The sequence below is a fragment of the Coregonus clupeaformis genome, chromosome 3 (genome assembly GCF_020615455.1).
Source record: "Coregonus clupeaformis isolate EN_2021a chromosome 3, ASM2061545v1, whole genome shotgun sequence".
Taxonomy (NCBI): Eukaryota; Metazoa; Chordata; class Actinopteri; order Salmoniformes; family Salmonidae; genus Coregonus; species Coregonus clupeaformis.
In genome coordinates this window covers 39714984-39787072 of record NC_059194.1, presented here as the reverse complement: position 1 = coordinate 39787072, position 72089 = coordinate 39714984, and the positions used below count along the sequence as shown (strand labels likewise).

General features: G+C 44.5%; 1 non-coding gene across 1 annotated transcript; it reads right to left on the bottom strand.

Moving 5' to 3' along the window:
- Positions 1-26664: 26664 nt before the first annotated feature.
- trnae-uuc lies at positions 26665-26738 on the bottom strand. The gene has a single exon. It is a non-coding gene; the product is annotated as a tRNA-Glu (tRNA).
- Positions 26739-72089: the final 45351 nt, after the last annotated feature.

Genomic DNA, 72089 nt, shown 5'->3' with positions numbered 1-72089 from the left:
GTGGCTACAGAGAGTGGCTGTTAACATCACACTGGAAAAAAGCCTGAAGTGTTGACAGAGTGACTGTTTTCCGCTCTAAACTATTTGTGGGACTCAAGTCGCACAACACACAAATAATGAAACACACACACACACACACACACACACACACACACACTATAGAAACACACATACAAACGTGCACGTATGAGCACACAACATACACACACGCTCAGTGTGTGTAAAAAAAACGGTCTGTTCACTCTCCGTTGCGTTCAACAGATCTCTGTGTGTGGTACTGTCAGTAGTGGCAGCTAGAGCTCCGTTTTCACACAAATCACAATTCCCCCGCAATCACTAGAGCATACACAGACAGCACTGCAGCCAGCCATCAGACTGAATCCACTCTCAACAGTCACAACTTTTACTGAATTAGATCTGGCCCAGTTTAGTTGTCCCTGGCAGGGTCCAAAACCGCACCCTATTCCCTGTAGTGCATTGCTTTTGGCCAGACCCATATGGGCCCTGGTCAAATGTAGTGCAGTACTCAGGGAACGTAGTGCCATTTGGGACCCTATGTCTGACCATTCACTCTCTCTCTCTCTGTCTTCGTGATCAATCTGGCCATCCAGCAGAGAAACTGTATTGATCAAAACAAAGCCCACATTCATCTCTGTCAGTCTATTGTCCTATTACAGCAACAGAGCCCAACATCCTGTAGGCCTGGAATCACATTAGATAAAGCACAGTCAGTCACAATTACCTAATGAGCATCAAGGATCAATTACTCTATTGCTGGCCGGCTGCTTTTAACCACGAGTAGGAGGACAGTCTATACACTATGTATTATGTAGAAAAACATAAAGATAGTTTTTTACATTAGCGTAATACTGTATCTATCTTTGGAAAGCTGGGTGCAGCCAGACATTTTGTACCACTCCATTCTTGCTCAATTGTCACCAAAGTAACATGACATGTGTATATGCATTCTGAATAGTGAGAGAGGCGTGGTCAGTCAAGTGCTTCTACTAAGGTTCATTTCATTTCAATTCAGTCAATTTAGAGAGATGAATTGAAATTCCAATTCATTAAAAGTACCAATTGACTGGCTGAAATGGCATTGACCCCAACCCTGGCCTCATTCCTACTAAAGAACCAATGATGGTTATATTCTCAAGCTTCAGAAGCTTATTTAGTTACTGCTGTTTATATCATGAAATAAAAACATTAAAAAAGAATAAAATCTACCCTTGTAACCCATAGTCCAACCTTTATAAGGCAAGATCCTTAGACCCGTAATCTAATGTCACCACCGGTACACATCGGTCGCCACCGTTATGTTTCGGCGATGACAAATATCACCTTGTGCGGTTGGTTTTAAATACCACAAATCTGCGGGCCGGCACCCCGGAGGAGAAGAGGGCCATAAAATGTAAGAGGCTTTGCTCTCCTTGAATAACAATCACCAGAGTGGAGGAGTCAGTCAGTCAGGGCTGCCAGTTTAAACAGCCATAACTCAGCCATATCCTCTGTGCTGAAGGACAGTTGAACAAGCCAGGGACAATTCATGGCCCATCGCAATGTAATTACCACCCACATAAACATCATATAGATGATATACTGTACGCAGGCCTATAGAGTGCACTCTACCTGGAGTGATCAAATTGTCTTGCACGGATGTGATCACTATAAGAAGACACTGTATGTGCATATGATGTTGGATTACTGTCATAAAGTATCATATAATGTAGAGATCCATATCTTTGTCAATGTGTTGTACAGTGGTCTAATGGCCTAATGATAAACCCAGAGTTTATAAACAATAAGTACTTAATTGACAGCCAGATCCATATTGCTGTAGACTTCCATTCAACCTCCATAATGAAGCTTGGTATAGGGAGTTTCCATTATATTTGCGGCCTACTTTACATGGTAGGTGAGGGCCAATATTCACAAAGTGTCTGACAGTAGGAGTACTGATCTAGGATTTCGCCTTTCAGATCATACTGAATAAGATTGGGAAAACCTGATCCTAGATCAGCACTCCTACTCTAAGATGCTTTATAAATACCGATGGTTTATCCCCTAGGTGCTGTGGAGATTGTTCCATCATATTTTGGCCTTCGCTACTCAATAGGCTCTCTAATGAGATAAACCATCTGTCTCATAACAGGCTCAACTGTTCACAGTCTCATATAGATCTTATCTAGTCCCTTCTGAAAATAATTTGTGAAAATGACTCACTTAATCTTGAGGGACATGAACGCACACACTCACACACACATCCATATATAATGTAGTACCCCCCCCCACACACACACACACACGCATCTAAATATACTTTGTGAAAATTACTTACTTAGTCCTTCATCTAGTGCCTGGATGAGACAGACGCGAACACACACACACACACACACCACCCCTCCACATTGTAATTAGTAGGGTATTGCATATCCATCAAGTCATTGACAAGAGCATATTTGATGTGACGGGCAACAGCAAAGCCATCTAAAGACAATTTAACTGAGCGGAAAAATATTGGGAATATTGTGAGGGGGAGCAATTTATTATCCCCTTCTTCCAAGGTGAAAAGTGTTGAATATCTGCTTGATTGCACTATGGAGTATCTCTGACAGAGAGTGAGAAAAGGCCATTACCGTTTGATTCGGTGATAAATTAACTGTGATGAATGGCATTTGTTCTCTTATGAGTTTCAAGAGCTGTATGGTTCACAGGCACTGAGATGATTAACACTGAGCTTATAGGTGGTTTCCCTGTCTTAGGGTTATCTACCATGTCCATGTTGGACTAAGAGGGCTGTAGATGAATGATATATACATACAATCACATGAAAATACAAATCATATATGATCCTTGTTTTACCTTGCAAATGATAGAACATAGTATTGCGTACATCTAACTATTGGGCTGGCAATGGTTGGAGTCTATTGGAGTTACTTTTTCCATTGAAGATTAATCAAATCAAATTGCATTTGCCACATGCACCGAATACAACAGGTGTAGACCTTACAGTGAAATGCTTACTTACAAGCCCTTAACCAACAATGCAGTTTAAGAAAAAAAAAAAAAGTGTTAAGTACAAAATAGATGAGTGAAAAATATAAAATAGCTATATACAGGGGGTACCGGTACAGAGTCAATGTGCGGGGGCTGTCACACCCTGGCTCTGGGACTCATTATGTTGAGCCAGGGTGTGTTCATTCTATGTGTTTTGTTTCTATGTTGGGTGTTCTAGGTTGTTTATTTCTATGTTTGACTGAGTGACTCCCAATCAGAGGCAACGAGTGTCAGCTGTGGCTGGTTGTCTCTGATTGGGAGCCATATTTAACTGTCTGTGTTTCACTTTGTGTTTGTGGGTTTTTGTTCCGTGTTCGGTCATTGTCACTGAGGACTTCACGAGTCGTTTATTGTTTTGTTATTTCGTGTGTATGCTTTAATTAAATAAAGCAAGTATGTTCGCAACTAACGCTGCGCTTTGGTCCACTCCTTCATACGACGTTCGTGACAGAAAAACCCACCGTAAAAGGACCAAGCAGCGTGTCCAGGAGCAGGCAGACTGGACATGGGAGGAAGCGCCAGGAAAGGAGATGGAGAGGCTGGCGATGGCCCAGGTGGGCAAATCGTGGTCCTGGGAAGACATGCTCGGGGGCAAGGGACCTTGGGGTAGGATTAAGGCCCTGGCGAGAGAGGAGCAGCGGCGTCAGCAGTGCCATCGTCGGAAGGACGAGAGGCACCCCCAAGAATTTTTAAGGGGGGGGCACACGGCATGGGCGACTGGGCAGCAGGAGGCTGCCACAGGGCGAAATGGGAGACGAGGAGAGAAGGCCACCGGGTTACGGGAGCCATTGGCGAGAGGAGGGAAGGAAGTTGTAGAGGCACGGCGAGAGGTACTGAGGTGTATTGCCAGTCCGGTCCGGCCCGTTCCTGATCCCCGTTTAAGGCCAGTGGTGTGTGTTCCCAGTACGGTTCGGCCTGTCCCTGCTCCACGCACCAAGTCTACGGTGAGCGTCACCAGCCCAGCCCGGCCTGTTCCTGCTCCACGCACCAAGTCTACGGTGTGCGTCGCCAGCCCAGCCCGGCCTGTCCCTGCTCCACGCACCAAGCCTACGGTGTGCGTCGACAGCCCAGCCCGGCCTGTTCCTGCTCCACGCACCAAGCCTACGGTGTGCGTCGCCAGCCCAGCCCGGCCTGTCCCTGCTCCACGCACCAAGCCTACGGTGTGTGTCGCCAGCCCAGCCCGGCCTGTTCCTGCTCCACGCACCAAGTCTACGGTGTGCGTCGCCAGCCCAGCCCGGCCTGTTCCTGCTCCACGCACCAAGTCTACGGTGTGCGTCGACAGCCCAGCCCGGCCTGTCCCTGCTCCACGCACCAAGCCTACGGGGTGCGTCGCCAGCCCAGCCCAGCCTGTCCCTGCTCCACGCACCAAGCCTACGGGGTGCGTCGCCAGCCCAGCCCGGCCTGTCCCTGCTCCACGCACCAAGCCTACGGTGTGCGTCGCCAGCCCAGCCCGGCCTGTCCCTGCTCCACGCACCAAGCCTACGGTGTGCGTCGCCAGCCCAGCCCGGCCTGTCCCTGCTCCACGCACCAAGCCTACGGTGTGCGTCGCCAGCCCAGCCCGGCCTGTCCCTGCTCCACGCACCAAGCCTACGGTGTGCGTCGCCAGCCCAGCCCGGCCTGTCCCTGCTCCACGCACCAAGCCTACGGTGTGTGTCGCCAGCCTGGTCCAGCCCGTTCCTGCCACTCGCACCAAGTCTACGGTGTGCGTCGCCAGCCCAGCCCGGCCTGTTCCTGCTCCACGCACCAAGTCTACGGTGTGCGTCGACAGCCCAGCCCGGCCTGTCCCTGCTCCACGCACCAAGCCTACGGGGTGCGTCGCCAGCCCAGCCCAGCCTGTCCCTGCTCCACGCACCAAGCCTACGGGGTGCGTCGCCAGCCCAGCCCGGCCTGTCCCTGCTCCACGCACCAAGCCTACGGTGTGCGTCGCCAGCCCAGCCCGGCCTGTCCCTGCTCCACGCACCAAGCCTACGGTGTGCGTCGCCAGCCCAGCCCGGCCTGTCCCTGCTCCACGCACCAAGCCTACGGTGTGCGTCATCCGCCTGGTCCAGCCCGTTCCTGCCACTCGCACCAAGCCAGGGGTGCGAGTCGTCAGCCTGGTTCAGCCCGTTCCTGCCACTCGCACCAAGCCAGGGGTGCGAGTCATCAGCCTGGTCCAGCCCGTTCCTGCCACTCGCACCAAGCCAGGGGTGCGAGTCGTCAGCCTGGTTCAGCCCGTTCCTGCCACTCGCACCAAGCCAGGGGTGCGAGTCGTCAGCCTGGTCCAGCCCGTTCCTGCCACTCGCACCAAGTCAGGGGTGCGAGTCGTCAGCCTGGTTCAGCCCATTCCTGCTACTCGCACCAAGCCCGGGGTGCGAGTCGTCAGCCAGGTCCGGCCCGTCGCTGCTCCACGCACCAAGCCAAGGGTGCGAGTCGTCAGTCCGGTGAGGCCCGTTTCGGCTCCACGCACCAAGCCAGGGGTGCGTATCGTCAGCCCGGTCCGGTCCGTTGATGCTCCACGCACCAAGCCAGGGGGGCGCATCGTCAGCCAGGTCCGGTCCGTTCCTGCCTCAAGCGCCAAGCCAGGGGTGCGCGTCGTCAGTCCGGTGCCTGATCAGGTACCGGTCAGCTGCTCCACAACGGAGCGTAAGCAATCCGCTCCGTTGATGTCCAGTCCAGATCCAGCCAGCGGGGTCAGACCGGACCAGGGGCGCTACGGGGGAATTATGGAAGGGTGGTGGTCAAGCCCGGAGCCGGAGCCGCCTCCGAGGAGGAATGCCCACCCAGCCCTCCCCTGTTTGGGTTTTGTTGAGGCGCGGTCGCAGTCCGCGCCTTTAGGGGGGGGTACTGTCACACCCTGGCTCTGGGACTCATTATGTTGAGCCAGGGTGTGTTCATTCTATGTGTTTTGTTTCTATGTTGGGTGTTCTAGGTTGTTTATTTCTATGTTTGACTGAGTGACTCCCAATCAGAGGCAACGAGTGTCAGCTGTGGCTGGTTGTCTCTGATTGGGAGCCATATTTAACTGTCTGTGTTTCACTTTGTGTTTGTGGGTTTTTGTTCCGTGTTCGGTCATTGTCACTGAGGACTTCACGAGTCGTTTATTGTTTTGTTATTTCGTGTGTATGCTTTAATTAAATAAAGCAAGTATGTTCGCAACTAACGCTGCGCTTTGGTCCACTCCTTCATACGACGTTCGTGACAGAAAAACCCACCGTAAAAGGACCAAGCAGCGTGTCCAGGAGCAGGCAGACTGGACATGGGAGGAAGCGCCAGGAAAGGAGATGGAGAGGCTGGCGATGGCCCAGGTGGGCAAATCGTGGTCCTGGGAAGACATGCTCGGGGGCAAGGGACCTTGGGGTAGGATTAAGGCCCTGGCGAGAGAGGAGCAGCGGCGTCAGCAGTGCCATCGTCGGAAGGACGAGAGGCACCCCAAGAATTTTTAGGGGGGCACACGGCATGGGCGACTGGGCAGCAGGAGGCTGCCACAGGGCGAAATGGGAGACGAGGAGAGAAGGCCACCGGGTTACGGGAGCCATTGGCGAGAGGAGGGAAGGAAGTTGTAGAGACACGGCGAGAGGTACTGAGGTGTATTACCAGTCCGGTCCGGCCCGTTCCTGATCCCCGTTTAAGGCCAGTGGTGTGTGTTCCCAGTACGGTTCGGCCTGTCCCTGCTCCACGCACCAAGCCTACGGTGAGCGTCGCCAGCCCAGCCCGGCCTGTTCCTGCTCCACGCACCAAGTCTACGGTGTGCGTCGCCAGCCCAGCCCGGCCTGTCCCTGCTCCACGCACCAAGCCTACGGTGTGCGTCGACAGCCCAGCCCGGCCTGTTCCTGCTCCACGCACCAAGCCTACGGTGTGCGTCGCCAGCCCGGCCTGTCCCTGCTCCACGCACCAAGCCTACGGTGTGCGTCGCCAGCCCAGCCCGGCCTGTTCCTGCTCCACGCACCAAGTCTACGGTGTGCGTCGCCAGCCCAGCCCGGCCTGTTCCTGCTCCACGCACCAAGTCTACGGTGTGCGTCGACAGCCCAGCCCGGCCTGTTCCTGCTCCACGCACCAAGCCTACGGGGTGCGTCGCCAGCCCAGCCCGGCCTGTCCCTGCTCCACGCAACAAGCCTACGGGGTGCGTCGCCAGCCCAGCCCGGCCTGTCCCTGCTCCACGCACCAAGCCTACAGTGTGCGTCGCCATCCCAGCCCGGCCTGTCCCTGCTCCACGCACCAAGCCTATGGTGTGCGTCATCAGCCTGGTCCAGCCCGTTCCTGCCACTCGCACCAAGCCAGGGGTGCGAGTCGTCAGCCTGGTTCAGCCCGTTCCTGCCACTCGCACCAAGCCAGGGGTGCGAGTCATCAGCCTGGTCCAGCCCGTTCCTGCCACTCGCACCAAGCCAGGGGTGCGAGTCGTCAGCCTGGTTCAGCCCGTTCCTGTCACTCGCACCAAGCCAGGGGTGCGAGTCGTCAGCCTGGTCCAGCCCGTTCCTGCCACTCGCACCAAGTCAGGGGTGCGAGTCGTCAGCCTGGTTCAGCCCGTTCCTGCTACTCGCACCAAGCCCGGGTGCGAGTCGTCAGCCAGGTCCGCCCGTCGCTGCTCCACGCACCAAGCCAAGGGTGCGAAGTCGTCAGTCCGGTGAGGCCCGTTCCGCCCACGCACCAAGCCAGGGGTGCGTATCGTCAGCCCGGTCCGGTCCATTGCTGCTCCACGCACCAAGCCAGGGGGCGCATCGTCAGCCAGGTCCGGTCCGTTCCTGCCTCACGCGCCAAGCCAGGGGTGCGCGTCGTCAGTCCGGTGCCTGATCAGGTACCCGGTCAGCTGCTCCACAACGGAGCGTAAGCAATCCGCTCCGTTGATGTCCAGTCCAGATCCAGCCAGCGGGGTCAGACCGGACCAGGGGCGCTACGGGGGAATTATGGAAGGGTGGTGGTCAAGCCCGAGCCGGAGCCGCCTCCGAGGAGGAATGCCCACCCAGCCCTCCCCTGTTTGGGTTTTGTTGAGGCGCGGTCGCAGTCCGCGCGCTTTAGAGGGTACTGTCACACCCTGGCTCTGGGACTCATTATGTTGAGCCAGGGTGTGTTCATTCTATGTGTTTTGTTTCTATGTTGGGTGTTCTAGGTTGTTTATTTCTATGTTTGACTGAGTGACTCCCAATCAGAGGCAACGAGTGTCAGCTGTGGCTGGTTGTCTCTGATTGGGAGCCATATTTAACTGTCTGTGTTTCACTTTGTGTTTGTGGGTTTTTGTTCCGTGTTCGGTCATTGTCACTGAGGACTTCACGAGTCGTTTATTGTTTTGTTATTTCGTGTGTATGCTTTAATTAAATAAAGCAAGTATGTTCGCAACTAACGCTGCGCTTTGGTCCACTCCTTCATACGACGTTCGTGACAGGGGCACCGGTTAGTCAAGGTAATTTAGGTAATATGTACATGTGGGTAGAGTTAAAGTGACTATGCATAACTAATAAACAGAGTAGCAGCAGCGTAAAAGAGGGGATTAGGGTGGAGTGGGGTGGCGGGGCAATGCAAATAGTCCGGGTAGCCATGATTAGCTGTTCTCTAGTCTTATGGCTTGGGGATAGAAGCAGTTAAAAAGCCTTTTGGACCTAGACTTGGCGCTCCGGTGCCGCTTGCCGTGCGGTAGCAGAGAGAACAGTCTATGACTAGGGTGGCTGGAGTCTTTGACAATTTTTAGGGCCTTCCTCTGACACCGCCTGGTATAGAGGTCCTGGATGGCAGGAAGCTTGGCCCCAGTGATGTACTGGGCCGTACGCACTACCCTCTGTAGTGCCTTGCGGTCGGAGGCCGAGCAGTTGCCATACCAGGCGGTGATGCAACCAGTCAGGATGCTCTTGATGGTGCAGCTGTATAACTTTGAGGATCTGAGGACCCATGCCAAATCTTTTCAGTCTCCTGTGGGGGAAAAGGCTTTGTCGTACCCTCTTCACGACTGCCTTGGTGTGTTTAGACCATGATAGTTTGTTGGTGATGTAGACACCAAGGAACTTGAAGCTCTCAACCAGTTCCAATACAGCCCCGTCGATGAGAATGGAGGCATGCTCAGTCCTCTTTTCTTTCCTGTAGTCCACAATCATCTCCTTTGTCTTGATCACGTTGAGGGAGAGGTTGTTATCCTGGCACCACACGGCCAGGTCTCTGACCTCCTCCCTACAATGGCTTGCAAAAGTATTCACCCCCCTTGGCATTTTTCCTATTTTGTTGCCTTACAAAATTGATTTTGGGGGGGTTTGTATCATTTGATTTACACAACATGCCTACCACTTTGAAGATGCAAAATATTGTTTCTTGTGAAATAGACAAGAAATAAGACAAAAAAACAGAAAACTTATTACAGCTGCAAATCTCTTGGGGTATGTCTCTATAAGCTTGGCACATCTAGCCACTGGGATTTTTGCCCATTCTTTGAGGCAAAACTGCTCCAGCTCATTCAAGTTGGATGGGTTCCGCTGGTGTACAGCAATCTGTAAGTCATACCACAGATTCTCAATTGCATTGAGTTCTGGGCTTTGACTAGGCCATTCCAAGACATTTAAATGTTTACCCTTAAATCACTTGAGTGTTGCGTTTGCAGTATGCTTAGGGTCATTGTCCTGCTGGAAGGTGAACCTCCGTCCTAGTCTCAAATCTCTGGAAGACTGAAACAGGTTTCTCTCAAGAATTTACCTGAATTTAGCGCCATCCATCATTCCTTCAATTCTGACCAGTTTCCCAGTCCCTGCTGATGAAAAACATCCCCACAGCATGTTGCTGCCACCAACATGCTTCACTGTGGGGATGGTGTTCTCGGGTTGATGCGAGGTGTTGGGTTTGCGCCAGACATAACGTTTTCCTTGATGGCCAAAAAGCTCAATTTTAGTCTCATCTGACCAGAATACCTTCTTCCATATGTTTGGGGAGTCTCCCACATGGCTTTTGGCGAACACCAAACGTGTTTGCTTATTTTTTCTTTAAGCAATGGCTTTTTTCTGGCCACTCTTCCATAAAGCCCAGCTCTGTGGAGTGTACGGCTTAAAGTGGTCCTATGGACATATACTCCAATGCAGCTCCTTCAGGGTTATCTTTGGTCTCTTTGTTGCCTCTTTGATTAATGCCCTCCTTGCCTGGTCCGTGAGTTTTGGTGGGCGGCCCTCTCTTGGCAGGTCTTCATGGTGCCGCTTGCTTGGTGGTGCCCCTTGCTTAGTGGTGTTGCAGACTCTGGGGCCTTTCAGAACAGGTGCATATATACTGAGATCATGTGACAGATCATGAGACACTTAGATTGCACACAGGCTGACTTTATTTAACTGATTATGTGACTTCTGAAGGTAATTGGTTGCACCAGATCTTATTTAGGGGCTTCATCTCAAAGGAGGTGAATACATATCACGCACCACTTTTCCATTATTAATTTTTTAGAGTTTTTGGAAACAAGTAATTTTTTTCTCATTTCACTTCACCAATTTGGACTATTTTGTGTATGTCCATTACAAGAAATCAAAATAAAAATCAATTTAAATGACAGGTTGTAATGCAACAAAATAGGAAAAATGCCAAGGTGGATGAATACTTTTGCAAGGCACTGTATTTCCAAATCTTCTTCGCCATTTGCCCCCTCTCCCCCTCCCCCAAAAAAGTAGGTTATCTCACAGCCCCCTGTCTCCAATATTATGTAAAGGACGTGTCTGCCACACACAGGGGGTATTGTTTACGGCTAAATAATATTGAGGCTAATTGCTCCTGTGAAGTTGAAGAAATTGCTATAGTGCCCTGCGGCGTAGTGCCATAGAGTAGGGCTCTCGTTAAAAGTAGTGCACTATATAGTGAATAGGGTTCCATTTGAGAAGCAGCCTAGATATTAAAAGTAAACATCCTCATCACTAGAAACAGCCCCACAGGCCCGCAGGGTGCCCTGTGCATTATGCGTTTAATGAAAAAGCAATTTGGAGAGACAAGAGGAAGTCACTACAGGCCGCCTCCCTGTCTCTGTCTGCCCTACTCCAGAATGACTGTCCCTGTCTCTCACAGCACCACTGTGGGCTGATGTTATGAGTCCCTTTAGAAACGAGAATATATTGGAAGAATGCCTAGTTGAAGTAAAGGAGAATTCATCAAAATGACTTGAGTGACTTGAGCTAAACTTACCTCAACAAATTGTTCTTGGGTAATGTACTTAAATACAGCGATGGAATTCCATCAAATATTTCACAAGGTGTGGTTAGTTCAGCAAGCACTGTATGCCAGCGTCGGCCAGTGTAAATCTAGCCATGAAATACCCTCAAAATAGAGTTCAGAAGACAACATGTTCAGAATGCCAGAATGACATCCCCACATCAGGATGGCAGCACGGCAGGTCTGAGAGAGCTGAACCCTGTCATGATGGATAGCATTATTTATTATGGACAAGCCATGCAGAGCTAGAGAGAGGATGGAGGTGAAAACAATAACATCATGACAGGGTTCAGCTCTCTCAGACCTGCCGTGCTGCCATCCTGATGTGGGGATGTGTGTGTGTGTGTGTGTGTGTGTGTGTGCGTGTGTGTTCCCCTCTCTCAGACCTGCTTTGCTGTCATTCTCTTGATATATTGTAGTGATATCTGGCCCAGGGGGACGCGACCCTGTCTCCACAGGTCAGTAAAAGTTCATGTTTCTCAGACCCTGATGTCTATCATACCCTCTGGCTATTTCCTGGCTGACATAGTGTCAGATTGGTCAGTATAACAACACCTGTTTAGATGAGTTTGTTGGTGGACATATTCTGTATGGGACAGATGCAACCGGTGAGGCAGTGGACATAAGGTGAAGGGAGGGAACATGCTCAACTCTATCCTTTTGAGTAAAAACAGTGAAGTCAACAGTCAAGAGTAAAAAAAAACGTTTTCATTGTCAGTAGACATATCTAACCTCACTGGAATAGGAGGGAGAAGTCGGTCTAATGAGGTGGTGTTTTAAGACAAACATGGTGAATCCAGATAATGAAATATTATGGAGGCGAACCTTAACATTAAATACTTTGAGTCTCTGTTGCTCAGTTAGCTCCTCACCTTCAGTTGTGGAGGAGAGAGAGAGAGTGAGTGAAAGAAGGTCATTACAGTCTCTTGCTTTTAATTTCCAATTAATGTGAATATGAAATGCTCTCTATCTCTACCCAGAATGATAAGGCCACATTATGATGTATATTAATTCAGCCTTCCTGAATTTGAATGACCACATCTGTTTCATACCAGACATAAATTGACCTATGGAAGCCATGCTGCTAATGATGTTGTGGATCAGTATAATTATAATTATCTGAAATGTGCCATTGGTAAAGGTGAACTGATTTAGATACTAATGACATTAGAAGTTGGAATATGCAGAGGTTTTGTAGTTTCACAATGCTCTTTATCAGTCTGTAAGCCAAAGTGTCTAGTCAAAGTGTCTAGTCCTTAAATTGAGTTTAATTGCGAATGGTTTGTCAGGGGAAAAAACTAAGACAGTCTCTAAGAACTAAATTAATTATCCCTAATCCCTCTTGCTGAATTAATGAACGTTCAGCATGAGTCCACATTCAGTTCAAGTTAAAGAGACAGACTTTGTGCTTTGGATTTGTCTGTAATTTCTTTTTTATTATTATAATTTGTTTTGCTATCTTAGCATTGTATTGTATCTGAATGAGTCTGGTCATATCGTTCATTACCTTGATTTCCTTGTAAATGCACAATTAAAATAACCTACAGTTAGGAGAGTGCACCCCAACAAATCTGAGGGGGCACAAAGTACAAAAACTACTTTTTCCTGCAATCTAGAGCCATAAAATAAGCATTCCTCTTAAGTTGTCTGTATCCTGTTATCCTACATTTTATTCTCTGCATCTCTGCTAAAATCTGGGTAAAATATTTGAAGGAATGTGAGTCTTATTCAGTACATTTAGTAATTGCTTGCTATTCTAAAGTCTACCAGCCTTGCCAGCAGGCAGAACAGCTAAGATAGCTAGACAAGCTAGCTACTCTAACTTGATTGACAGCCTGAAATGGGTTCTTGGTACCTAGTTATGAGGTTGGGAGATTGGGAACCTATCTGGGCTAGCTAAAGCCAACTTCATAAAATTGCTAGGTGACTAGTAGTACTACAGCGAAAAAATAATATGTATATACTGTATTTATATATTTTTTTGTTTGTAGTTTTTAAACAGGGCAAATCTGAGAGGGCACGTGCCCCTGTGACCCTATGGGCATGACCCTTCTGCCTACACATTTGGTCGAATAGCATCGTCATTATTGTTAAACAACCAATGATTTGACTGCCATCATAGATCCATGGATACTGAGGGACTTGACTTGGAGTCGCAAACAAACAATCAGGGTTGACTATGGATGAATATTAAGGGAAGGCTGCCTCAAACAGCCAGGCTTTTCCCCATCACAGAAATGTCACCTAGACTCAAACTCCACTAATGAGTCACGCTCTGGGAAACGAAGCAAATGTTTTCATGTCGTGTTTATGCGACATGTGAAAGAAAGGCTTGATGTGTTATATTCTAATTACGACACAATGAGCAGAATGCCCTCCGTGGGGCTAATGATACATTACAATACACCGGATGAACAGGCATTCATCCATAAACAACTGGGTAAAGTGTTTGCCTAAGGATGTTTTTTTACGACAAGACAATCATGGATTGATGACTACAGTCATGTATTTCACTTAATTGTCACATCTGGTTTATGACATGAGTGTATTTGTAATTAGATGAAAAGATGAACATAGAAATATAATTACTAGTCAATGTTCTGTGATGGGTGGACCAGCGGCCATATTGATTTTACCCATTCACTCTATACTATTCTGATAGTCATTATTTTTCTCCATGGCTGGCACATTATTATTCCAAATGTTTCCTGTTTAAATAGTTATAGAAAGTAGAGCAGTAATTTATGTAGATTGACACTTTCCAAATGGTCACCAATTGGTTGTTAAATACCACTGATGATGTTAAGCTTCGCTATACTTTTAGCATGTTAGCATGCATGCTGAGTCCTACTGACCCTGTGAGTGTCAAGTTGACCACCAGAGATGTAAGCTGTGGATCGATCCTGCAGCAACCTGCACACGCCGCGATAAGGGAGAGTAGACTATATGGCCCTGCAGAGCCTAGTGAAAATAACTCACGTCGGTCAGAGATCTAATCAAATATATATCTCCCCTCTGGTTTTTACCCCGACAGACAAGGCATCAATCTCTCTCTCTCTCTCTCTCTCTCTCTCTCTCTCTCTCTCTCTCTCTCTCTCTCTCTCTCTCTCTCTCTCTCTCTCTCTCTCTCTCTCTCTCTCTCTCTCTCTCTCACACACACACACACACACACACACACACACACAATGCAGTTAAACTTCAAAGTCTGAAGGCTGTCATGCTGCAGCATGTAATCAAATATGGACAAAGGGCTGCTTCAAGGTGATGAGGGCAGATTGTCATTCGCTCATACTGCAAGAGTTACGGCCTGGGTATTGAAATAATGTTTAATCCATCCATGGTTTGATATGAAATATAATACCCACAGTTAAAATCCTTCAAGTCTAACTGCTGCTAGAGAGTTTGATTTAAAGGACGGACGTTTAGCACAAGACAAGGTCAAATGCTCAGATGTTAAATCCTGAGGCAACAAAGGATGATAATGAAGTGGATTTAAATATTCAACTATTCAAGAATGATGAGGTTCATATATTACCTATATTAATATATTCATACACTATGAAGTTCTTATAGTACATGTGGTTTCAGAACTGGAACATTACGAGCAGGATATAAATTAATAAGTCATTGGCATTGGAGTTGTAGGATTTAAATTGTTGCAGTGCCTTGTATTCCTAAGTATATCTGACTGTTTGTTGAGTAGAAGTTTCTCATTAATTTGTTTATATGCGCTCTGTTGTCCTAATTTACTGTCTCTGCCACTGCGCTTGTTATAGTGATTTGATCCACTTTTATAGTCAGTCATGAAACAGCCAGAGAACAGTGTAGGCCTAGAGACTTGACTGTCTGGGATTAATTCAAACTTTAATGGTTATATTAAGTACGCTAAAACCCATAGGCAATTATAACTGGACAGCATCATCAAATCAAAATCAACGTTTATTGGTCACATACACAGATTTGCAGATGTTATCGCAGGTGCAGCGAAATGCCTATGTTTCTATCTCCGACAGTGCAGTCACGTAATATCATAGAGTACACTTCACTAAATCCCAATGTGGATATGTGGTAGTCCCAACTACTGTAGCTATCTTAAGATGAATGCACTGATTGTAAGTCGTTCTGGATAAGATCGCCGCTAAATGTAAATGTAAATATGAATGAATGACTTGCATTCTGTAGCCACACCTCCCCTCACAAGGTATTGGTGTCATTGATGATGATATCATTGGAATAGGCTATATCTTTCGATAAACCTGTTATGATGAGACTTTATATAGTGTGCTAGTCTTATGATATTGTATTAATATTGTGTGTCAACCCTGTCAGATTTGTAACTGCTGTTTCAGTTCTGACCAGAGGCTAGATTCACAATTTTGGACAGTCAGCATTTTTGACAGAGGCATTAAAAAGACAGCTCACATTGTCAGCGAGGCTACATCATGAGGTAATAAAGAAAATGGGTTGTAGACATTGCCATCTCAGATGAGAAGAGGAACACATGTAGTAGACTGCTCACATTGTTAATCTACTGGCCTTTTACAGCAGTCATGTCCAGCGATAACCTAGTAATAAGCTAGTAATAACCTAGTAATAACCTAGTAATAACCTAGCATTCTTGTGACACATTTGTCTTTGCATATAAGATGGTTCAATGAATGAATGAATGATGGGTAAATGACAGTGGATGAATACATAATGCCAAATGCTCAAAACTTAAAATGTATTTATTTGGCTGTATGCCAGATACAACAGCTTTACTTTACTTTGAAATAAATACATTTAGCATAAAAACATATGTCAAGAAATGCAATGCTGCTGGGTTTTTCACGCTTAATCGTTTCCCGTGTGTATCAAGAATGGTCCACCATCCAAACGACATCCAGACAACTTGACAACTGTGGGAAGCATTGGAGTCAACATGGGCCATCATCCCTGTTGAACTCTTTCGACACCTTGTACAGTCCATGCCCCGACAAATTGAGGCTGTTCTGAGGGCAAAAGGGGGTGCAATGCAATATTAGAAAGGTGTTCCCAATGTTTTGTAGACTCAGTGTATATCCACCCCTCATTAAGCCAAAATCTCTCACAGAAAACAACATATTACATGCTGAATTTACAGATGTGGATTACCTGCTGTCATATCCCTGCCAGGTACAAATTAGTTCTCGAACGATCTTGTGGTTTTGAGGGTGAAACCATATTATATGGCAGAAAGAAATGCATAACTAAAATGTCTGCCACCATCTCTCTCTCTCTCAGTGACAGTAGTCCCCTTAGGCATCTTTTGAGTTACATGCTAAGTTCCACCTTTTTTGAGATGGCAAATCTATTGAATTTCAATTGCTTCTTCTTGGAGGAAGGACGCCCCAGAGGTATAATATATTTGACATCGGTACATCCGGGGAATAAAACGACATCTATATTAGGATGTGGGAAGTCAGGCAAGGGTAGAGGTAACTCTGTCTCTCTGAGTGGCCACTGAATATAGGGAAGAAAGTCCATTCAATATCCCATTCACACTGAGCAGAAAGATACAGAGGACTACTTTTAGTCACTAACACAGAGATAACCGGCTGGTGTGTGAGTGAGTGTCTGTGTGTCATCTGCTGTGTGCCGTTTGTTAAATCTGCCTCCCAGGTAAGTGTTCTTCCTCCTGGTTTAGCCTGGGGCAACAGGAAGTAGTGGGAGCGGTGCTGTGTAGCCGTGAGGCTCTCGGTGTTGTGAAGCTGTCTGCTCCCTGTACTGTCTTGTCTAGGTGTTGTGAAGCTGTCTGTTCCCTGTACTCTTGTCTAGGTGTTGTGAAGCTGTCTGTTCTCTGTACTCTTGTCTAGGTGTTGTGAAGCTGTTTGCTCCCTGTACTGTCTTGTCTAGGTGTTGTGAAGCTGTCTGTTCCCTGTACTGTCTTGTCTCGGTGTTGTGAAGCTGTTTGCTCCCTGTACTGTCTTGTCTCGGTGTTGTGAAGCTGTTTGCTCCCTGTACTGTCTTGTCTAGGTGTTGTGAAGCTGTCTGTTTCCTGTACTGTCTTGTCTCCGTGTTGTGAAGCTGTTTGCTCCCTGTACTGTCTTGTCTAGGTGTTGTGAAGCTGTCTGTTTCCTGTACTGTCTTGTCTAGGTGTTGTGAAGCTGTTTGCTCCCTGTACTGTCTTCTCTAGGTGTTGTGAAGCTGTCCCTCCTCATTAATCTTCACTAGAGCTGCCGCCGTCCCTCAATGGAGCGTTGCACCCTGGGAGATCAGCACGGACAGCAGCTCCCCTACTGATTAGTTCCAGAGCTTCCCTCTCCAGGCGTGATAATGAGCCAATGACAGGGCCTCTCACTGAGGCAGGCAGAGGTCACAGAGGTCACAGCCATCATCTCCCTCTCTGCTCCAGAGAGACTACAGCTCTGGAGGCAAGACTCAACTCAACATACATCAAACTAGAAGACCAGTACACAGAGCAGAGCGGAACAGACTCATCAAGACAGCAGGAACGGCTCCTGGCCTTTACTTCTCTCCCTCCCTCCTCCTTTCTCTCCTCCCTCTCTTTCTCAGGACTCGGTTGACATTCCAGTCTGCTGAGGGTTCTCCTCTTTATTTCACAGAGCCTCATTGCTCTGAAGTCATTTGTCTCAGTCGTGCCGGCGAGAACTAATCACTCACCTCCTTCACAGGAGTCGAGCACCTTGACTTTAATTTAGCACCACAGAGAGAGAAACCTATTACGGATGCAGAAGGGTCGCAACGCTACAAATTCAATTACTTTGATTTGTATTATCACTTACTGGCAATTGAATGAACACCCCCCATAAAACACACAGACACACGCACACACACGCAAGCACATGCACAACATGTACAACAAAATAAGATGTCAGTACCTGATTACAGTATGGAAGAATAAGACAACACCTGTCTAGTGAATGCACTTACAGTATTCTCTAAAGAGAATGCCCATGAAGGCACAGCCTGTATCTAATGCACGAGTGGATACAGCCTCATGGATGGTCCATAGAGGCACAACTAAAGCTCAGAGACTTATTAGGCAAAACCTTGAGATGTACATTGAGGGAAAAAAGTATTTGATCCCCTGCTGATTTTGTACGTTTGCCCACTGACAAAGAAATTATCAGTCTATCATTTTTATGGTAGGTTTATTTGAACAGTGAGAGACAGAATAACTACAAAAAAAAATCCAGAAAAACGCATGTCAAAAATTTTATAAATTGATTTGCATTTTAATGAGGGAAATAAGTATTTGACCCCCTCTCAATCAGAAAGATTTCTGGCTCCCAGGTGTCTTTTATACAGGTAACGAGCTGAGATTAGGAGCACACTCTTAAAGGGAGTGCTCATAATCTCAGTTTGTTACCTGTATAAAAAACACCTGTCCACAGAAGCAATCAATCAATCAGATTCCAAACTCTCCACCATGGCCAAGACTAAAGAGCTCTCCAAGGATGTCAGGGACAAGATTGTAGACCTACACAAGGCTGGAATGGGCTACAAGACCATCGCCAAGCAGCTTGGTGAGAAGGTGACAACAGTTGGTGCGATTATTCGCAAATGGAAGAAACACAAAATAACTGTCAATCTCCCTCGGCCTGGGGCTCCATGCAAGATCTCACCTCGTGGAGTTGCAATGATCATGAGAACGGTGAGGAATCAGCCCAGAAGTACACGGGAGGATCTTGTCAATGATCTCAAGGCAGCTGGGACCATAGTCACCAAGAAAACAATTGGTAACACACTACGCCGTGAAGGACTGAAATCATGCAGCGCCCGCAAGGTCCCCCTGCTCAAGAAAGCACATATACAGGCCCGTCTGAAGTTTGCCAATGAACATCTGAATGATTCAGAGGAGAACTGGGTGAAAGTGTTGTGGTCAGATGAGACAAAAATCGAGCTCTTTGGCATCAACTCAACTCGTCGTGTTTGGAGGAGGAGGAATGCTGCCTATGACCCCAAGAACACCATCCCCACCATCAAACATGGAGGTGGAAACATTATGCTTTGGTGGTGTTTTTCTGCTAAGGGGACAGGACAACTTCACCGCATCAAAGGGACGATGAACGGGGCCATGTACCGTCAAATCTTGGGTGAGATCCTCCTTCCCTCAGCCAGGGCATTGAAAATGGGTCATGGATGGGTATTCCAGCATGACAATGACCCAAAACACACGGCCAAGGCAACAAAGGAGCGGCTCAAGAATAAGCACGTTAAGGTCCTGGAGTGGCCTAGTCAGTCTCCAGACCTTAATCCCATTGAAAATATGTGGAGGGAGCTGAAGGTTCGAGTTGCCAAACGTCAGCCTCGAAACCTTAATGACTTGGAGAAGATCTGCAAAGAGAAATGGGACAAAATCCCTCCTGAGATGTGTGCAAACCTGGTGGCCAACTACAAGAAACGTCTGACCTCTGTGATTGCCAACAAGGGTTTTGCCACCAAGTACTAAATCATGTTTTGCAGAGGGGTCAAATACTTATTTCCCTCATTAAAATGCAAATCAATTCATAAAAAATTTGACATGCGTTTTTCTGGATTTTGTTGTTGTTATTCTGTCTCTCACTGTTCAAATAAACCTACCATTAAAATGATAGACTGATCACGTCTTTGTCAGTGGGTAAACGTACAAAATCAGCAGGGGATCAAATACTTTTTTTCCCTCACTGTAATTAACTAAGAAATACTGTAGCTGTCTCTTGTGACACAGTAACAAGTCCTGGTGAAAATATAATAACACTTTTAGCTTGACGCTACGGATGTAAATATGATAGCACCAAAAAAATATTATTCATTAACCAATGAAGCGCATTGTTTATTAAGTGCGGACGAGAACTCAAGTTAGGTCGATCCACTCTAACACTGGCCAAACACATTCTAGTTCATTTCTATGAGCTAAACGTTGTTCCGTCCTTCCCCACTGTGTTACTCAAGTGGTATTGGAAGCTAACAGCAGAGGAAAGAGACTCAGAGGCAGAACAAACAGGAGTCAAGAGAGATCCTGAGAAATGGCAGATAACATTCTGTGACAGGGTGCACACCAGCACACCACGGCTGGGCCAACAGAGAGAAGAGTCACTCCGTCTTTGTCAGAGCAGATGAGATCTTTCTCCTTTTCCCCACACTCAGAGTCAAAGGGGCTTTAGTATGGCATGGAGCGAGGGACGAGAGAGAGAGAGAGAGAGAGAGAGAGAGAGAGAGAGAGAGAGAGAGAGAGAGAGAGAGAGAGAGAGAGAGAGAGAGAGAGAGAGAGAGAGAGAGAGAGAGAGAGAGAGAGAGAAAGAGAGAAAGAAAGAGAGAGAACTAAAACAACACAGGATGAGAGAGAGAGAGAGAGAGAGAGAGAGAGAGAGAGAGAGAGAGAGAGAGAGAGAGAGAGAGAGAGAGAGAGAGAGAGAGAGAGAGAGAGAGAGAGAGAGCGAGAGCGAGAGAGAGAGAGAGAGAGAGGAGGAGGGAGGAGGGAGGAGGAGGAGAGGGTGTACTAGAGGCCAGCAGAGGGACTCTCCTGTCAGTGATAAGATCCGCCCAGCTGCCTCAGACTTTCATTATTGAACGCTAAAACATTTAGACAATAAATCTATTCCAGAGATTAAAGGGTAGATGTTACTTCCTGTTGAGCCATTGAAAATGTGAAATGTGAAAAGGTTGTAGTCGTATTATATATAATGACTGGAATATGAAATGTGAGTTTCCCCAAAAATATTTATAATTCTAATTTTAAGATGTTCTTTGTAGGGAAGGATGTTGTGACTGTATTGTGGTGATCTCAAGTCTATTCTTACAGACAACCATGACTGTATTCATGTAACCGGTCAGGATTGGGACCTGCCATCTCAATATGCACAGCCACTAAAGACAGAAGTCAACAGTAAACCCGCTAGGCTAAATGCTAACCTGTAGCCCTGGGGACCAACAACTGTTTTTACATGTCAGACCAGGTAAGATCAAAGTAACATCACCATGACGATGTCAGCCACAGGGTAACCTCACCATGACAGCCGATGGAACACAGGTGGTCTGCCTCCGCTACACTCTCTCTCTCTCTCTCTCTCTCTCTCTCTCTCTCTCTCTCTCTCTCTCTCTCTCTCTCTCTCTCTCTCTCTCTCTCTCTCTCTCTCTCTCTCTCTCTCTCTCTCTCTCTCTCTCTCTCTCTCTCTCTCTCTATCTCTCTCTCTCTCTCTCTCTCTCTTCCTCATCTCTCTCCCTCTCTTTCTCTCACTAGCTCTCTCTCTCCATCTCTGTGGATAAATCAGGATCTCTCAACTTGTAAATCAACAGGACAGGAACCTCCAAAGGTCAGAGCACTTTGTAATTACAGCTAATTAAAATGTGCCAGGGAGATTGAGCCCGGAATTTACCACCGCTTTTTAAATTTGTGGAGACGCTGTTAATTGGATATCAACCTCTTGTAACTCACCCCACTGTTAACTGTCACAGTGAATTGGTGTCATGTTGGGTGCATTATATCAGTACATAGGGGCATCTATTACAAGGATTACAGTAATACCGGCAATACATTAATGGTAGTGAATGTATGTATCAAGCCAGTCACAGATCACCTAATCTCTCATGGACAGACTACGTAAACATAAATGGTGGCGTAGATCTGTCACGATACAACGGGATGCGTGAGGTAACGAGCAGGATTAGTTTCGGTGCTTGGGTTTTTCATCACTGGTTATTTGGACAAATCACGATTTTGCAGGTCTTAGCATCTTTCGAATTTTGGAAGGGGAGGGGACATTTGGCCCACAGACTTGCCCTTAACTTGCAAAAGAGAGAGGGTGGAGCACTTAATTCCAGATCCGATCCTCACTCGATCTCTTAACACATATGGACCTAGAACTTAATTGAGCATCTGACCAATTACGCGAGACTTTACAGTGCCTTGCTCAAGGGCACAACAACATATTTTTCACCTCGTTGGCTCAGAGATTTGAACCAGCAACCTTTCAGTTACTGGCCCAACGCTCTTAACCTCTACGGGATTGGTGTCCCGTATACCGGACGGTTGAGCTAACGTGCGCTAATGTGATTAGCATGACTGTTGTAAGTAACAGCACATTTTCCAGAACATAGACATGTCTTATATGGGCAGAAAGCTTACATTTTTGTTAATCTAACAGCACTGTCCAATTTACAGTAGCTATTACAGTGAAAGAAATACCATGCTATTGCTTGAGGAGAGTGCACAACAACAAAAAACTTATCACGGCAACTGGTTTGATACATTCATCTCTGAAGGTAAATAATGTACTTACATTCAGTAATCTTGCTCTGATTTGTCATCCTAAGGGTCCCAGAGATAAAATGTAGCATAGTTTTGTTTGATAAAATCAATTTTTATATTCAAATGTAGGAACTGGGTTCTACAGTTTGAACCCCTGCTGTCTCTGGCTCCACACCCACCCCGCCTGGCCATCTAGATGTGTGAAAGTTAGTGTATAAGCTAATGATCCATCATGTATGACATTCCTGGGAGTGTGTAAACACATTTGGGCAGACTTGATACAAAATAGTCCAGTATTGCAACACTTCACTGGATCAATCTGAAACTTTGCACACACACTGCTGCCATCTAGTGGGCAACATCTACATTGCGACTAAACTGCAATATTATATTGTGGCCTTTCTCTTGCATTTCAAAGATGATGGAACAAAACAATTAATAGAAAACGTTTTTTTTGTTTGTATTAACTTTTACCAGATCTAATGTGTTATATTCTCCTACATTAATTTCACATGTCCACAAACTTCAAAGTGTTTCCTTTCAAATGGTATCAAGAATATGTATATCCTTGCTTCAGGTCCTGAGCTACAGGCAGTTAGATTTGAATATGTTATTTTAGGCGAAAATTGAAAAAAAGGGTCCGTCCTGCTAGGCTACCTGCCGCCTTAGGTCTGGTTAACCGAGATTACAGATCACCAAGCTAGACAGGATGTGCCTTCAGGTCTCCCATTATGTATTATGACATGGCTTCCAGATTATAACATGGGTTCAGACCTTGTGCGCCTCTTAATGAAGGAAATAACCCACACATTGTAGGTTTCTGAAGATTTGCCTGACCTTTCTCTTTTTCATTGCGCGGAAATCAAATATTTGAATAGAGACTGAACTCAATGGAAGTGGATCCTTACATTTCTAGTCTAGACATATTTTGATGCTCTTCTGTTCTTCGTCTGAACAACATAAATACATTCAAGATGGGGCTACAAATGATTAAGACACAGCCTTACTTGATTCCTTTAACACCAGTGCTTTGTCTGCCTGTTAAGGCACTACATTACCCCTGTGACTGATGCCTCCCTCCTTCTCTCCCTCCTTCCTCCTCCTCCTCTCAGTCCGAGTACAGTGGATATTGGAAGGCACTCATATCAAATTAAATCACATTTTATTTGTCACATTCTTCGTAAACAACAGGTGTGGACTAACAGTGAAATGCTTTCTTACGGGCCCTTCCCATCAACACAGAGAGAAAGAAAATAGAGAAATAATAGAAAAGTAAAACATGTAATAATAAAAGTAATAATAGATACACGTAACGATAACTATAACTTGACTATATACAACGGCTACCAGTACCGAGTGTGATGTGAAGTGGTACTGGGTAATTGAGGTAGCTACGTACACATAACTAGTGACAGATAGTAAACAGTATCAGCAGCGTATGTGATGAGTGCAAAAAGCATCAATGCAGATAGTCCTGGTAGCTATTTTGTCTCATTTTCTTCCGAGGGCCTGGTACAGGGTGAGCAGTATGTCCTGTGCCGCAGACTCATTGAGGTAGAAACTTCATCCAAATTGAAGTTAGTGATTGCTCTTCCTGATGTCCAGAAGCTCTTTTCTGTCGTAGGAAACACTATGTACAAAAAAAGTTACGATAAGCGCAAAAAAACACAAAATATCTTGTCCAGAATAGTTTATCCATTCCTCTGTTCATTCTATCAATCCATTCCTCTGTTCATGCTATCAATCCATTCCTCTGTTCATTCTTATATGTGGAGCAGCAAACTAACAGGGTAATAGCATAATTTGTACAATATTCAATACTTCCTAGTTTCCAACTCCATGGGTTGGGATAGTTTAGCGATTTGTTACATAGAAGACTCTTTAGCATTCTGCAAATGAAGGTGAGTTAGTTGTGTGCCAATAATATCAAGCAAAAGTGTCCATACTGAAGAGTTTTGTAGGGTGTAAATTACTACCAAATGATGATGTTCTCATGCTATCGGCAAAGACTAATATCCAAAATTGATTATCTTGTTTTGATGAATAAATAAACTCAATCCAAGTGTCCATTGATTCGGGCCAATCATAAATACAGAATCTGAAATGTCAATCAATGTCTGTGTCTAGGCCTTTGCTAAATAACTTAGTATTGAATAACTTAGTATTGAATTTAGTATGGGAATCCTCTACAGGATAAAGGCCATGCACAGAATGCCCTTTCACAGAATCGACCCATGGCTATTCTAACACATAAGACACACAGTCTATACAACAACCTGAAACTGTACACTAGATTTGCTGTAATTACTATGAACATTATTTAACGTGGTACCAAACCAATGAAATACATACAGAACATGGTATCCCTGTGTGCAATGCACATCATAGTCTGTTTAACCTACATTCCACTCCTTGTCATTTACATTGTAGTCATTTACGTCTGAGATCCCCAGAGATTGGAAAGCTGCCGCGGTCATCCCCCTCTTCAAAGGGGGTGACACTCTAGATCCAAACTGCTACAGACCTATATCCATCCTGCCCTGCCTTTCGAAAGTATTTGAAAGCCAAGTTAACAAACAGATCGCCGACCATTTCGAATACCACCGTACCTTCTCCGCTATGCAATCCGGTTTCCGAGCTGGTCATGGGTGCACTTCAGCCACGCTCAAGGTCCTAAACGATATTATAACCGCGATTGATAATAGACAGTACTGTGCAGCCGTCTTCATCGACCTGGCCAAGGCTTTCGACTCTGTCAACCACCGCATTCTTATTGGCAGACTAAATAGCCTTGGTTTCTCAAATGACTGCCTCGCCTGGTTCACCAACTACTTCTCAGATAGAGTTCAGTGTGTCAAATCGGAGGGCCTGTTGTCTGGACCTATGGCAGTCTCTATGGGGGTGCCACAGGTTTCAATTCTTGGGCCGACACTTTTCTCTGTGTATATCAATGATGTCGCTCTTGCTGCTGGTGACTCTCAGATCCACCTCTACGCAGACGACACCATTTTGTATACATCTGGCCCTTGGACACTGTGTTAACAAACCTCCAAACGAGCTTCAATGCCATACAACACTCCTTCAGTAGCCTCCAACTGCTCTTAAACACTAGTAAAACTAAATGCATGCTTTTCAATCGAACGCTGCTGGCACCCGCCCACCAGACTAGAATCACCACTCTTGACGGGTCTGACCTAGAGTATGTGGACAACTACAAATACCTAGGTGTCTGGTTAGACTGTAAACTCTCCTTCCAGACTCACATAAAGAATCTCCAATCCAAAGTTAAATCTAGAATCGGCTTCCTATTTCGCAACAAAGCCTCCTTCACTCATGCTGCCAAACATGCCCTCGTAAAACTGACTATCCTACCGATCCTTGACTTCGGCGATGTCATTTACAAAATAGCCTCCAACATTCTACTCAGCAAATTGGATGTAGTCTATCACAGTGCCATCCGTTTTGTCTCCAAAGCCCCATACGCTACCCACCACTGTGACCTGTACGCTCTTGTTGGCTGGTCCTCACTACATGTTCGTCGTCAAACCCACTGGCTCCAGGCCATCTATAAATCACTGCTAGGCAAATCCCCACCTTATCTTAGCTCATTGGTCACCATAGCAGCACCCACCCGTAGTCTGCGCTCCAGCAGGTATATCTCACTGGTCATTCCCAAAGCCAACACCTCCTTTGGCCGCCATTCCTTCCAGTTCTCTGCTGCCAATGACTGGAACGAATTGCAAAAATCTCTGAAGCTGGAGACTATCTCCCTCACTAACTTTAAGCATCAGTTGTCAGAGCACCTTACCGATCACTGCACCTGTACACAGCCCATCTGAAATTAGCCCACCCAACTACCTCATCCCTATATTGTTATTTATTTTGCTATTTTGCACCCCAGTATCTCTATTTGCACATAATCTCTTGCACATCTAGCATTCCAGTGTTAATACTATTGTAATTATTTTGCACTATAGCCTATTTATTGCCTTACCTCCATAACTTGCTACATTTGCACACACTGTATATATATTTTCTGTTGTATTTTTGACTTTATGTTTTTTACCCCATATGTAACTCTGTGTTGTTTTTATCGCACTGCTTTGCTTTATCTTGGCCAGGTCGCAGTTGTAAATGAGAACTTGTTCTCAACTGGCTTACCTGGTTAAATAAAGGTGAAATAAAAAAAATAAAAATAAAATTTAGCAGACGCTCTTATCCAGAGCGACTTACAGTTTGTGAGTGCATACATTTCTCATACTGGCCCCCCGTGGGAATCGAACCCACAACCGTGGCGTTGAAAGCGCCATGCTCTACCAACTGAGCTACAGAAGGTCATGTGCCAATGAAGGAGTACAAGGAGTGGAATGTGAGCTAAACATACTGGCACTAAAGGCTAAGACCCGTCTTCTCTATTCATCTTCACTTTTCTCTTCGCTTCTCTCCCCTCCCCTCTTTTTCTCTCCTCTCCTCCTCTCCTGTGGTTGCGTGATGTCCCACCAGATGTACTGCAGCATCCAGGCTACTCTGCTCTTGGCTGTTCTTATCTCCACTGTAGGGTTCTGTGGCCTGAGGTGCGTTCCCCCTCTCTCTCCCTCTCGCTCTCACTCCCTCACCTTCCCCCTTCTCCATTACTCTCTCTTACTTTAAGTTTGTCCCTCCATCTCTCTCCCTTCCTCTCTCTCACACACACACCGTCTATCTCTCTCTGTGAGTCATAGCACATGCACTATTTGAAGGCTGCCAGGTAGAGTGTGTGTGTGTGTGTGTGTGTGTGTGTGTGTGTGTGTGTGTGTGTGTGTGTGTGTGTGTGTGTGTGCGCGTGCGTGAGAACACTGATGATGAACCATCTGGACCTGTGCAGAAACCTGCTGTGGTGCAGAAACTCTCCCAGCATCCTCTTAATCTCAGTCAGCACTCTGAACAGTGACCACTGACACACATACAGGAGTTGGAATGACTGAGTCTGTACTTCTGCTAAACTTAGTCACCTCAAGATGTCATAGCTAACATCAAATATCAAATAGGAATAGGAGTCTCCAGCAAGCACTGATTTGTTGTCATTGCCGGATAAAGAATCTGATTATAGAAACTAAATGTTAGCCTACTGGATATAAATAAACAGATTGCCATGCTTCAGTATAATTTCAAAAACGTCTCTGCCACCCAGCTCACATTTGAAATGATTAATCCCTGTCAAACTATTGATGCCTGTCTGTACAGCCCGCTTGCGAGTGAGTTCACCATGTGAGTGTAAGTGAGTTTGGAGAAACTCACAAACTCATAAAAATTGATGTAGTGTTATGTAACTTTGCAGTTGAAAAAACAAACTCACAGTAATTAAAGTTTGATGATAAACTTCAGAGGAAAATAAGTTACCTGGGCATTACTGGTCTCACTGAGACTCTATACCTCTGGAGTTCTGGTTGACTGAGGTCAGAGAAAGCGAACCGCTCTTTCAGGTTCAGGTCTTTGCTCATTGTTCTTGTTGTGTAACATGCTGATGTGAACAATAACAGAGTTTTGCTTTCCGGCCCATTCCCATCTAACAACCCGCTCTATAATGCAGACTAATGCACTTTCCATGTTCTAAACATCCCTGCTACTGTCTGGTAAAAAGGTCCCGTCTTCTGTCATTGACTTCAACTGAGAACGTATGCACCGTACACAAAAAGTTACAAGACAAAAATAACCATGACAGGACAATGAGCTCATTGTTTAAGGACCTTAAATTGATCATTTAAGGCTAGTGTGTGTGTGTGTGTGTGTGTATCTGTGTGTGTGTGTGCGTGTGTGTGTGTGCGCATGCACTGTAGTTTAAATAATCAGGTGCTGTATATATTTTAATTGAGAATGTGAGAGTGTATTCGTCAGGCAGAGTGAGTAACTCCTCTAGTCTGGTCTGGTGATAGTATATCGACTATAGAGAAGGGCTGGCTGAAGGCCTTCTCATCCATCTCAGTGTGTAAGTTGCTCCATTAAGGCCTCCAGAGAGAGTAAGTGACTCAGACGTTTACACACAGTCTGCTGCTCTGAGGCCACAGAGGCATGGGGACAGATCATTCTCATCCAGCCTTTGAATAACCCAATTTACACTTCCTCTATATGGGCCCCAAGAGAGAGACGCCATCTTAGCTGAGTTATAGGGTAAGTAAACACATAGTGGCTGGTTGTTGTGGACTGTAAGTCAGATGCTATAAGATATCGTTGCTTTAGATGGGGAAGTAGGACCTGGATTAGTGTGTGTGTGTGTGTGTGTGTGTGTGTGTGTGTGTGTGTGTGTGTGTGTGTGTGTGTGTGTGTGTGTGTGTGTGTGTGTGTGCGTGTGTGTGTGTGTGTGTGTGTGTGTGTGTGTGCATGTGTGTGTCTATAACATGGGTGTTTGTTACAGCTATTAGCATGCAATGCTTGATCTATAACTGTAGAACGATAGTTGGAATCAGATCTTCTGTGAAGGAAATATGTCTAAAAGCATTTATCGTTGAGCTTCAAGAAGAATCTACAATTCCAGCTAATTCCTATTAGATAGTGCATTAATAAAAACATAAGTGAGGTTGCCTCAACGTGATAGTTAGCTTCCAAATGTATGCATCCTCCTCTTCCATAATTAATGGAGATTTGAGGGAAAGAGCCTGAGGGCCTAGTGACTGTATTTTACACTGTTAGTGCTTATTAAAGGTTGAAAAGGCTTATAGGCAGTTCTATTCTGGGACATGTCTCCTAATCTCAAGTGTGTAGCTCTTTGCTTTTGGCTAGCAGCAGGTTGTATTTATATGTAATCATATCAGGCTAATGCTAGCAGCAGGTTATATAGTATTCGTATAGACATGCAGCCATTTGAGGATAATGCTAGTAGCAGGTTATACAGTATTCATATAGATAGACATGCAGCCATTTGAGGATAATGTTAGTGTAATATTAATGGTAGCATTGAATTATTTGTACACATATTATAAACAGTACTGTATGCTGTACTGAAAGCCTCTGTATGTTTGGAAAGCCTATTTTCCTCTATCATCTTTTTACTATAGATACAGGTTCTATATGCCGTTACACCACTTAATGACCCCATTCAACACAAAGCAAAAGTAACACAAGATCTTCAATTTGAGAGCACGCGATGTCCAAATACAGGCACACCTGTATTTGGGGAGTTTCTCCCATTCTTCTCTGCAGATCCTCTCAAGCTCTGTCAGGTTGGATGTGGAGCGTCGCTGCACAGCTATTTTCAGATCTCTCCAGAGATGTTCGATCGGGTTCAAGTCCGGGCTCTGGCTGGGCCACTCAAGGACATTCAGAGAATTGTCCCGAAGCCACTCCTGCGTTGTCTTGGCTGTGTGCTTAGGGTCAATGTCCTGTTGGAAGGTCAACCTTCGCCCCATTCAGAGGTCCTGAGCGCTCTGGAGCAGATTTTCATCAAGGATCTCTCTGTACTTTGCTCCGTTCATCTTTCCCTCGATCCTGACTAGTCTCCCAGTCCCTGCCACATCCCCACAGCATGATGCTGCCACCACCATGCTTCACCGTAGGGATGGTACCAGGTTTCCTCCAGACGTGACGCTTGGCATTCGGGCCAAAGAGTTCAGTCTTGGTTTCATCAGACCAGAGAATCTTGTTTCTCATGGTCTGAGAGTCTTTAGGATCCCTTTGGCAAACTCCAAGTGGGCTGTCGTGTCTTTTACTGAGGAGTGGCTTCCATCTGGCCACTCTACCATAAAGGCCTGATTGGTGGAGTGCTGCAGAGATTGTTGTCCTTTTGGAAGTTTCTCCCATCTCCACAGAGGAACTCTGGAGCTCTGTCAGATTGACCATCGGGTTCTTGGTCACCTCCCTGACTAAGGCCCTTCTACCCTGATTGCTCAGTTTGGCTGGGCGACTAGCTCTAGGAAGAGTCTTGGTGGTTCCAAACCTATTCCATTTAAGAATGATGGACGCCACTGTGTTCTTGGGGACCTGCAATGCTGCAGATCTTTTTTGGTACCCTTCCCCAGATCTGTGCCTCGACACAATCCTGTCTCGGAGCGCTACGGATAATTCCTTTGACCTCATGGCTTGTGGGACCTTATATAGACAGGTGTGCGCCTTTCCAAATCATGTCCAATCAATTGAATTTACCACAGGTGGACTCCAATCAAGTTGTAGAAACATCTTAAGGATGATCAATGGAAACAGGATGCACCTGAACTCAATTTCGAGTCTCATAGCAAAGGGTCTGAATACTTATTTAAATAAGATTATTTCTGTTTTTATTTTTTATACATTTGCAAAAATGTCTAAAAACTTGTTTTCACTTCGTCATTATGGGGTATTGTGTGTAGAGTGATGAGGAAAAAATTGTGTTTATCAATTTTAGAATAAGGATGTAACGTAACAAAATGTGGAAAAAGTCAAGGGGTCGGAATACTTTCCGAATGCACTGTAAGCTCAGCATAACTCAATGGCTACAAATCTTCCTTGACGTTCTTTCACTTTGTTTTATGCATAGATATGTCCACAACATGATCCCATGGGGGGGATGGAGGGAGGTGTGGAGGGGGAGAGGTGGGAAGGGAGGGAGGAAAATGAATGGGTCGCACTTACTGAGAAGGGGGAGGCAGAGGGGAGATGGGACAGACAGGACAAATAATGCTTATTTTATTAATTTTTTTACTGTTGTCATTTCTTTATATACAGCACCAGTCAAAAGTTTGGACACACTTACTCATTCCAGGGTTTTTCTTTATTTTTTAAACTATTTTCTACATTGTAGAATAATAGTGAAGACATTAAAACTATGAAATAACACATATGGAATCATGTAGTAACCAAATATGTGTTAAACAAATCAAAAAATGTTTTATATTTGAGATTCTTCAAAGTAGCCACCCTTTGCCTTGATGACAGCTTTGCACACGCTTGGCATTCTCTCAACCAGCTTCATGAGGTAGTCAGCTGGAATGCATTTAAATTAACAGGTGTGCCTTGTTAAAAGTTAATTTGTGGAATTTATTTCCTTCTTAATGTGTTTGAGCCAATCAGTTGTGTTGTGACAAGGTAGGGGTGGTATACAGAAGACAGCCCTATTTGGTAAAGACCAAGTCCATTTTATGGAAAGAACAGCTCAAAGAAGCAAAGAGAAACAACAGTCAATCATTACTTTAAGACATGAAGGTCAGTCAATACGGAACATTTCAAGAACTTTGAAAGTTTCTTCAAGTGCAGTCGCAAAATCCATCAAGCGCTCATGAGGACCGCCACAGGAAAGGAAGACCCAGAGTTACCTCTGCTGCGGAGGATAAGTTCATTAGAGTTACCAGCCTCAGAAATTGCAGCCCAAATAAATGCTTCACGGAGTTCAAGTAACAGACACATCTCAACATCAACTGTTCAGAGGAGACTGTGTGAATCAGGCCTTCATGGTCGATTGCTACAAAGAAACCACTTCTAAAAGACAACAATAAGAAGAAGACACTTGCTTGGGCCAAGAAACACGAGCAATTGATATTCGACCGGTGGAAATCTGTCCTTTGGTCTGATGAGTCCAAATTTGTCCGACCGCTGTGACTTTGTGAGACGCAGAGTAGGTGAACGGATGATCTCTGCATGTGTGGTTCCCACCGTGAAGCATGGAGGAGGAGGTGTGATGGTGTGAGGGTGCTTTGCTGGTGACGCTGTCAGGGATTTATTTAGAATTCAAGGCACACTTACCACAGCAAAACGCCATCCCATCTGGTTTGCACTTAGTGGGAGGACAATGACCCAACACACCTCCAGGCTGTGTAAGGGCTATTTGACAAAGAAGGAGAGTGATGGAGTGTTGCATCAGATGACCTGGCCTCCACAATCACCTGATCTCAACCCAATTGAGATGGTTTGGGATGAGTTGGACCGCAGAGTTAAGGAAAAGCAGCCAACAAGTGCTCAGCATATGTGGGAACTCCTTCAAGACCGTTGGAAAAGCATTCCAGGTGAAGCTGGTTGAGAGAATGCCAAGCTGTCATCAAGGCAAAGGGTGGCTACTTTGAAGAATCTCAAATAGTTTTTGAGTTGCTTAAGACCTTTTGGTTCCTACAGTACATTTGACATTTTAGTCATTTAGCAGACACTCTTATCCAGAGCAACTTACAGTTAGTGAATGCATTTTTTCATACTGGCCCCCCGCGGGAATTGAACCCACAACCCTGGCATTGCAAGCGTCATGCTCTACCAACTGAGCTACACGGGACTACATGAGTCCATATGTGTTATTTCATAGTTTTGATATCTTCAGTATTATTCTACAATGTAGAAACTAGTAAAAATAAAGAAAAACCCTTGAATGAGTAGGTGTTTCCAAACTTTTGACTGGTACTGTATGTGCTATTGGAATATTATTGCCTGTCCGTGATCTGAACCACTCATAAAAAAAGAAGAAGAAAAAAACAGTTGGTCAAAAAACAAGAGACAAATCTATATTTAGTAGTTTAATAACAATATACATTCCATTCCACAAGGCCCATCCCCTTTCTCCTGTACAATTTACAGCTATAGCTACTCACTTATTTACACTTGATTTATTGCAGACGCCACAGGGAATTTGATAAATGCGTAATAAGGAATATTTTTCAGCCCCATTCACTGGGGAACTAAACACAGAACACAGATTGTTTTGCTTGTCCTTGCTTTTATTAATATGTCGAGCCAACTGAACCGCAGCAAAGTGTGTCATATGAGGGGAGTGTGTGTGTGTGTGTCTTGAAGGCGAGCATTATTGCTCTCTCTGATGATGAATTTTTCTCTATGCTACACAGACCACGTTCCTTCACTGAAAAATGAATAAAAATAATACGCATTTCAAATGAAAGTGATCTTCGCTTTCGCTCCGAGAATGGGGTCGTCGTCGACATGAAACAAAATGAGATCACAGCTATTTTTCTTGTTACACACTTCCAACCACAAGTAAAGGGCTCCAAATGTGATTAAACGCTTGCAATGTGAACATTTAGCATTTAACATAAAGAATATGCCATTATGGATACACTCACTTTAAGCTGCAACAATGTTCCCTTTATTCTAGAAGAAACCCATTGAGGTAAACAACGATGCAACTGTAGTGGTTTGATGACGCTAGACTTAAAAAAATATAGAACTCATACAAGGCTCAATATCATATTGTTATCATGCATCAATACAATGGCAAGCAATTCCACATCAAAAAATACATGGAAAAACAATACTTGTTGTCTCTAAGATAAAAATCGAATCCACACCTTCACAACATATGCTTTCATTTTATCAGTCATTATCTTGTGGGTTTTCACATTTCCTTCCGTAATGAAAAATATGTACGCTTTATGAAGTTGCACTTTCCATCCTGCTTGTTAGATTCACCTGCATTACTTTGTGGTACAGGAGTTTGTTGTACAGAGAAAACCGTAATAAAAGGTATTCTAAGACTGAGTAAAACAACGTATTGGAATGAGATCTGTAGACTGCATTTCGGTTTTCCATTGCATTTGTTCAAATCATACATACAGTATTTTTTATGTTAAATCTCAGGCGGGAACTTAATATGTTACATTGGTCAATGTGTTTCCAGTGTAATTATAGACGTCAAGCTAAGCCATTCCATTGGTCCTAAAGAGAAATCACTGCCCACCAGGTGACTCACCCTCACTACCAGGCTGTTACTGGAAGGTATGACTGGAATTAAGGCCTAGGAAAGAGTCTGCGTCCCAAATTGCACCCTATTCCCTACAAAGTGCAATACTTCTGACCAGGGCCCATAGGTATTTGGTAAAAGATGTGCACTATGGCGAAAAGGGTGCCATTTGGGTCTAAGCTAGAGTGATAATTGACTGCTGCACTTTGCTTCCAAAACCCAGCTCCAAACAAAGGCTAATGGGTGTAATGGACCGTGTGTGTAGTAGTTAATCAACCTTTTTAAAATGGAGTTTTATGACAATAACTGGTTCCTGTTCAGCAGTTTCCCAATAGTTCACCAAGTGCTCGTGGTAATGTTGTATTCATTAGGCCTTATTCTGTGACCCTCGCATAATTCCTCATTTTCGGGGAAAATAAACTGAAAGCTATTTTTTTTGCTTTCAGGAACATAACTCACTTATGTAGTTCGGAGAGATTAGACACAGTTGTATGAGCATTGGCAATAACATTTATTTAATATCACTATGTTGAATGCCATGTTATTGATTCTACCGTAGCCAAACGATAGCTATATTGTGGTCATAACAGTCATCAAGGGGGGGAGTCTAGATGCTATAGATGTGAATTAGTACGGCTGTAAATGTCATAATGTTTCTGCATATATGGTGCAATTATCATCCATGCCATTCTATGAAACATTTTCTAAAGTCTAAATTGAGATCACTCTATTCTCACAGGCCTCTGATGTAAGCTATGCTATGCATCCAAAAACGATATCCATCTGCCATAGCGATCACTCAGTCCCCTAGTGAAAAGCCTGGCGATGTGTCTATGAGGCTATGACAACCTAAAGGAGAAGAAATGCTTAGCCCAGGTTTTTGCGCTTGTTTATCCTCTGCGTAAATGAGTGGTTAACCTGAAGAAATGCAACAGTAAGGGAATCAAACTCCTCGGAGGCTTAATTAGATCCTGTGTGTTGGATGGTTCCCTCTTGGCTCCACAGCCCAGCCATCCGGCCACAGCACAGATGTAGATCATTTTGTATGTTTATTTATCATTTCAGAAACATACAAAGTCTAAATGCTGTTTGTTGACTAAAATGCTGTTTTTATTTTCAAATCATGCTGCTTATGATATTGAGATTAACTTGATGCACTTTTCGTTGCACAGTAGAACATATAAACAGAATATAGAATGTATTCTACATGAGACCTATATGAGATATGATTTTAATGATACAGCATTTAAGTCCTCATTAAATTACTAAGGGGGACATAGATTGAAACTATAATGTATGCATACGTTTTACTTTGAAACTATGATGTATTCCGTTTTATGGAAGAACATTTTCTAAAAAAGCACTGGAAAGGCAATGAGAGATTTAGCCACTGGTGTGATGCCAGAGAAAGTCCATCGTCAGCTCTGTGTGGGGTGAAAGGGGTTGAGAAGAAGAAACCCTTTTCTCTCAATTACACTTAGAGGATAAACTCATCCACCCTCAGTGCGAGAAAACTCCTGAATATTGAAAATTAGTTAGTGTTCACATTATAGAACAGTGTTTGGCTTAAAATTCAATTGTCCCTAGGCAGCAAATATTTTTTGGGCAACAAGTTAAAGTTGAGAGGCTCTTCGGGTGGAATCCAGCAGAATGGTTGAAGGACATGGGCTGAGAAAGAAGCTTTCGAGGGGTTTAGCCTGCGGGTTATGTTCAAGAGGTTGGTTATTCTTCCTGGAAATAAAGTACAGTGTTATTTAATCGACATAGCTCAAGGTATCTCTTCTTTATGGAGATTCAACATTGATACACACACTCACACAACTTTACCCTGTGGGCCTCGATTCACACCAACAAGCAATTCTTTGTCATTGAGGGTTGTGATCTCTGTAATTCACACCTATAATGCAAGGCAATACAGAGAACACACATCCCTTAAAGGAACACTCCACCTAAAACGCAGCATCATATGGTGCAAAATGCATAATACGGGGATGATTTCTGTATTTTGAAAGTTACATATCTTGAACTCTTGATTGCTGACAAGCAAAACATTTTGGGACAATGTCAACAATTGACTAATTAAATACCAAAAGATAGTTTTTGGGTGGAGTTTTCCTTTAAGGCCCAGGGAAACAAAGTGACAAGCTGCATTTTCTCTCCCACAAACTCAATTGTGATGATGTACATATTTTATAGTCCCTTGTTACACTTCCCAGTACAAGTCTCTGATTAGGTTTCACTCTACTGTCCTGTGCTGTGCTGTTCTGTACTGTACTATCCAACCCACATTGTGACCCCCTCAGGAGAACATACACGATGAGAGATCTAATCTAGTTGAAGCATATTATCACAGTATACTGTAGCTTCTGTCAATATACACTGAGTGTACAAAATGTTAGGAACTCTTTCCATGACATAGACTGACCAGGTGAATCCAGGTGACAGCTATGATCCCTTATTTATTTGTATGTACTTTTGTAACCCTTTTTCTCCCCAATTGGTAGTTACAATGTCCCATCCCCTCTCCATTACGGACTCGGGAGAGGCGAAGGTCGAGAGCCATGCGTCCTCCAAAACACGACCCTGCCAAGCCGCACTGCTCGCTTAACCCATTCTTGATACAAGCCTTGAGACAATTGAGACATGGATTGTGTATGTGTGCCATTCAGAGAGTGAATGGGCAAGACAAAATATTTAAGTGCCTTTGAACGGGGTATGGTAGTAGGTGCCAGGTGTACCGGTTTGTGTCAAGAACTGCAACGCTGCTGGGTTTTTCACTCTCAACAATTTTCCGTGTGTATCAAGAATGGTCCGCCACCCAAAGGACATCCAGCCAACTTGACACAACTGTGGGAAGCATTGGAGTCAACATGGGCCAGCATCCCTGTGAAACGCTTGACACCTTGTCGAGTTCGTGCCCCGACGAATTGAGTCTGTTCTGAGGGCAAAAGGAAGGAGGTGCAACTCAATATTATTCGGAAGGTGTTCCTAATGTTTGGTATACTCAGTGTACTGTAACACAGTACATCCCTGCCACTGTGGACCCAGGATTCGAACCCTCATCACAACATACTCCACATACTCAACACACTCCACAAGCACCTGAGGCAGAAGAACCTGTAGTATCATATCAAGTAGTGTATAGTTGAGTCAGCCATTTTGGTTATGGAGTTACAGTGACAGGACAATAGACTAAACTACTTCTAATCATTGTTATTCCAAACCAAAGACAGCTGTTCTCCATTTAGTTGTCTTTCGGGATGTGCTATCAAATGCTTGCTGCACTCTGTGATATATTTGCTATTTAAAGAGATTTTTATAAACATAACTCGTCATAAACTTAAGCTAATAGGCCTATATAATTTGCTAAACTGGAATTCACCTCGAATTCAACCTGACACATACACACCATGGGGAACATGGATGCTTCGTAGTTGATACAGTCAGTCAGCACCGTTTTACAAGTGAGATGTCTAGCCAATTACAGATCAAGCATGTTACTCATGAAAGTTATATCTCTTGTAAAGAAAAATAATGTAATATGGCTCAGAAGCAAAATGGCTCAGATAACACTAAACGAAATGAAGACATTCAATGCGTTCACTCCTGTTGGTCCAATTTCATGATTACGCAAATGAAGGTAACTTTATATCATAGCAAGACATGGAGGTGTAGTCCAGTGGAGGCTGGTGGGGAGAGAAATCAGGAGGACGGGCTCCCCATTCCACCCCATGTATCCTTCCACCAGTCTCCACTGGTGAATACATTGCATTGTCCATAACCTCAGGTGGCTAAATGGTGTTTGAGAGAAACATTTATATGAGAAAAAAATGTACATTTACATCCATATGTTTTCTCTCTCCGAGTTGTAACCCTGCCTCCATGGAGAACAAGATTGAGATGGAGAATGATTGGGCATCATGCAATGATTCTGTTCCCCGCATCACAGTGTCAACAATGTACTAATTAGGCCCTTGCTAAATGGCATTTGTTTAGCAGACTGAATCAACAAGCATAAATTCAGCCGCAATAATTGCTGTCACCCAATTAGCTGTAATTACTTTAAATCTATACAGCTGTGACACAGTTGAGTTATTATTGTGTATGGAAGATGATTCCAGGAAATAGAATGTGTTTCATGACATACTTGATTCAATGGCCGTGCTAGGGAAGTATACACACTAGTGGTAATGTGATTCAACCATGTAGTTAGAGCAGACAGTATGGTTCGCTAGAGATAATTGCCTTCTAAATCAGGTCAGTCCAAACATTGTCGTGACCGCCATTAGCTAACATTTATCAATTACTACAATCTCCCATATCAACGTAAGCAAGAAGAGTACTCCAAACCACCAGCCTTTCATATGAGTACATGAGTAGGCCTATTTCTACCACGTATGTTGAGTACATGTTAATAGGTTGGAATGAATGGGGAATGATAGAAATGAAATAATTCACTATTGTAGCCTATGGGGATTTAGTTTACACACTTCAGACTCAAAGGAACAGCAAATAATGAATGTAAACACACTGGAGGCTCTACAATCACTGGAGGCTCTACAGAGTTCGGAGCCCTCTGTTGTATTTGTAGTCAATACTACTATTAGTGCAGTACATGCAGTACAGTATATTGGATCTGTGAATTGTATTTACATCAAAGATCATAACATGTCCAAGAGGCAATTGTATTTACATCAAAGATCATAATGTGTCCAACATTAGCCAAACAGGAGTTCCTGGCTCATTAGCGATTCCTTATGATCCCTGATCTGCCCTGCTGAGAAAAAAAAGAAAATGGCCTCCAAGTTGGCGAGTAAGATCTTTTCGTTCATTGTCCCTACTAACCTTGGCGAGGAGTCCTTCATCTTAGTGATGAGTAAAGTAAACTAACTTCAGTACCAATAGGTTTTGATCAGCCAAACTTGACAGTGGGGAAGTGATGGTGTTTGCTGGCAATCAGAAGAGGACAGGCATGCAGTCCATCAGGTGGGGAAGCTACTCTGAAATCATAGGGTGGCAGGTAGCCTAGTGGTGAAGAGTGTTGGGCCAGTAACTGAAAGGTTGCTGGTTTGAATCTCCGAGATGACTAGGTGAAAAATCTGTCAATGTGCCCTTGAGCAAGGCACTTAACCCTAATTGCTTCTGTAAGTCGCTCTAGATAAGAGTGTCTGCTAAATGACTAAAATGTATAGTTTACCAAACTACCAATTACTTCACAAGTTAATCTACCCTTAAGATAAATGTAGTTTACTTAAGGAAAGCTACTTTGGAAAAGCTACTTCGGGAAAAATGATCATACTTCATCTGAAATGTCATAGACTGCAAATTGCAAGAACAGATCACTCTAGAGTCAGATGTTAAGAGTGTGTAATTTAGCCTATTAAACACAAAAAAATATGTTTCAAGTGAGATTTAGGCAGGTCTGATGCCGAAAAATAAATTCATGCCTATTTCACCCATATTTTCTTCATTTTTTACAAAAAAAAGTAGTGCAGTTCCAGTAGTTAGCTACACCGCTACATGGCAAAAAAAAATAACACTACAAAGATTTACATTCAGTTCAACTACCACCAAGCTACTGCAAACTGTAGTTGAATTACTAGTATAACCACAGATTGAACAATGAGCCAGATGTTTCACCGGATGTATAAATCTGAAGCATCCGGTTGGCATTTCCACTCAACACCAAATATGGTGATGAGAGGAAGCACACTGGCCGGCAGTGGGAGTTAATGGAGCGAGATGGATTTTGGCATTCTGCACATTTTCTCATCGATTAAACATTTGATCTCAATACAGTTTTCTCTTCCCAAAAATGAAAATCTCTTACGAACAGAGTGGACTAAGTTTAGTAGACTTTACCCTTTGCCAAATGTTCAAATTATTGTGTTGTATAGGAGTGCAAGGGTGAATTTAGTTATTGCACACGCACACTTCACAGAGTAGGCGTTCCCTGATGGAAATATGCAAATACATGCTAGAACGCGCCAATAGGATCTTGCCAGCTCGTACTCCCACTGGAAACGACAGGCTGTGGTCTATCTTGGGTTAGTTATAAAAAATATTTGTAGTTCACTACTCCCCAACACTGGTAATGAATGTGTTGTTGCAATCTATATACATTTATTTGGAGCATGAATCAAGAGGGAAATTGAGGATGACTGTGTGTGGTAGATACACAAATGTGATAACTTGATTAGCATGAACATGGACACATTTCCAAGCTCCACAGAAGCTGCATGTTTTTCATAAGAGTGGCTGAACTCCATTCATACCTACAACGTGAAGGACCCTTAGAACTCCAAGACGGTTCACTCACTAAATATATTAAGTTGCTAAAATAATTAGACATCAAAGAGGAGGAAAGCCATTGAATGCTATGAATGAAGATCTTGAAGGCTATCTCCCCATGTTATTACCTGAATATCAAAGGATGTTCATGTGCTCACATCACAGCATCACTGAAACACCAGTACGCAGGAGCGCTTCCTCTATGTCTTACTGTGCGTGATTAAATTGAGACTTGATCTCATTTAGCTGTAATGATAAATTATCTCTCCCCCCAACCTTGAACCAGAGGTGCCTCCTAAATCCATTTACAACCTGTGTGTGTAAGCTAGTTATAGTCTTTAGCTATGAAAAAGATTCTGCATCCATCTTGCCTGCAGTTGTCTCCTTCTTTGCCCTGTATTGAGTCTTGTATAGATATTATGGATTCTTTGCACAAAAACAAAACGCTTATAGGAAAATATGCCTTCATTCATCATAGACTAATAGTTTATTCGTTAAAAGTATTTTCTGAATGTACATTTGATACAACACAACAATCTAAAGAATGTGCAAAACAAATGATGACAGTTGATGAGAGATTACTGGAGTTACTGAAATCATTGGAAGCTACTGATACCACTCCATTAAATGAATGACTGAATCAGGTAGAGTCTTGTGAAGTTATGTTTGTCGTGATTGCTTGGGAAGGCTTTGACAGACTGGCATCTTTATTCTCACCAGGCTGACAGAGAGCAAACGTATGTCTCCCTCTCTCTCTCTCTCTCTCTCTCTCTCTCTCTCTCTCTCTCTCTCTCTCTCTCTCTCTCTCTCTCTCTCTCTCTCTCTCTCTCTCTCTCTCTCTCTCTCTCTCTCTCTCTCTCTCTCTCTCTCTCTCTCTCTCTCTCTCTCTCGCTGTCTCTCTCTCTCTCCGGCGCTGTGGGCATCTCTAGCTACCTCTCTGTCGCTCTTTCTCTGTCTGACTTCCTGTCTGTCCCTCCCTCGTCACAACCAGCAGGAACAAAGCAGTGGCCCTGTCACTGCAAACCTCTCCTTCCTCCGTCATTATCAACAGCCTCACACAGCATGGGGCTATTACAAAGAATAACTATACATAGAACTCATTAATGGAGTTGTTGGAATAGTTAATGAACGCAGAGTCACTTTTACAAAGTGTTCACAAAGTCACAGTAGTGTCACTCAAACGTTATGGTAAGTTTGGAGTGTGAGAAGTTGGGCTTCTTTTTCTAAATGGCCACCAATGGAGAATATGCAAACCCCTGGGACAGCAATAGGATCATTAATGGGAGCCAGCCTGAGGCGGATTGCAAATGCTCAAAGATGACCGCAGATCAAGAATGCATTTCACGCTGCTTTTATCATTTCCCTAAAATTATGGGAAGGTAATGAATTCATCTAAATGAATTAGATGAATTAAAAAACAAACAAATTCCAGAAAAATCTATTTCATTAATAGGATATCATGGAGGGAGCTGGATGGCTAGAAGGGATTGGCAACATGCTGTAAACCAGGGCCTCACAGAACCATAGTGACTGGAGTCAAATAAGACATCCAATAAACCGGTACCCTTGAGTGTGAGGCTTCAAGACCGGACGCCGCATGACACACTCCCCACCTCCTCCCTCTTCCTCCCCCGCACCTCAGAAGGCAGCCAATATAATTAATTAGACAGCCAATTACTCACAATGACATATTTTACACAGAAAGCACCACATGACCCTTCGACTGTGAGAGCCCCTGCATGTAACGATTCCGGCAGTCTGAGTCGGTTCCTGTATGTGTATTAGTTTTTCTGCTCGGGATCTCCAGTTTCCCGAGGGTTCTGGAACGCTCCCTGCCTGGTTGCCGGGCTACGTTGCTAGGCGGGAGCTCTCCTGATTTCCACACCTGCATTCCATCAGCAATCTGCACACCTGGCCCTGATCATCACCTTCATAAGCTCTGACCTGACATCCATTCCCTGCCGGATCGTTAGCCATGAACAGTATGTTTATCAGCGGATCAGTCCTAGAGCTTAGAGCATTAGTTTTGTTGTTTTGCACCTTGTTTGCTGGTTGTATGCTTACCTCCGTTTTGTTCTCCCTACAGTCACTCGTCCGGAACCTTCACCCAACCTCTGCCTGATGGTCGGCGGCTGCCGAGCCATCATTGGACCAACCACTGCACCCTCTACAACTCATCCACGCCGCCCGCTCTGTTCCCTGGATTATTCAACATCACCCGTGGATCAGTTAAATAAACACTCACCTTTGACACCACTTACCTTGTCCTGGTCTGCTTCTGGGTTCTGGCTTAGTAAACCGTGACAGAACGATCCGGCCAGTATGAACCCAGCGGACCTGGACTCTGTTCGCCATGCCATTTCCCATCAGGAGAAGATGTTGGGCCATCATAGCACGGAGCTACAGGAGATCGCGTTGGCAGTTCGGAACCTTTCTACCGGTCTGACGGAGGTCCAGAACCAGCGCAAGTTTCCGGTGGAGGATCCACTACCGGTTTCACCCATCTCGCCTGCCGCTTCTGGAGCTGTGTCCTTCCGTGAGCCCAAGGTTCCGACGCCGGATAAATATGAGGGGGAGCTGGGAAGATGCCGTTCTTTCCTTATGCAGTGTGGGTTAGTGTTCGATCTACAGCCCTACTCTTATGCCACAGACAAGGCTAGGATAGCCTTTGTGATTGAGTTGCTGCGTGGTCGAGCGCTGGAGTGGGCTTCAGCCGTTTGGGAACGACAGGACCCCTGCATGGCTTCATACCAGGGGTTCACGGCCGAGATGAGGAAGCTCTTCGACCATTCCGTCCGAGGGAGGGACGCAGCTAGGCGCCTGTTTTCGCTTCGCCAAGGAACTCGCAGCGTGGCCGACTTCGTGATCGAGTTCAAGACGTTGGCTGTGGAGAGTGGGTGGAATGAGGAGTCTCTGCAAGCGGCCTTTTACCAGGGGCTGTCGGAGCAGCTCAAGGATGAGTTGATCTCCTATCCGGAACCTAGTGACCTGGACAGCTTGGTAGCCTTGTCTATTCGGGTGGATAATCGAGTCCGAGAGCGAAGGAGGGAGAAGCAATGGGTTCCGTCATCGATCACTTCTCAGGTTCCAGTCGGGTCGGTGATTGGACCAGAATACGTCGATCATCGTCCACCACACAGGATTAGTGGAGAGGTCCTGTCTCCCGATTCTGAACCAATGCAAGTAGGGCGGCACGGGTTAACCAAGGAGGAACGCCAACTCAGACGTAGGGACTAACTGTTGCCTCTACTGTGGTGGTTCGGGACATTACCTCGCCACCTGTTCCCGGCGGTCGTCAAACTGCGCGGCTCGCTAAAGTTGGGAGGACTTTTAGCGAGCCAGTTTCGACCTCTCAATACCTCTGTCAGACCCCGTTTCCCGGCTACCCTTATGAACAGGAATCAGAGCTTAGCGATTAACGCTTTTATCGATTCAGGTGCCGATGGAAGCTTTCTTGATGCCGAGTTGGTGGAACAGCTGGGGCTTTCCAAGGAGCAATTGCCGGAAGCCATTGAAGCGACCACTCTGAACGGCAGTAGTCTGGCACGTATCACGATGAGGACTGAACCGGTTAAGATGCTGTTGTCGGGGAATCATTCTGAGATGATTTCATTCTTCATTCTGCCGTCTTCCCATGTTCCTCTGGTCCTTGGATACCCCTGGCTGAAGGAACACAATCCCACGTTCGATTGGGTGACGGGCAAGGTAACGAGTTGGAGCCTTGATTGTCATGCTAACTGTCTCAAGACTGCCTGTCCCCATTCGGTTCCCAGTCAGGTGATTGAGGCTAAACCCCCAGATTTGTCCCTGGTTCCCGAGACATATCACGATTTGGGGGAAGTGTTCAGTAAGCAGAAGGCTCTGTCACTCCCTCCCCACCGACCATATGATTGTGCCATCAACCTGTTCCCTGGAGCTGTCTACCCCAAGGGAAGGTTATACAGTATCTCCCGACCTGAACGTGAGGCTTTGGAGACCTACATCAAGGAGTCCCTAGCTGCTGGTCTCGTTCGTCCCTCGTCATCACCCCTGGGGGCAGGATTCTTCTTTGTGGGTAAGAAGGATGGCTCTCTTCGACCGTGTATTGATTATCGGGGGTTGAATGACATCACGGTCAAGAACAAGTATCCCCTGCCCTTGATGAGCTCTGCCTTCGACTCCTTACAGGGTGCTACAGTGTTCACCAAACTAGACCTACGCAATGCGTATCACATGGTCCGGATCAGAGAGGGGGACGAGTGGTTGACGGGTTTCAATACACCGATGGGTCACTTCGAGTATCAGGTGATGCCGTTTGGACTGACCAATGCTCCAGCGGTATTCCAGAGTATGGTGAACGACGTCCTGAGAGATATGATCGGTCTCTTTGTGTTTGTTTACCTGGATGACATTCTGATCTTCTCGAAGGAACCTTCCGACCACGTCCAGCATGTCCGGCAGGTTCTGCAGCGATTGTTGGAGAATCGCCTGTTCGTGAAGGCCGAGAAGTGCGAGTTTCACGCCCACACGACATCCTTTCTCGGGTACATCATCTCCAGGGGAGAGATTAGGATGGACCAGGAGAAGGTTAGAGCGGTTCTGGAATGGGCCCAGCCCGGTACGAGATTGCAGCTCCAGAGATTTTTGGGGTTTGCGAATTTCTACCGCAGATTCATCCGGGATTACAGCCGTGTGGCCGCTCCGTTAACTGCCTTGACTTCCAGTATCAGGACCTTCAAGTGGAATCCGGAGGCAGATCGAGCGTTTCTGGATTTGAAGAGACGATTCACCAACGCACCGATTCTCTCTCAACCGGACACGGCCCGTCAGTTCGTCGTTGAAGTGGACCCGCGTCTGATGTGGGAGTTGGCGCCATCCTGTCGCAGCGATGCTCCACGGACAGTAAACTCCATCCCTGCGCCTACTACTCTCGTCGCCTTTCGCCTGCGGAGAGGAACTACGATGTGGGCAACCGGGAGCTTCTCGCGGTGAAACTTGCCTTGGAGGAGTGGCGCCACTGGTTGGAGGGGGCGGAGCAACCGTTTATTGTCTGGACTGACCACAAGAATCTTGCTTACGTGCAATCGGCTAGACGTCTCAACTCCCGTCAGGCCAGGTGGGCGTTGTTTTTCGGACGATTCAATTTTTCCCTGACGTTCCGACCTGGATCTAAGAACGGCAAGGCGGACGCCTTGTCCCGGATGTTCTCCAAGACGGAAGAGAGTGGGTCCAAGACCGAGACAATTCTCCCCCGGAACTGCGTCGTGGGAGCAGTTATGTGGAAGATTGAGGAGGAGGTGATGGCGGCCCTTCGGACGCAGCCCGGTCCCGGTAACGGTCCACCCGGTCGGTTGTTTGTGCCTGAGTCGGTTCGTCCTGCTGTCCTCAAATGGTCCCACGCCAGCAAGATGGCTTGTCACCCTGGCGTGGCTCGGACGATGGCGTTTCTTCGCAGACGTTTTTGGTGGCCTGCCATGGCCGAGGATACTCTGGGTTTTGTTGCTGCCTGTCCAGTGTGTGCGCAGAATAAGAGTACCAATCGGCCCAGCTCTGGACTACTTCACCCCCTTCCTATTCCCCGGCGACCATGGTCGCATCTGGCCCTGGACTTTGTCACTGGGTTGCCCTCTTCTGAGGGGAACACGGTCGTTCTGACTATCGTGGACAGATTCAGCAAGTTCGCCCACTTTGTGCCAATTGCCAAGCTTCCCTCTGCCTCGGAGACGTCCGAGATCCTGGTTAGGGAGGTTTTCAGGGTCCACGGTTTGCCCAGTGATATCGTTTCCGACCGTGGCCCTCAGTTTACCTCTGCTGTCTGGAAGTCCTTCTGTTTGGCCATTGGAGCTACAGTCAGTCTCACATCTGGTTTTCACCCCCAATCTAATGGTCAGGCGGAGAGAGCCAACCAGAAGATGGAATCCACGCTACGCTGCCTTGTCTCTTCCAACCCCACCTCCTGGGTCTCTCAGTTGCCTTGGGTTGAGTATGCCCACAATACTCTCCCTACATCTGCCACTGGGATGTCTCCCTTCCAGTGCCTGTATGGCTACCAACCTCCCTTGTTCCCTTCTCAGGAGAAGGAGCTCTCAGTGCCCTCTGTTCAGGCCCATATTCGTCGTTGCCACCGGACCTGGCATCGGGCCAGAAAGGCACTCCTTAGAGTTTCGGACCGGTATCAGCTCCAGGCGAATCGTCGCCGGATCCCCGCTCCCACCTATACCATCGGAGATAGGGTCTGGTTGGCCACACGGGATCTTCCTTTACGGACTGAGTCTAGGAAGTTGTTACCGAAGTTCATTGGTCCGTTTGTGGTGGAGAAGGTGATCAATCCGGTGGCAGTTCGACTCAAACTACCGAGGACGCTCAGAGTCCATCCCACCTTTCATGTCTCCTGCCTCAAGCCTGTTTTCCTCAGTCCTCTGTTGCCTCCTCCGCCTCCTCCTCCTCCTCCTCGGATGATCGGAGGTGGTCCTGCCTACACGGTGCGACGCATCATGGATTCCAGACGGCGGGGCCGGGGTTTCCAGTATCTCGTGGACTGGGAGGGGTATGGTCCTGAAGAGAGGAGTTGGATTCCGCGGCGACAGATCCTAGATGCTGACCTCATTCGTGACTTCTACCGCCTCCATCCTGGCGCTCCGGGAGTCCGCCCGGTGGCGTTCGTCGGAGGGGGGTACTGTAACGATTCCGGCAGTCTGAGTCGGTTCCTGTATGTGTATTAGTTTTTCTGCTCGGGATCTCCAGTTTCCCGAGGGTTCTGGAACGCTCCCTGCCTGGTTGCCGGGCTACGTTGCTAGGCGGGAGCTCTCCTGATTTCCACACCTGCATTCCATCAGCAATCTGCACACCTGGCCCTGATCATCACCTTCATAAGCTCTGACCTGACATCCATTCCCTGCCGGATCGTTAGCCATGAACAGTATGTTTATCAGCGGATCAGTCCTAGAGCTTAGAGCATTAGTTTTGTTGTTTTGCACCTTGTTTGCTGGTTGTATGCTTACCTCCGTTTTGTTCTCCCTACAGTCACTCGTCCGGAACCTTCACCCAACCTCTGCCTGATGGTCGGCGGCTGCCGAGCCATCATTGGACCAACCACTGCACCCTCTACAACTCATCCACGCCGCCCGCTCTGTTCCCTGGATTATTCAACATCACCCGTGGATCAGTTAAATAAACACTCACCTTTGACACCACTTACCTTGTCCTGGTCTGCTTCTGGGTTCTGGCTTAGTAAACCGTGACACTGCAGCACGTTACAGTGTGTGTGTGTGTGAGACCCATTACATCTAGCAGAGGTCTACATATCCTGGGGTGGACCTGGGGTATACATTTGTCTTTTTCCCTTTTGATAAGTGATCTATCTTTTATGTTTATTTTCATTTTATCTATTTTCAGTGTGTTCCAGTTCACCCCAATATCCAGCAACTTCGCACATCCATTGAAGAGGAGTGGGACTACATTCCACAAGCCACAATCAACAGCCTGATCAACTCTATGTAAAGGAGATGTGTCGCGCTGCATGAGGCAAATGGTGGTCACACCAGAAACTGACTGGTTTTCTGATCCACGCCCCTACCTTTAAAAAAAAAGGTCTGTGACCAACAGATGCATATCAGTTATGTGAAATCCATAGATTAGTGCCTAATGATTTTATTTAACTTGACTGATTTCCTTATCTGAAATGTAACTCAGTAAAATCCTTGAAATTGTTGCCTGTTGCATTTATATTTTTGTTCAGCATAGTATCTGTGGGATATGTATTATCCAGGTGTTTCAGTATAGGGGCCTATGTTGATGAGCTCAATGCATTATTAGGCTAGAGTTTCAACGTTCTTCACGTCCTTATCATTTCAGACCATCCCTATACCCAGGAAGGGGCCATGGGTTCAGTTATGGAATGGAAGTCATTATACTAGATTCAAGGCAGGGATCAGTTATGGGATGGAAGTCATCATGCTAGATTCAAGACAGGGTTCAGTTATGGGATGGATGTCATTATGCTAGATTCAAGACAGGGTTCAGTTATGGGATGGAAGTCTTTATGTTAGATTCAAGACAGTGTTCAGTTATGGGATGGAAGTCATTATGCAATATTAAAGACAGGCTTCAGTTATAGGATGGAAGTCATTATGCAATATTCAAGACAGGCTTCAGTTATAGGATGGAAGTCATTATGCTAGATTCAAGGCAGGGTTCTGTTACGGGATGGAAGTCATTATGCAATATTCAAGGCAGGGTTCAATTATGGGATGGAAGTCATTATGCAATATTCAAGGCAGGGTTCAATTATGGGATGGAAGTCATTATGCTAGATACGAGGCAGGGTTCAGTTATGGAATGGAAGTCATTATGCTAGATTCAAGGCAGGGTTCAGTTATGGGATGAAAGTCATTGATCAAATAGATTCAAGGCAGGGTTCAGTTATGGGATGGAAGTCATTGATCAGCTAGATTCAAGGCAGGGTTCAGTTATGGGATGGAAGTCATTGATCAGCTAGATTCAAGACAGGGTTCAGTTATGGGATGGAAGTCATTGATCAGCTAGACCTCCAGTCCCTCGACTTCCTGGCGCTGACGGAAACATGGATTACCACTGAAAACACTGCTACTCCTACTGCTCTCTCCTCGTCTGACCATGTGTTCTCGCATACCCCGAGAGCATCTGGTCAGAGGGGTGGTGGCACAGGAATCCTCATCTCTCCCAAGTGGACATTCTCAATTTTTCCGCTAACCCATCTGTCTATCTCCTCATTTGAATTCCATGCTGTCACAGTCACTAGCCCATTTAAGCTTAATATCCTTGTCATCTATCGCCCTCCAGGTTCCCTTGGAGAGTTCATCAATGAGCTTGACGCCTTGATAAGTTCCTTTCCTGAGGATGGCTCACCCCTCACAGTTTTGGGGGATTTCAACCTCCCTACGTCTACATTTGACTCATTTCTCTCTGCCTCCTTCTTTCCACTCCTCTCCTCTTTTGACCTCACCCTCTCACCGTCCCCCCCTACTCACAAGGCAGGCAATACGCTTGACCTCATCTTTACTAGATGCTGCTCTTCTACTAATCTCACTGCAACTCCCCTCCATGTCTCCGACCACTACTTTGTATCCTTTTCTCTCTCGTTCTCCTCCAACACTACTCACTCTGCCCCTACACAGATGGTAATGCGCCGCCGCAACCTTCGCTCTCTCTCTCCCACTACTCTCTCCTCTTCCATCCTATTATCTCTTCCCTCTGCTCAATCCTTCTCCCTCCAATCTCCTGATTCTGCCTCCTCAACCCTCCTCTCCTCCCTTTCTGCATCCTTTGACTCTCTGTGTCCCCTATCCTCCCGGCCGGCTCGGTCCTCCCCTCCAGCTCTGTGGCTTGATGACTCATTGCGTGCTCACAGAACAGAGCTCCGGGCAGCTGAGCGGAAATGGAAGAAAACTAGACTCCCTGCGGACCTGGCATCTTTTCACTCCCTCCTCTCTACATTTTCTTCATCTGTTTCTGCTGCTAAGGCCACTTTCTACCACTCTAAATTCCAAGCATCTGCCTCTAACCCTAGGAAGCTCTTTGCCACATTCTCCTCCCTGCTGAATCCCCCCTCCCTCTCTGTGGATGACTTCGTCAACCACTTTGAAAAGAAGGTTGACGACATCCGATCCTCGTTTGTTAAGTCTAATGACACTGCTGGTCCTGCTCACACTGCCCTACCCTATGCTTTGACTTCTTTCTCCCCTCTCTCTCCAGATAAAATCTTGCGTCTTGTGACTGCAGGCCGCCCAACAACCTGCCCGCTTGACCCCATCCCCTCCTCTCTTCTCCAGACCATCTCCGGTGACCTTCTCCCCTACCTCACCTCGCTGATCAACTCATCCTTGACCGCTGGCTATGTCCCTTCCATCTTCAAGAGAGCGAGAGTTGCACCCCTTCTCAAAAAACCAACACTCGATCCCTCTGATGTCAACAACTACAGACCAGTATCCCTTCTTTCTTTTCCTTCCAAAACTATTGAGCGTGCCGTCTTTAGCCAACTCTCTTGCTATCTCTCTCAGAATGACCTTCTTGATCCAAACCAGTCAGGTTTCAGGACTGGTCATTCAACTGAGACTGCTCTTCTCTGTGTCACGGAGGCTCTCCGCACTGCTAAAGCTAACTCTCTCTCCTCTGCTCTTGTCCTTCTAGACCTGTCTGCTGCCTTTGATACTGTGAACCATCAGATCCTCCTCTCCACCCTCTCCGAGCTGGGCATCTCCGGCGCGGCTCACTCTTGGATTGCGTCCTACCTGACCGGTCGCTCCTACCAAGTGGCGTGGCGAGAAGCTGTCTCCGCACCACGTGCTCTCACCACTGGTATCCCCCAGGGCTCAGTTCTAGGCCCTCTCCTATTCTCGCTATACACTAAGTCACTTGGCTCTGTCATATCCTCACATGGCCTCTCCTATCATTGCTACGCTGACGATACACAACTAATCTTCTCCTTTCCCCCTTCTGATAACCAGGTGGCGAATCGCATCTCTGCATGTCTGGCAGACATATCAGTATGGATGACGGATCACCACCTCAAGCTGAACCTTGGCAAGACAGAGCTGCTCTTCCTCCCGGGGAAGGACTGCCCGTTCCATGATCTCGCCATCACGGTTGACAACTCCGTTGTGTCCTCCTCCCAGAGTGCGAAGAGCCTTGGCGTGACCCTGGACAACACCCTGTCGTTCTCCGCTAACATCAAGGCGGTGACCCGATCCTGCAGGTTCATGCTCTACAACATTCAGAGAGTACGACCCTGCCTTACACAGGAAGCGGCACAGGTCCTAATCCAGGCACTTGTCATCTCCCGTCTGGATTACTGCAACTCGCTGTTGGCTGGGCTCCCTGCCTGTGCCATTAAACCCCTACAACTCATCCAGAATGCCGCAGCCCGTCTGGTGTTCAACCTTCCCAAGTTCTCTCACGTCACCCCGCTCCTCCGCACACTCCACTGGCTTCCAGTTGAAGCTCGCATCTGTTACAAGACCATGGTGCTTGCCTATGGAGCTGTGAGGGGAACGGCACCTCCGTACCTTCAGGCTCTGATCAGTCCCTACACCCAAACGAGGGCATTGCGTTCATCCACCTCTGGCCTGCTGGCTCCCCTTCCTCTGCGGAAGCATAGTTCCCGCTCAGCCCAGTCAAAACTGTTCGCTGCTCTGGCACCCCAATGGTGGAACAAGCTCCCTCATGACGCCAGGACAGCGGAGTCACTCACCACCTTCCGGAGACATTTGAAACCCCACCTCTTTAAGGAATACCTGGGATAGGATAAAGTAATCCTTCTACCCCCCCCCCCCCCCCCCCACAAAAATAAATAAATAAATAAATAAATTGTAAAGTGGTTATCCCACTGGCTATAGGGTGAATGCACCAATTTGTAAGTCGCTCTGGATAAGAGCGTCTGCTAAATGACGTAAATGTAAATGTAATTCAAGGCAGGGTTCAGTTATGGGATGGAAGTCATTGATCAGCTAGATTCAAGACAGGGTTCAGTTATGGGATGGAAGTCATTGATCAGCTAGATTCAAGGCAACGTATTGAGTTTGGGTTGACTTGACAGACATTCAGCTCCTTTAACAATTTTAAATGTTTTAACGACATAGTTTTAGTTCTATTTCTATAGTTTATACAGTACAACCACACAAATAAGTGCTAATCCACTGGGCATAGACATAATTTCAACATCTAGTTTTGATTTACATTTAGTTGATTTGTCAACAAATGTTAATTCAACGTGAAATCAACCAAAAATTTCACCATGTCATTGGATTTAGCTTAAGAGATGGGTGAAAAAAACACAAAATTCCCTTACGTTGATTACTTTTTGCAAATCCAATCAGTTTTCCACGTTGATTCAAAGTCATCACATTTTTTGGGTTGAAATGATGTGGAAACAACATTGATTCAACCCATTTTTGCCCAGTGGGAAGCTAATGCTGAAAAGTCTATTCATCTTGAATGGTTTAGCTTTTACAGTACACTCTGACAGGAATGTGATAATTGCTTGTGATCGTGTGTAGCTTAAAGGACTTGACAGGTTGTCATACTTACTAGATCAAAGTGAGTATACACTGCACACACTTGTGGGAAAACCCACCTGATACAATTAATTATTCTAATCACACAAACGGCTCACAAAGAAAATTTATGATTCAATGTTAGACCATGATAGTCGAGCCCCCATGCTCATTGTTGACAGTTTTGTATGGCAGGATTTTCTTTGTGACATTAATCATTTCATTACATTGCCTGTCGCTACCAAGACCACACCAGTGGCTTTTTCTCCTCTCGCCTTCATTATTCAAAACTGAAAAGGTTACATTGATTTCTGGTGCCATTTCCCCAGCTCAGCGATGGAATCTTAATAAATCTAATCATTTTTGACAGTTGGTGGCGCAGGCAGGCAGGGGCGCCAGCGTTCTAGAATATTGGATTCTTGCAGCTGTGCCATCCTTTTTGCATTCTGTCGTCGGCACGGAGACGGTTGGTATTTAGAGTAATGACCAGGTGACACTGGTAGAATGTCACAAGGAGGAGTTTTTCCATGCATGGTCTGACAGCTGGATGTGACAGGACAAAGGTTATAACAAGTTAGACTTTTCACTTTGTACTTGAAGTTGGTGGATAATGGATTTGGTGGTGGGGGAGGGGAGGGGCACACCTGAACACCCAAACACCCATTTCTAATGCAGAGATTCATAACAATGTACTAATTTGAATGTTATTGGTCTGTTGCTGTTCTGATGCAGATTTAAACTAAACTAATGAGAGTTCTGCCTTCCGTCCCTTGTGTTGCTGTTGGAAACATGAGTATAAATAGCTGTTGTCTTAGACTTATGACAATCTCAATCACAAATTGTTCTAGGTGTAGCTCTTAGCTGGTATATAAATCTATAAGAGCTGGGAAGCTGGACGCCCTAGATCCTGTAACACTCCCCTCCAGATGCCTTTGTTGACAGAGAAAGCTACTCTCTCTCTCTCTCTCTCTCTCTCTCTCTCTCTCTCTCTCTCTCTCTCTCTCTCTCTCTCTCTCTCTCTCTCTCTCTCTCTCTCTCTCTCTCTCTCTCTCTCTCTCTCTCTCCCCCTCCCCATCTCTCTTTCCTCATTGTTCCCTATCACCAGATGAGCAAACACACCAACAGAACAAACTGAACAAATACAATGTAATCCTCGTGAAGATGAAGGCCGACAGCTAGGAAACGGTGATCCACACAAGCAGAACAACAAATAAACTGACGGTTGGGTAGTATTTTCACAGGGATTGTATGATCTTTTAGAAAGTTTTCCTCCTCATTTATGTCGTATTTGTTTTTCTGGGTAACAAAATGGACATGGCATGTACAGTTGAAGTCGGAAGTTTACATACACTTAGGTTGGAATCATTCAAACTCATTTTTCAACCACTCCACAAATTTCTTGTTAACAAACTATAGTTTTGGCAAGTCGGTTAGGACATCTACTTTGTGCATGACACAAGTAATTTTTCCAACAATTGTTTACAGACAGATTATTTCACGTATAATTCACTGTATCACAATTCCAGTGGGTCAGAAGTTTACACACACTAAATTGATTGTGCCTTTAAACAGCTTGGAAAATTCCAGAAAATGATGTCATGGCTTTAGAAGCTTCTGATAGGCTAATTGACATCATTTGAGTCAATTGGAGGTGTACCTGTGGATGTATTTCAAGGCCTACCTTCAAACTCAGTGCCTTTTTGCTTGACATCATGGGAAAATCCAAAGAAATCAACCAAGACCTCAGAAAAAAATTTGTAGACCTCCACAAGTCTGGTTCATCCTTGGGAGCAATTTCCAAATGCCTGAAGGTACCACATTCATCTGTACAAACAATAGTACGCAAGTATAAAAACCATGGGACCACGCAGCCGTCATACCACTCAGGAAGGAGACGCGTTCTGTCTCCTAGAGATGAACGAACTTTGGTGCTAAAAGTGCAAATCAATCCCAGAACAACAGCAAAGGACCTTGTGAAGATGCTGGAGGAAACAGGTACAAAGTATCTATATCCACAGTAAAACAAGTCCTATATCGACATAACCTGAAAGGCCACTCATCAAGGAAGAAGCCACTGTTCCAAAACCGCCATAAAAAAGCCAGACTACAGTTTGCAACTGCACATGGGGACAAAGATCGTACTTTTTGGAGAAATGTCCTCTGGTCTGATGAAACACAAATAGAACTGTTTGGCCATAATGACCATCGTTATGTTTGGAGGAAAAAGGGGAAGGCTTGCAAGCCGAAGAACACCATCCCAACCGTGAAGCACGGGGGTGGCAGCATCATACTGTGGGGGCATCACAGGAAGTTAAAGCTGGATCGCAAATGGGTCTTCCAAATGGACAATGACCCCAAGCATATTTCCAAAGTTGTGGCAAAATGCCTTAAGGACAACAAAGTCAAGGTATTGGAGTGGCCATCACAAAGCCCTGACCTCAATCCTATAGAAAATGTGTGGGCAGAACTGAAAAAGCGTGTGCGAGCAAGGTGGCCTACAAACCTCAGTTACACCAGCTCTGTCAGGAGGAATGGGCCCAAATTCACCCAACTTATTGTGGGAAGCTTGTGGAAGGCTACCCGAAACGTTTGACCCAAGTTAAACAATTTAAAGGCAATGCTACCAAATACTAATTGAGTGTATGTAAACTTCTGACCCACTGGGAATGTGATGAAAGAAATAAAAGCTGAAATAAATCATTCTCTCTACTATTATTCTGACATTTCACATTCTTAAAATAAAGTAGTGATCCTAACTGACCTAAGACAGGGAATTTTTACTAGGATTAAATGTCAGGAATTGTGAAAAACTGAGTTTAAATGTATTTGGCTAAGGTGTATGTAAACTTCCGACTTCAACTGTACCTTCAGATTGAAATCTTGAACTTGAAAGAACTCAGACTTTTATACATGTGTTCTGTTCTGTACGGTAACTCAGACTCTCTTGGAAATCAAACATTCATCCGAATACAGTATTCAACCAATATGCACAGTATGGTTATCATTCTGATGTTTCTTAATCTCTTGTTTATTCCTCTTTTTGTTTTGGGATTATTTGTGTATTAGTATTGTACTGTTAGACATTTACTGCACTGCTGGAGCTATGAACAAAAACATTTCCCCGCATCTGCTTCAACATCTGCTAATCTGTGTACGTGACAATTAAACTTTGATTTGATTGGATTTATGGTAAGAGTATATTCATCATAATCCATCACAAATATCCATCAGCAAGGTTGAGCTGCTTTACAAAGTCACTGATTATGTCATTAGAAAATATCATTGCCACATTAAGATATTCAACCCAATGGAAACTTTGGTTCAGGTCATGGATTTACAGCAGGAAATGGTTCATAAGATTTCCAATAAGTTCTGATTTAACGAATCGTTTTTCATTGGGACAGAATCAAAGCCAACAACCACCAAAACAGTAATATCTGATCTCTTGTTTTAATTCCTTTTCATAGATAAATCGTAAAAATCATTAAACACAATCAATTTACAAAAGCCCTGCCTTGCCCCTTAAAACTCTTTGTCCCATAGAGGAAACAACATTTTAAAAGTAAAGAAGAAATAAGCCTCTATGTCCTTGTGTTTTTTGGGAGGCAGTAGAAAGCAATTAAAGTTAGTCATATAACGGTTTTACGGGCACTCTGTCATCTGTTTCATAGGACTGTGAGGCTGCTGCCCTGAAACAAGCATTTAGGTCACATCACACATCCCACTTCCTCACACTAACTTCCTGCTACATTACCCAAGCCATCAGGATGAAAACGCCTGTGAAATTCAGACGGGCCTGAATAAAGATGTGATTGACATTGTGTGTGTGTGTAGAGGGGGGTGTGTAGAGTGTGTGTACTTGTAGAGGTGGTGTTGTGTACGGATGTGTGTGAATGTGTGTGTGTCTGTGTGTGTGTTCAAACATCATGGTTGTCTGAGATATATTAATGAGGCCAAGATGCCATTATTTATATCTAAATCTTATGTACACTGTGATTCCTACATTGTCAGAAAAAAAAAGAATCCATCTAATTATCAAAATGGAGGTTATAGCATGTCAGGCTCATTTTCTATTTTCTATTTAAGCTCCCACCTTTCAAAACAGGGCAGAACAGCTTGGCGTGTTGTAAACAACAAGGTTGTGAAGTCGTAACAGTATGGTAGGTGAATGTAGCGGCGTGTGCAGAACATGTCAGCGTCTCAGAATAAAGCCCAGGCTGATTACTCGCTCTGATGAATTCTAGTCAGTCAATGCAGTTCCTTCCCTCAGTTATATGCTTAATAGGCCTACGTCCTGTTGAGAAGAGGAGAGAGAGAAAGGAGGGTTGAAGAGACGAATAGAAAGATGGGGAAAGAGAGAGAGGGAACGGGAGATAGAGGGAGAAAAGAAGGTTGAGGGAGAAAGAGAGAGGGTAAAAAAGAAGTACAGCAGGATTTAAAAAAAGGGTAGAATTAGTGCGGGTAGCCACTGGGAAATTTGAATTGTCAGTCAGTAATATCAATGTTATTTTTCCAGTGTGACCTCACTGTTGGCAATGTCAGAGAGAGGGTGACACTCAGCCAAGCCCCAAAGCACTTGTTGAGACTTTCTGAAGCCAACAGATAAGAGCTTTACCTGAATTCTCTACATGAGAATATCTTTCCCCAGGTTGCCCAATTACAAAATCAATAGTCAATCTGGTGCAGTGATAGAATGACATGATAAGGCCACGAAGTGCAACAGAGGTCAGGACATTGGTCCATCAACCTAGCTATCAAAGTTCAAAAGTGGCATTCAGAACTTCACCTGAAAAGTCACTGCAAGAGTTTGGCTAGTAGGCAGCAAACATAAGCTCTCCACAAGTGTGTTTCTTCCAAACAGCAATCAAAACAGCACACAAAAAAGGTAGGTTATGCTGATTGTTGGCATCAACTTGCTAATCTCTTCCATCGGAAATAACTGATATCCAGTAGTTTGGTTGCTCAAAGTAGCCAGAATCCACAGTAAGAGCACATTTGCAGACATCAACAGTGAATGACAACTGAGTGGATAACCACCCCTAAACGACCCCTATTTCTCCTGGTGATTTTACTGAATCATAGCCCATAACGGATTGAAAGACCTGTAGACCTCCAGACCTGCTGTACTCTTTATCCTGCTATTGTATCTGTGGTGTGGGGAGTATTTTGGTCTGACAACTGCTGGCTCTACAACAGACGCTCAGCATGGTCTCTTTTCTATTTCATACCTGCTCCCCCAGACGCTTTCTGGCTGCTGCTGTAAGTGGTGCAACCTTTACACATAAAATAACACACATTTTTCAGAGCTGGAGAAAAATGTTTCATGTGATTCCTGGATCAAGAATTGAGTCTCTTGCTGTTTTGCGGATCACTATTTTGCAAGGCACTCTGCCAGACCGACAGAGTGGGGTTGCAGCTTTGCTCACTAATTTGCAAGGCACCCTGTCAGCCTGCCAGTGTGAGGTACACTATGTTTCAAAACTTTATAAGTACAATTTACATTAATTCTAAGTATCTCGTTATTGTCGAATCAAGTTGTTTTTAAAGTAGCTGTCTGAATGTGACTGACAAGGTATGAAACTATGGGCTACTGCTACAGGACTACGTTAGCCCACTGGGCTAAAGCGTAGGCCTTCAGGTCTCAAACAAAGGTACTTATCCCGCAACTGTGGTTTACTGAATCACAGCCGTTACACCAGCAGCCTACGCAGCCACCTCGGTAGGTAGTCTACCGTACTATCGTCTAGTCACCTAGTAGGTAGCCTACTGTACTATCATCTAGTCACCTAGTAGGTCGTCTACTGTACTATCATCTAGTCACCTAGTAGGTCGTCTACTGTACTATCATCTAGTCACCTAGTAGGTAGCCTACTGTACTATCATCTAGTCACCTAGTAGGTAGCCTACTGTACTATCATCTAGTCATGTACAGTAGTGGCCAAATGCCCATTGCTCTGACCTCCTCTGTACACAGGTTTCTGACTTTCACATCACGGTAAACCTTCCAAGTGAGCCGAAGTAATAATGAGGTTTGAATCCCCTGGCAGAGCAGAGCGGCTGGTGGTGAAATCCTCTGGGGCTGAACCCTCCTCAGAGCCTGGTGCTGCTGCACCTGCTGAGGACACATCCACTCCTCATGTCCCACAGAGCCCCAGGCTCACATCCAGCTGTACAGATAATCAATGATATCACACATCAGCAGCCTGGGTGGTTAGGGTGGCAGGGTGGGTGGGTGTGTGTTCCCTAAGAGGCCTGTCTGTCTGTCAGCCCGCAGACTGAACGTGATTGCATTTCATGGAAAGATCTTTAAAGATCTCACTCTTTTTCGCTTTCCTCTTGGGTCTGTGGCTAATAAAGATGTTCAAATGGACCCGCTGAGGAATAATATGACAACCGGCATTTCATATCCACACATGATGTACTGACTTTAGAAATGTAGCATATCAATACAGTTCTTATTTTCCCCCTGTTCCGATCATGCCACGGCTCTCTGTAACAAACTAATACAAATGCTCTCATAGATGGCATTTAAACAATGACATTATGTCACTGTGTTGTTTCATAAAATAATTCAATCAGTATGAAGTCATTATTTCTATCAACGCCATCCATATAAAAGGCTTGACATTCTAACTGCGAATAACAGACATTATCAATCTACTCCCCAATAATTACCTATTGTGTGTGTGGAATAATGGAAACGTCCTCTCTCACTCTTCGCAATAGGAACATTGTACTTCTATTTTGATGATGTCTGATGTAAAAATGACTGTCTGTCTCTGTGTGTGTGTGTGTGTGTGTGTGTGTTTATTTATATCTAGGGAAGCTGTGTGAAAGGAGAAGCTCTAGTTTTTGATGCAGCATCTCTGTTTTTTTCTTTGTGTTCTGAATTGCATTTAATTATTACACGACCAAATACTCCACTCTGGTAATAACATGGATCTACATTCAGCAGCATTGTGGGAACTAAACTAAGAGTGGAAATGAAATGTTCTAATCCCCCCTGAGTCGGAGTCTCTGAGCTCTTTCTTTTTACCGCTGAATAGACATGAGACAGTACATCTCTTTCTTTTTACCACTGACTAGGCATGAGACAGTACATCTCTTTATTTTTACCACTGAATAGAGATGAGACAGTACATCTCTTTATTTTTACCACTGAATAGAGATGAGACAGTACATCTCTTTATTTTTACCACTGAATAGGCATGAGACAGTACATCTCTTTCTTTTTACCGCTGAATAGACATGAGACAGTACATCTCTTTCTTTTTACCACTGAATAGACATGAGACAGTACATCTCTTTCTTTTTACCACTGAATAGGCATGAGACAGTACATCTCTTTCTTTTTACCGCTGAATAGACATGAGACAGTACATCTCTTTCTTTTTACCACTGAATAGACATGAGACAGTACATCTCTTTCTTTTTACCACTGAATAGGCATGAGACAGTACATCTCTTTATTTTTACCACTGAATAGGCATGAGACAGTACATCTCTTTATTTTTACCACTGAATAGGCATGAGACAGTACATCTCTTTCTTTTTACCGCTGAATATGCATGAGACAGTACATCTCTTTCTTTTTACCGCTGAATAGACATGAGACAGTACATCTCTTTCTTTTTACCGCTGAATAGACATGAGACAGTACATCTCTTTCTTTTTACCGCTGAATAGACATGAGACAGTACATCTCTTTCTTTTTACCGCTGAATAGACATGAGACAGTACATCTCTTTCTTTTTACCACTGAATAGACATGAGACAGTACATCTCTTTCTTTTTACCACTGAATAGACATGAGACAGTACATCTCTTTCTATTTACCGCTGAATAGACATGAGACAGTACATCTCTTTCTTTTTACCGCTGAATAGGCATGAGACAGTACATCTTCCTTTACTTTTTCAGATTGTAATACACTCCATGACCTTTAGAGAGCCAGTCACAGTTGGGTGAGTATGTTTCCCTCTTAATGTACAAAGGACTCGTTAAAGCGGTTAAATTAGATAATAATGAAGAGTTCAAATCAAAGTTTATTGGTTGCATACACAGTTTAGCAGATGTTATAGCTGGCGCAGCAAAATGCTTGGGCAACTAGCTTCTAACAGTGCAGCCAAAATATCAAACAAATAATCATCAAAAACGAGAAACAAGAAAGCACAGATGTCAGAATGAATCCAGTTAACAATCCAAATAACACAGTAATCCAAATGTAATCTATGCTTAAGGTGCCTTCAGAAAGTATTTACACCTTTTGCCTTTTTCCACATTTTGTTGTGTTACAGCCTGAGTTTAAAATTGATTAAATTAAGATTTTCTGTCACTGGCTTGCACACAATACCCCATAATGTCAAAGTGGAATTATGTTTTTAGAAATGTTTACAAATTACTAAAAAATGAAAAGCTGAAATGTCTTGAGTCAATAAGAATTCAACCCCTTTTTAATGACAAGCCTAAATAAGTTCAGGAGTACAAATGTGCTTAACAAGTCACATAATAAGTCGCATGGACTCACTCTGTGTGCAATAATCGAGTTTAACATTATTTTTGCATGACTACCTCATTTCTGTACCCCACACATACTGTACAATTATCTGTAAGGTCCATCAGTCGAGCAGTGAATTTTAAACACAGATTCAACCACAAAGACCAGGGAGGTTTTCCAATGCCTCGCAAAGAAGGGCACCTATTGGTAGATGGGTAAAACAAAACATAAAAGCAGACATTGAATATCCCTTTGAGCATGGTGAAGTTATTAATCACCCTAGCGATGGTGTATCATTACAGCCAGTCACTACACCGATACTGGTGTCCTTCCTAAATCAGTTGCCGGAGAGGAAGGAAGCCACTCAGGGAACATGAGTTTAATGGGTGAGATAGGAAAAAACTGAGGAGGGATCAACAACATTGTAGTTGCTCCACAATACTAATCTAATTGACAGAATAAAAAGAAGGAAGCCTGTAAGGAATAAAAAATATTCCAAAACATGCATCCTGTTTGCAACAAGGCACTAAAGTAATTCTGCAAAAAATATAGCAAAGAAATTCACTTTTTGTCCTGAATAGAAAGTGCTATATTTGGGGCAAATCCATTACAACACATTACTAAGTACCACTTTCCATATTTTCAAGCTTAGTGGTGGCGGCATCATGTTATGGGTATGCTTGTCATCGTTAAGGACTGGGGAGATTTCAGGATAAAAAAACTAACGGGATGAATTGACCTTTCAGCAGGACAATAACCTAAAACACAAGGACAAATCTGCACTGGAGTTGCTTACCATGAAGATAGTGAATGTTCCTGAGTGTCCGAGTTACAGTTTTGACTTAAATCTACTTGAAAATCTATGGCAAGACCTGAAAATGGTTGTCTATCAATAATCAACAACTAATTTGACAGAGCTTGAAGAATTTTGAAATGAATAATGGGCAAATGTTGCACAATCCAGGTGTGGAAAGCTCTTAGAGACTTACAGTACCCAGTACTTCTACAAAGTATTCACTCAACAGTGTGAATACTTATGTAAATGAGCAATTCCTGTATTTCATTTTCAATACATTTACAAACATTTCTAAAAACATGTTTTCACTTTGTCATTATGGGGTATTGTGTGTAGATGCGTGAGATTATTATTATTTTTCATCAATTCTGAATTCAGGCTGTAACTCAACAAGCACAGGAGATTGGTGGCAGCTTAATTGGGGAGGACAGGCTCTGGCTGGAGCGGAATTGGTGGAATGTTATCAAATACATCAAACACATGGTTTCCATGTGTTTGATGCCATTCCATTTGCTCCGTTCCAGCTATTATTATGAGCCGTCCTCCCCTCAGCATCCTCCACTGAAGTCAACGGGTATGAATACTTTCTGAAGGCACTGTATATTATAATGAACTACGTGAAGAAAACAGTATATGAATACACAGTGTGAGAAACAGTATAAAAGAAAAGGTCCAGTGTTTAATGTCTCTATATACATGGGACAGCAACGTTGGCTGTTTGTGTGTGAGTGTATATGTGAGTACAGGAGTCTGCCTGTGTATGAGGTGTGTGTGTGTGTGTGAGCTTGTGTGTGTGTTTTGTGTGAGTGAGTCTATCTTTGTTTCTTACTACAGGAGATGGCTGTTCAACAGTCTGATGGCCTGGAGATAGAAGCTGTTTTTCAGTCTTTGGATCCCAGCTTTGATGCAGCTGTACTGTCTCCGTCTTCTCGATGGTAGCGGGGGTGAACAGACTGTGACTCGGGTGGCTGAGGTCCTTGATGATCTTCATGGCCTTCCTTTGACACAGTGTACTGTAAATCTTCCTGAGGGTTATATTTAAGCAATAAGGCCCGAGGAGGTGTGATATATGACCAATATAATGTACCATGGCTAAGGGCTGTTCTTCTTCACGACACAATGTGGAGTGCCTGGATACAGCCCTTAGCTGTGGTATATTGTCCATATATCACAACCCCCTGAGATGTCTTATTGCTATTATAAACTGGTTACCAACGTAATTAGAACAGTAAAAATAAAAGTTTTGTCATACCCATTGTATACAGTCTGATACACCACGGCTTTCAGCCAATATGAATTCAGGGCTCAAACCACCCACTTTATAATAAGCACAATACGACATTTCTGAATAATCTACACTCACTTTTTGTACAGAAAAAATCTACTCAGTCTCATGAGTGAAGAGTACCATGAATATGAGATCGCAAAAGCATTTATTATTAAATCACAATTAACTTGTAATCATATAGACGAGTAGCCTGTTGTGGCCTTTCTCCCGTCTCGCCATCCACTGAACTCCATATTACCCTCATCCCTCCATATTACCCTCATCCCTCCATATTACCCTCATCCCTCCATATTACCCTCATCCCCCCATATTACCCTCATCCCTCCATATTACCCTCATCCCTCCATATTACCCTCATCCCTCCATATTACCCTCATCCCTCCATATGACCAACATCCCTCCATATTACCCTCATCCCTCCATATTACCAACATCCCTCCATATTACCCTCATCCCTCCATATTACCAACATCCCTCCATATTACCCTCATCCCCCCATATTACCCTCATCCCTCCATATTACCCTCATCCCTCCATATTACCCTCATCCCTCCATATTAACCTCATCCCTCCATATTACCCTCATCCCTCCATATTACCCTCATCTCTCCATATGACCAACATCCCTCCATATTACCCTCATCCCTCCATATTACCCTCATCCCCCCATATTACCCTCATCCCTCCATATTACCCTGATACACCATATTACCCTCATCCCCATATTACCCTCATCCCCATATTACCCTCATCCCTCCATATTACCCTCATCCCTCCATATTAACCTCATCCCTCCATATTACCCTCATCCCTCCATATTACCCTCATTCCCCATATTACCCTCATCCCTCCATATTACCCTCATCCCCCATATTACCCTCATCCCCCATATTACCCTCATCCCTCCATATTACCCTGATACCCCATATTACCCTCATCCCTCCATATCACCCTCATCCCTCCATATTACCCTCATCCCTCCATGTCACCCTCATCCCCCCATATGACCCTCATCCCTCCATAATACCCTGATACCCCATATTACCCTCATCTCTCCATATGACCAACATCCCTCCATATTACCCTCATCCCTACATATTACCCTGATACCCCATATTACCCTCATCCCTCCATATTACCCTCATCCCTATATATTACCCTCATCCCTCCATATTACCCTGATACCCCATATTACACTCATCCCCCATATTACTCTCATCCCTCCATATTACCCTCATCCCTATATATTACCCTCATCCCTCCATATGACCAACATCCCTCCATATTACCCTGATACTCCATATTACCCTCATCCCTCCATATTACCCTCATCCCTCCATATTACCCTCTTCCCTCCATATTACCCTCTTCCCTCCATATTACCCTCATCCCTTCATATTACCCTCATCCCCCTATATTACCCTCATCCCTCCATATTACCCTCATCCCTCCATATTACCCTCATCCCTCCATATTACCCTCATCCCTCCATATTACCCTCATCCCTCCATATGACCAACATCCCTCCATATTACCCTCATCCCTCCATATTACCAACATCCCTCCATATTAACCTCATCCCTCCATATTACCAACATCCCCCCATATTACCCTCATCCCCCCATATTACCCTCATCCCTCCATATTACCCTCATCCCTCTATATTACCCTCACCCCCCCATACTAATCTCATCCCTACATATTACTCTCATCCCTCTATATTACCCTCACCCCCCCCATATTAACCTCATCCCTCCATATTACCCTCATCCCTCCATATTACCCTGATCCCCCCATATTACCCTCATCCCTCCATATTACCCTGATCCCCCATATTATTCTCATCCCCCCTATTACCCTCATCTCATATTACCCTCATCCCACACTGCCACCACTCTGGGCTCCACTGCCCCTATAATAAAAACCCATGACACCATTCCATTTTAGATCCCAGCAACCTTGTCACACAAACCAAAGCTATGGACATACTTCCACTGTCAGATAATACACTGTCTGTGTTTCTTTCAACTCATCCAGGTGCCAATAGACTGACAAGCATATGCGTGAACCACGTCTTTTTTACCTCAGTAGTGGTTGTGGCGTTTGATTCAGCGGGCACACTTGTGTCTGTCGTTTGAGTTTAGGACACAAATCAAACGAGACAATGCATGGCGTTCGCGTGGTTATTTAGTAGAGGATTTGATGCATCTGACAGTTGTGCAAATGTGACATCTTTCAAAGAGGTACCAGGCAGGCGAAAACGAGTTTGTCATCCCCATGCAGGGAAAATAGGCTGTCTAAGCAGCAGGCTCTTACCTAGGCCATTTGGACTTATTTTGATGTGTGGGGAAGAATAGGCCAGAACTGAAAGTCAGGATGAACCTCCAATTTACATTGAAAGTAGTCTGTCTAGGTATTGGGGAAAAACACAATACGAGCGACAGTATATTATTAGGGCTGCGTCTGAAATGGCACCCTATTCACTACACAGTGCACTACCTTTGACCTCACTCTGTTGTGAATAAGGTGCCATTGGGCCCTGCCCAAATGTAGTTCACTGCCATTTCAGATGGTCAAAAGTAGTGCACTGTATAGTGAATAGGGTGCCATTTCCGACGCAGACAAGGTCTCTACATAGGAGCTGCTTGTTGAGTGTCAAGGCTGTAAAGGAGATACGATAGGCTAAATGTAGCGTGTTAGCCTCTGAATGGTGTGTGGGCAGGCTCATTAAATGTAAATAGCACTTATCATTAACCTCTGCAATGACACTAACCTCGCTATTCGCTAATTACAATGAATGCTTCAGACCCATGGGTTCACATGCAGCACGTAGAGGCTGTGTCCCAAATGGCATCCTATTCTCTATATCATGCACTACTTTGCCCAGAGCCTAATGGACCCTGGTCAAAAGTAGGTCACTATCTAGGGAACAGGGTGTCATTTGGGACATACACAGAGGCTACGGAGTGGAGCGAGTCCAACAATTAATTAGCTAGAAAATGTTTGCGATTTTTCTTTATTGACTGCATTGTTTAGTGACATAATTTATTGCCCTTTACATGGGATGGAGAGGAGAGGAACAACTAGGGTATGACCTCTACTTGAAAAGTCAGGTCCAACAGAATGTCATACTGCATGTTCGGCCCCAAGGGTACCACTTATCCATTCACAGCTGTGCTACTGCAGTGATACTGTCAGATATTTTTCTGCCATTAAAATCCTTGGGCAAACAGTGTAACACTTATTTATTTATTTTTATACATTTTCGGGGTGGAAAAACGCTTTCAGTGTAAACTGAAACGACTAAAACCAGATATAAATTATGTAGAAAAGATAATGTGCCTATATATTTTTTAATAATATAATATTTGAAAACTAACAATCACCAAAATGAAAGCTAGACAGTCAGGGAGAATTGAAAAATCCCAAAACAATGAATTTAGCAGTATTGATTTTGTTATTATGTTTGAGCAAAAGAACACAGCATTAGCCATGGCAAAATGTATGGAATTGCAGGAAATTAGCTTTAAAGTAACTGTACAGTGAAAACATTCTGAAAACTCATACCCAAAAAAATTTTGTTGACTCATCTTATATTCGTATTTGTGACATAAATTGGAGAAAAAAACACTTTAAAAACCCCACCTCAAACATGAATCTCGGCCTCCCGAGTGGCGCATCGGTCTAAGGCACTGCATCACAGTGCTAGAGGTGTCACTACAGACCCGGGATTGATCCCAGGCTGTGCTGCAACCGGGAGACCCATAAGATGGCGCACAATTAGCCCAGCGTCGTCTGGGTTAGGGGAGTGTTTGGCCAGCCAGGATGTGCTTGTCCCATTGCACTCTAGCGACTCCTTGTGGCGGGACAGGCACATGCTGACTTCAGTCACCAGTTGTATGGAGTTTCCTCCGACACGTTGGTGTGGCTGGTTTCTGGGTTAAGCAAGCAGTGTGGCTTGGCAGGATCATGTTTCAGAGGACGCACCAATGGGACAAGACTATAACTACCAATTGGGGAGAAAAAGAGGTAAAGAAATATTATAAAACAAATATATTTATCTCTAACAGGCTGTTATTTGTTTTGTGCTATTTCCTCAAAGAGTATGATGTCATACTCCTGAGGAGAATAAAATGGCCTATCAGCCATCTAGAGGAGGATGAGCTGGCCAATCAGCGGTCTACTCTCATTAATATTTTTTATGAACGGTAAACACCCACACTATTCTGTCTTCACTTCCAACACAGAAAATCTTATTTTTAACATACTTAATTAAATGTTTTTGTAAGGATAACTATTTCACTCATATTGTAAGTAATTATAGGTAATATTTTATAAAATCTGGAAACATTGTACAGTTACTTTAAAACTGCAAAATGTTCTCTCAGCTCCATGGCAGAATATGTAGAATTGCAGAAAATTAGCTTTAAAATGGCAACCTTTTCTCTCAGCTCCATGGAGAAATGTGTGGAATTGCAGGAAATTGGCTTAAAAATGCAAAAAGTTCTACATACTGCCAAGATTTTATCTCAAATTCAGCCGCACTTACGGGCCGACCTCGCCCATTACCACACCCCCATCACGCCTCTTGCCACGCCCACCACTTAAGCCCCTTTTTGATCCAGAAAAAACCCTGACTGTATCTTGTTCACCCTCACAGACAAAACAACAGCCACACAGGCCTTCTTCACTCTCAATGCTCTGTATGACTTCACAACAAAACCTGTTGTCAGTGGACATATCAAAGACAATTTTTTATCCTAGATGTAATCAATAGTTCACTGCAGAGCCATTATTTTAAACATATGGCTTTGGTTAACTGTGTTCACTTCCATTTATTGACAGTTGTTGACAGTTGTATAGTTCTGTAGAAGTATGTAGAAGTTTACAGTCTGTTCGCTGTTTACTCCCATCTTTCATTCATAATGAATCAAATTTGTATCAAATTAGTTATATAAAGCTGAAGAAACCAGCAGATGGTATTCTGATAGGTGATTATTTCCTCATACATTAGTCCTCTGAACACACCTGAGGCGCGTTCAGCTAAGGCTGACACAATTACCGTATAACCGTGTAACTGACGGTAATGGATGAAGACCATCATGAAAATAAAATAACCTTCATAACTGTTTGTGTGGAACGAACAGCTGACTGAAGAAAAGGACGGCCGTGCATTTGTGCGGTTGAGTCCGTATCGGCCGTAACGTGGACATTTAACAATGTGATTAAACTTTGCTCCTCCTTGCTGAAACAAGCAAACTAGTCTTCGGTTCCTAGATAAAACATTCTCTAAGACCTAAACCTCAACTGGAGTTGTGCATAAAGGGTGTGGTGGCCATTGAGCAAGTTGAGGAAGCTAAACTCCTAGGTATAACATTGAATGATCAATTATCATGGTCAAGTCATATTGACATAGTTGATTTGAAAATAGGGAGGGGTATGTCTTTTATAAAAACATGTTCTGCGTTTCTAACACAAAAATCAGCTGTACTAGTTGTTCAGGCTCTGGTCTTGTCCCATCTTGATTACTGTCCTGTAATATGGTCAAGTGCAGCAAAGAAAGACCTAGAAAAGCAGCACGCCTTGCCCTTAACTGCACATTACGGTGGCTGCGGTCATTTGGCAGGCCAATTACAGACATCAATGATTTTCACAGCCCTACGTTCAGCAGGACGCAAAGTTTGGGAACATTCAGATAGATATACAGTACCAGTTAAAAGTTTGGACACACCTCCTCATTCAAGGGTTTTTCTTTAGTTTACTATTTTTTACATTGTAGAATAATAGTGAAGACATCAAAACTATGAAATAACACATATGGAATCATGTAGTAACCAAAAAAGTGTTAAACAAATGAAAATATATTTTATATTTGAGATTCTTCAAATAGCCACCCTTTGCCTTGATGACAGCTTTGCACACACTTGGCATTCTCTCAATCAGCTTCACCTGGAATGATTTTGCAACAGTCTTGAAGGAGTTCCCACATATGCTGAGCTTTTCCTTCACTCTGCTGTCCGACTCATCCCAAACCATCTCAATTGGGTTGAGGTCGGGGGATTGTGGAGGCCAGGTCATCTGATGCAGCACTCCATCACTCTCCTTCTTGTTAAAATAGCCCTTACACAGCCTGGAGGTGTGTTGGGTCATTGTCCTGTTGAAAAACAAATGATAGTCCCACACAGCAAAAATTGGAGTGTTGAAATTTCAGGGTTAAACATTTCCGAGTTGATTTTCACTCCCAGAGTGTAATTTTAACACATTCTGATTTAAATGGTGTCTTTTATACAGGTAACGAGCTGAGATTAGGAGCACACTCTTAAAGGGAGTGCTCCTAATCTCAGTTTGTTACCTGTATAAAAGACACCTGTCCACAGAAGCAATCAATCAATCAGATTCCAAACTCTCCACCATGTCCAAGACCAAAGAGATCTCCAAGGATGTCAGGGACAAGATTGTAGACCTACGCAAGGCTGGAATGGGCTACAAGACCATCGCCAACCAGCTTGGTGAGAAGGTGACAACAGTTGGTGAGATTATTCGCAAATGGAAGAAACACAAAATAACTGTCAGTCTCCCTTGGCCTGGGGCTCCATGCAAGATCTCACCTCTTGGAGTTGCAATGATCATGAGAACGGTGAGGAATCAGCCCAGAACTACACGGGAGGATCTTGTCAATGATCTCAAGGCAGCTGGGACCATAGTCACCAAGAAAACAATTGGTAACACACTATGCCGTGAAGGACTGAAATCCTGCAGCGCCCGCAAGGTCCCCCTGCTCAAGAAAGCACATATACAGGGCCGTCTGAAGTTTGCCAATGAATATCTGAATGATTCAGAGGAGAACTGGGTGAAAGTGTTGTGGTCAGATGAGACCAAAATCGAGCTCTTTGGCATCAACTCAACTCGCCGTGTTTGGAGGAGGAGGAATACTGCCTATGACCCCAAGAACACCATCCCCACCGTCAAACATGGAGGTGGAAACATTATGCTCTGGGTGTGTTTTTCTGCTAAGGGGACAGGACAACTGCACCGCATCAAAGGGACGATGGACGGGGCCATGTACCGTCAAATCTTGGGTGAGAACCTCCTTCCCTCAGCCAGGGCATTGAAAATGGGTCGTGGATGGGTATTCCAGCATAACAATGACCCAAAACACACAGCCAAGGCAACGAAGGAGTGGCTCAAGAAGAAGCACATTAAGGTCCTGGAGTGGCCTAGCCAGTCTCCAGACCTTAATCCCATAGAAAATCTGTGGAGGGAGCTGAAGGTTCGAGTTGCCAAACATCAGCCTCGAACCTTAATGACTTGGAGAAGATCTGCAAAGAGGAGTGGAACAAAATCCCTCCTGAGATGTGTGCAAACCTGGTGGCCAACTACAGGAAACGTTTGACCTCTGTGATTGCCAACAAGGATTTTGCCACCAAGTACTAAGTAATGTTTTGCAGAGGGGTCAAATACTTATTTCCCTCATTAAAATGCAAATCAATTTATAACATTTTTTACATGAGTTTTTCTGGATTATTTTGTTGTTACTCTGTCTCTCACTGTTCAAATAAACCTACCACTAAAATTATAGACTGATCATGTCTTTGTCAGTGGACAAACGTACAAAATCAGCAGGGGATCAAACACTTTTTTCCCTCACTGTATGCCTAACAAAACCGTGTTTGTTGCCAGGACTGAGCAGCAAATTTGTCCTGGTGATTAGCTAGCTAGAAGTGTATGGTAAGCTAGCTAACAGTTTGTTACTTAAACCGTCTCCAACTTTATCAATGATGATTTAATAAAGGAAAAACAAAGCGTTATGTTTTTTTACTGTATAAAATCTTGTTTGAGGCTGGAGCTAACGTATTTTTCCCCCCTTCACTTTGAACATCACAGGGGCCGCAAAAAACATGTCCCAGCATGCAAACGGTGTTTCACGTGTTTAGTTGTCTGTGTGACCAGCGTACCACTGTATTTGGTGACCCATCAGATTCTATGACCTGCAGTGTTGAAAAAAGTACTCAGATCATTTACTTAAGTAAAAGTATATAAGTATTACCAGTTAATTGTACTGAAATTACTAAGTTAAAGCTAAAGTACAAAATTAGCAGAAAATCGGGCTGTGACTAATATATTAAACATTTATTAAACATTTAAGTGCATCATTAAATACTGATGAGTCAATGCATAAGCAGCATTTTAATATCTCAGTCACAGCGCGATTTTCTGAAAATTAGTACTTTTTCCAACAGTGCAGGTCACAGAATCTGATGGGTCACCAAAAATGGTGTAACACTGTCGACTTAGCTTTAATCTTTACCGTTCTTCCTTTAAATGTTTATTTACTTTGTCAAACTTCCTTGCATGTCTAAGTCAAAATGCTGGTCCAAGTGAAGTACAGCCAACAGCAGAAATATGTGAAGCTGGATGAGGATGAAGGACGGTTTGACTTTATGCAATTCCATGAAAACGGTTAGCATGGCTTAGGAAAAAGGTTTTAAACCACACCCATGTTCTTTTAAAAGCTCATTGTGCAAGCTCCTTAATGTTGTCGATTCTGATTTCTTTACATGCCTTTATCAGACTCTTTTATACGGTAAATGGGGTTAAATTGCTAATCATTTTCAGCTCTGTAATGTGTGCTTCATAGAGTGTAAAGTATTAATATACACCAAAACAGTCAATAAAAAAAGCCAATCATCCATTTTTAAATTTGGACTTAAGAGGGAATGGGTTATGTGAGGGAAAATGCTCTAGGTCTATTTAAGGATTATACAGTGGTGGATGTATGTATTTAACGTGAACAGTTATTGGCTGTGAGGCAAGAAACAGTTTGACCTTACTATCTTTTCCAGTCATCAAGAGATTTTGCCTGCCACCTGATGCAAAAGTTATATACAAGGATGCAACAGGGACAGAAGTTGATGCCGAAATATTCAGCGACCTCGTTGGACAAGGCAATGTGGTGCTGACAGTATTCTCAGATCAGGGTGAGATATCAAGGCAGGTATAATAAAGCACTTTACACCTTACATAATATAATTATTAGCATTTTTTCTATTCCTTTAGAATTCTCTGATTTCTCCTTGTCTTCTGCTTCTGAGACGTCTGACTCAAGCTTCAGCTCAAGTGCATCAACTATAATCCTAGATGATGTCCCTAGCAAGAGACAAAGAATTGAGGATACACGTGATGCTGT